The sequence below is a fragment of the Zea mays genome, chromosome 8, assembly GCF_902167145.1.
Source record: "Zea mays cultivar B73 chromosome 8, Zm-B73-REFERENCE-NAM-5.0, whole genome shotgun sequence".
Taxonomy (NCBI): domain Eukaryota; kingdom Viridiplantae; phylum Streptophyta; class Magnoliopsida; order Poales; family Poaceae; genus Zea; species Zea mays.
In genome coordinates, this window is record NC_050103.1 from 97,964,348 (window position 1) to 98,034,925 (window position 70,578).

Consider the following 70,578-nt stretch of genomic DNA (forward strand, 5'->3'; position numbering starts at 1 on the left):
TGAGCGGTACGGGTGCTGAGTCCCAACGGGAGCGGGGGAACCACCGTCCAGAAAACGACGTTCCGCGCGCTCAGCCCGCAGCAGGGCGATCTCAGCACGAGCCCTACTCAGCTCGTCTAGTGCATGGTCCAGCTCCGTGTTTAGCACGGCGGCTAGGTTGACTGTGCTGCTCAACCTAGGATTGCCCTCACCGACGGGTGAGACAATCACGCCTCCTGTGCTGCCAGATGAACGGCGGGGGTAATACTTCAGGTCGAGACCGTCAGCTGCCCCACCGAAAACCGAGCAGTAGTGCGAAAGCGCACGCCGTGCAGCATCTTGCATGGCTGCCTCAGCTGAGTCCCGCTCAGAGATAGAATAGTGCTCTGAACAGGCCTCTGCACCCTGGAGACTGTCCTCCGGGCAGCGCACCAAGCAAGTTGCCTCCCAGCGGTCCGGGTAGACCCCGCGACTATGCTGGTAGACCACACAGCGATACTCGACGGACCAAGTATGCCGGTCAAATGCCCGACGTAGCAGGGTGTCGAGCGCATCATGGAAGTGACACCCGCGAGCAGCGTCGCGAGTGATGGGTCGAGCAACCCATCCTTCCGGCTCAGGGTTAGCAGAGAAGTCGGTGTCGTGGCTCGAGCTGTCGTCGCCTCCTCCGTCGTCTGGGTCTCCTCCAGCAGCTACTCCAGAAGCTGGGGCGCCCAGTGGTGGTGCAGGGGGCGGCTCCAGAGGAAGCACAGGGGAGCAGCTCCTCACAGACTCTATCTCCTGGTGGAGCGAGAAGGAAGAGCTCTGCTGCTCCTGTCGTCGACGCTCCTGCTCCTCACGCAGGCGGTGGTGCAGTCTCTCCAAGTGGCTGGACTGTCCGGCCACGGGACGGCGAAGCGGACGCTCAGCAAGGCGGGAAGGTAAGAAGGGGATGACTGACTTTCGTGCAGTGTGTCTAAGTCGAGCCATCTACAAAAGACATCGCAAGCAAAAGGGTGAGAACAGAATTAATATGACCAGCAAGTAATGAATCATTAGTAAATGAAGGATTAGAATAAAACATGATTTTCAGCAAGGTATAATATATAGTAGAACATAGGTTTGGTCAGTAGGACCAACTTTTGAAGGGATATCAAAGTCAAGGCAGAGACAGAGGTCTATAATCCTTAGAACGGCCATTCTACTCTAGGTTAGCGGTCCTACAGTCAGCACGGCTTTGATACCACTTATGTCACACCCGGTTTTTAGAAGGCAAACCGAATGCGAACCATGTACGTGCCAGGATCAGTTATTCACGTACACAGCAGTTACATAATATGGACATCATCACACAGTGCTCAAAATAGTATTAATAAGGGAAATAGTCGATTACATCATACGTCTGAGACGTCCATATAGTTCTTACAATAAATCAAAGTGCGGAAAAGAAACGTAGATAACACGGCCTTCACAGGCAGCCGACTGGGGGTTGCCGCTAACCCACACCTAGAACTCGTCGTAATCTTGGAACTCCTGGAAGTCTCCTTCCACAGCTTCATCTTCGCCTGAGCAGTGGTTGCAATGCTGACAACCTGGGGGGGGGTTTGGTGTGTAGAGCAAGGGTGAGTACACATCAACATACTCAGCAAGTATCCTGTTTGGCTGTAGTGGACTAGCTTTATGTGGGGATAAGTCAAGCAGTTGCTTTTAGTTGGTCAGGTTATTACTTACTAGTAGAAAGCCAAGTTTTAGCATTAACCCAAGTTATTAACCCGATGTACCCTTTCCAAACGGAAAGAATACCACTTACCAGCACCATAATCATAACCAGAACCATCAATCTCATAACCACCTGTACCACAATGTCTCTGATCAAGTATCACTAATCTCTGGAGCTCCCTTGGCCGCTCATAACCGCGAGCACGGCTGATATATCAGTTTCATAACACTCTGCAGAGGTTGTGCACTTTACCCACAAGCCGTGATTCCCTCTCTGGCCCGGGCTTGCAAGACCCTTATTCACTCCCGAGGTGAATGGCCAGGGATTCACTACGAAGCCTTTACAAAGATTCCCCGGGGCTGTAGCCACCCGTTAGGTTTCCTAAATGCACCGCACTCCTCCCCAAGGGGCGAACCCAAACTTGGCAGAGCGAGCCGCATACACCGAGCCCCATTGACGGCACGACGGCTAAGTGAACTACACCCCGGATCCTCTAATTATTCAGCTAAGGGCACCCCATTCCACCCTCATGGTTGCACTGTTTTCCCGGGCGGTCATCCATAGAACAGGTCCTTACGGAGAGGCACTCGAGAAACCGCTCGAGTCCCCTTGAAAACCACAAGTATAATCATAAAGAAGAACGGGAAAACAGCGTATCATAAATAATCACATCATGTTCATTGATTAGAGTTGAGCAATAGCATCAGACTAAGTAGTAATAATCCGACCCAAATAGGTAAACAAGGACATGGATAACAAAAGCTAGTCAATCCTTAGGTATAAATGTGTAATGCGGGAGGTGAATTAAAGAATGAATAGGACATAGATAGGTCAAAGGACACTTGCCTCCACCAAACGACTGCTGCTCAGGGGCTTCTCCTGCGAATTCCTCGGGCTCTTCGACCGGATCGTTCTCTATGCGAGCGCAAACATACATACATACATCCACATATTTAATACAAAAGAACAGTACACCATACAAGATAACAAATAAAGCGAATATGCATCAAGTATGACATTCGATAACGCATTTGTTGTGGATAGAAAGAAACGGGAAAGGTCTCGCAGGGGGTTAAATCTTATGCACTAATGACACAATTGGTTTTTAACAAAATAATTCTGTTATACATATTTATATATACTGATGGAAACCTAATCACTTTTAGTTGATCAACATTGCACAGAGTAAACAATTAACTACGTGAATCAATAGCATAACGGAATTTTAAATTAAACTTCCTATTTCCCATAGCATAAACAGTGATTAGACTACTTAAAATACAGTAATTATGATCACAGAAAGTAAATAAAATAAAATAAAAAAAATAAAAAAAACAGAAGGGGGGGGGGGCGGTTGAACCGGCCCTAGGGCGGTTGAACCGGCCCTAGGCGGGGCGCGCAGGGGCGGCCGAGCTGGCGAGGGCGGGGCGGCCGAACTGGCGGGGCAGGGGGCGGCCGAACCGGCGGGGCAGGGGGCGGCGCAGGGGGCGGCCGAGCCGGCCATGGGGCGGCCGAACCGGCGGGGCAGGGGGCGGCGCGGGGGGCGGCCGAGCCGGCCGTGGGGAAAGGGGAGAGGGGATGGGGGAGGGAGGAGAGGGGGAGGGGGGAGCTCACCGGGGAGGGGCGCGACGGCGAGGGGCGGCCGGCGGCAGGGGCGGCCGAGGGCGGCGGTTGGGCAGGGGGCGGCGGCGGCTTAGGGCAGGGGTAGGGGCGGCGGCTTAGGGAGAGGGAGAGAAAATGAGAGAGAGGGAGAGGGATTGGGGGGTTTTGGGGAAAATAAAGGGAGGGGGGGGGCGGCATGGGCTTTTTGGGCCCAAAGGGGGCGCCAGGGGCGGCTGGGCCGGCCGGGGTCGGCCCACGGCGCGGGAGAGAGAGAAAAAGAAAGGAGAGAAAAAGAGAGGGAGAAAAAAGAAAGAAAAGATCTTCTCCACATTTTCGAAATCCGATCTTTCTACATGAATGCAATTGCGCTTTCAAAGCAATCAAAAGAAGTGCAAGGGCGGCATGGTGCATCAAACAACATAAAGTATTTAGGGTTTTTATACGTACGGGAATTCCAAACCGAATCCCGCTAGAACTTTGGAAAAGGTCAAGGTTTAGCGAGGGGAAAAAGAAAAGGAAAAGGTAACGCCCGAATTTTGGCGAGTAAAGAAAAGAAAAAATTCAACTGCAAAATTCGGGGCGTTACACCGAGGTTGAGTCTGCCTTCTGTTGCCGTGGCCGAGCCCGAGCCAAGGGGTCGGGCGAGGCGGAAGTCGTTCGGCCGAGGCCAGGGCGGAGTCCGAGCCCTGGGGTCGGGCGAGGCGGAGTTTCGTCGTCTTCCGGGTCTTAGCCCGAGTCCGAGCCCTGGGGTCGGGCGGAGCGGAGTTCGCCGTCTTCCGGGTCTTAGCCCGAGTTCGAGCCCTGGGGTCGGGCGGAGCGGAGTTCGCCGTCTTCCGGGTCTTAGCCCGAGTCCGAGCCCTGGGGTCGGGCGGAGCGGAGTTCGCCGTCTTCCGGGTCTTAGCCCGAGTCCGAGCCCTGGGGTCGGGCGGAGCGGAGTTCGCCGTCTTCCGGGTCTTAGCCCGAGTCCGAGCCCTGGGGTCGGGCGGAGCGGAGTTCGCCGTGGCGCCTTTGGCAAGGCCTGATTGCCTGTCAGACTCACTCTGTCGAGTGGCACTGCAGTCGGAGTGGCGCAGGCGGCGCTGTCCTTCTGTCAGACTGGCCAGTGGAGCGGTGGAGTGACGGCGGTCACCTCGGCTCTGCCGGGGGCGCGTGTCAGGATAGAGGTGTCAGGCCACCTTTGCGTTAAATGCCCCTGCAATTTGGTCAGTTGGTGTGGTGATTTAGTCAAGGTTGCTTCTGAGCGAAGCCAAGGCCTTGGGCGAGCCGGTGATGTGTCCGCCATAAAAAGGGGGCCTCGGGCGAGACGGAAGTCTCTCGAGGTCGGCTGCCTTTGGCCGAGGCTAGGCTCGGGTGAAGCGTGATCGAGTCACTCGTGTGGACTGATCCCTGACTTAATCGTGCCCATCAGGCCTTTGCAGCTTTATGCTGATGGGGGTTACCAGCTGAGAATTAGGCGCCTTGAGGGTACCCCTAATTATGGTCCCCGACAAGACTGTTTCTAGTAGAGTGTGAAAAAAAGGGAGACATAAAACTGTAGATAATATTATTTACATAGAAGTTTAAAATAGTAGATGAGATAACACATGAAATAAGAGATCTGCTGCCTTATCAGTACGGACCGTAGAAAGCGCTGGCGGTTGGTGTTGAGGATTGGCCGCCGTTGGCATTTAGGCCACTAGCCTCATACTCCTATACAGTAGCGGAGATAGGATGATGTACTACAATGCTGCTGCCCGCCTGTCCCTGCCCTAACTGCGATCGACGAGGTTGATTAGCACGGAATGACCATCGTGCCCCTAGCATAGCACGATGCAGCAGCAAGCAAGTAGCCGGCCGCCATTTGCGCGGGAAAGCTCCCGCCTCTGCCTCTCCTGGAATGGCGGCATGGCGCGAAAGCGAGGCGCCAAGCTGGGTTTGACCACGGGCAGCTGGCCCGAGACCGGCAGCCGCGCGCGGGCTGGGTTCACCGTCGCAGGGACCGAGCCGAGACGAACGCCAGCCGGTTACTCGCCTGCCTGGCTCATTCAGTTTTTCTTTTTCTGCCAGCTCATTCGGTGTTCCAACCAGCACTAGAGTTTCCGCTACTTTACTAAAATAATAAAAATGAAGATCCAAACTCAAAAGTCATCTCAGTAGTCACAGCTGCCGAGGAGAAATTTAAAGGTTATTCAATTTCGTTACTGTTATCTCAGTAGTGTGAAAGAGTCCATCTGGTGCTGATGTACCCTCCATCTTTCAAAAAAAATATAATTTCAGATTTAAAACAAGACAAACATTTTAAGATTTTGGTTTATATAAAAGAATGTAACATTTATGTCACGATATGCTTATTATGAAAATATATTTAATTTTAAACCATCTATACTTTTTTATGTATTTTTCACATATTGACAAGCACATCGGATGTCGTAGGATATCAATTTGTTGGAAGCATTTTCTCTGTGGACATTGATGTGCGGGGCTACGTCTAAGCCAGCCCCGCGCGTCAGTGGCTCATCGTTGCAGTTATGTGCGAGGACGTATCTGCAAAGGATCTTCCTGCTGAAGATAAACCTTACAGTTGTGCCAAACACCTCGGGGAAAAAAAAGCCAGGATAGAAGAAGCATTTTTACTTCCAACTTTAGAATTTGTTTTCCCTCTATGAGTCTATGACTGTACTGTTCCTTTTGAGACGGCAAAAAAGAATAGAACAGTCTTAAAGGAAAAACAAAATTTAATGTGTGAGAGTTGCCGTGAGAAAAAAAAAGTATACATTTGATGACGTGCGCATGCTGCATGCACGGTGTAAAACGGCAGCGAGGGTCACGGGGCTATAGATGTCCATCCGGGCTGCTCGGCACGGACCCGGCCCGAGCCCGGTTAGGCACGGCACGAACAGGGTCGTGCCTGGCCCGGCACGCTGTTGACTCGGGCCGTACCGGTTCGGGTCACGTGCCAGGACATGTGTCCAAGCACGGCCCAGAGATGCCCAAAACGTGCCGGGCTGGCCCGAAAGCCTCTGGGCCATTCCGGGCCGTGCCCTCCACTGGCCCGAAAAATCACAGAAATACAAAAAATCTAAAATACTAAAATTCTAAACTCTGGAAACACAAGCACAGCTATAATGGAAACATATTATCTGGAAACACAAGCACTAAAATTCTAAAATTCTAAATACTAAAACACAAGCACACATATAATATGGAAACAGATAATTATGGAGCTGTGTGCAATGGCTGCCTCATTAAAAACCTTCTTAGGCAAAAACTCACACCTCGTGAGAAAAAAGCCTAAGAAGGAAAAAAGAGTACAGCCACAGCTCCTAAGCCCTAAGGCATAAGTTCATACAGATACAGTACAGTCCATGAGTTCATTACAAGAATAAGCCATCAGGCATCAGGCAAACAACTAAGCTAGCCAACCACCACTCCACCAGTCCACCACCAACTACTGGTTGTGTTCTTCTGGATCATCAAGGTACAAGTTCTCATGTTCAGCTTCAAGTTCCCTTGTCTCTTCCTCCACAGTATGCTGCAGGTGAGCATCAGCAAGCTCCCAGTCTTTTATGCAAGACAAAACCTCGACCATATCTGGAGCCAGGCGACGTCGACGCTCTTCAATCACCCTGCCAGCAAGACTAAAGGTAGACTCTGAAGATATAGTAGAAGCTGGGACTGTCAATACATCTTTAGCAAGTAGAGCAAGAATAGGATAAGTGAGCTTATGCTGATGCCACCAAGATAGGACATTGAAGTCCTCATCAAACTCAGTAATAGTATCACTATCTAAGTAAGATGCCAGCTCAGAAGTGGATGCAACAGTAGAGATAGAACTAGAACCTGGTCTCCTTCCCACAGAAAACTCACCATCATAGTCATCATCACCATAGATGTCATCCCATGCCATTTTTTTCTTACCAGAACCAAGAGATGTTGGGTGTTGATTAGCACGCAGGCGTGTGTCACCAAATTTAGCTTCATACAACTGAAATATCTTGGATAGTTTAGATCTAACTTCAATTGGAACATTAGAGTAATTTGTACCAGTTAAGCTAGCTAACCTGACAAGGAGTTTGTTAAAACCCCTCATCTTAGCCCTTGGGTCTAAAATAAATGCAACATCATATAGAATAGGAATATCCCTCCAATATTTCAAAAATTTATCTTTCATAGGAACAACAGCAGCCCTAAGAAGTCTATCATTTTCAAATGAATTTAGATGTCTGGCTATCCTTAGAATATGGTGTAGCATCAAAGTAGCAGTAGGGTAGTACACACCAGACAATGCAACTTTGGATCTCTTCCTTGAGCCGCCACCAGCAGAGGCAGTGGTAGATGCTGGTGGGCTCGTGGAGTCCGTAGCAGTGCCAGTGTCTGTTCTAGAGGCGACGAAATCCTCGAGGTCGACCGGATCTAAATGAGTGACACCAACACCCAATAAGGCTTGTCTAGCATCCATCGCCTCATTGTGGTCCTCAAGTTGTCGCTCCGCCTCCTCATCCTCTGCAGTCGGGTCAAGATCCATAGTATTGAGACCTTGACCTCGACAACGAGGACGAGGAACACACCGGTCTCCGACTCTCGGCTCTCGGCTCTTGGCACCCGTCTCCGACTCCTCAACGACTGCACGACACCCGATTTAACCGATACCTACGTTGAGGAATACACCGGAAGAATTAGGGTTAGGACTTAGGAGAAGGGCATTAGGGTTAGGGAAAGGAGTAGGGCCCGAGGGACTCACCTTGTGCAGTCGGAGCACCGGAGACGACGGACGATGGCCGAGATCCGTGGAGCGAGGAACACCGGAGGGGATTAGGGTTAGGGAGAGGACCGGGAGAGGAAGGTAAGGACAGAGAGGAAGTATAGATGTCCAAGCACGGCGCGGGCGACCGACGTGCAACTGATTCCAAGCACAGGAGACACCGGCGGACGGCGGCGAACCGCAGATCAGAGAGGGGAGAGGAGATTAGGGTTCGGGCGGAGCCGCAGAGTCGTAGAGAGCAAGAGAGCGAGGCGAGGGCGAGAGCGTAAATGCGACTGGCGAGGCGAGGGCGACACTGGGGCTGTGTCCGTAAATGCGGCGGCGGGGGGCTGTGGCTACTGGGCTGGGCCACTGGGGCGCGTCGCGCGCGGCCGGTTAACCTAACCGGGCCGCCGCGTGCCTCCCCCTCAGGCGGGCCGGGTCGGGCTATACCCGACGGGCCGATTACTGTGGCCCAGCCCGACACGGCGAACGGGCCGGGCTAGCCCAGGCACGATTGAAGCCGGGCCGTGCCGGTGCTGGGCCGGGCCACTTTCGTGCCGTGTCGTGGGCCGCCCGGTGGGCCCGGCCCAGATGGACATCTATACACGGGGCAGCAGTGCCAGTGCGTCGCGGTAATGCGGTATGGCTGGGAGACTGCGTGCGAATGCGAGTCCCCGCTGCGGCGGCCAGCGACGACGGGTAAACAAAAGCCTGGCGGGCTGGCGCCCTGGCCTGGCCGGGCCGGGTCGAGACCCCGAAAAGAGCAAGCCGCCGCGCCGTGCCGTGCCGCGGGCAGCGGCAGCGTGCAGGCCGGCCTGGAGACAAACACCCGCCCCAAATCCTCGTGCTGTTTTCAAACTTTCGGGGGTCATTGTTTGCGCATTGTGTTGTGCCTCTTTCTTTAGGACAGGACACTACACTGGGTGGACGATGGGCATGGAGTGCCGTATCTTTCTCGGACCGTGGTGGACTGCGGTCGCTCAAACCGCTCGACATGTCCCTGTCCTTGCCACTCGAAACCACCACATTCCTGACTTTTTTTCAAAAAGAAAGATTGGGCTCTAGACTCTAGTCCAGGCTTGAGGCTGTGAGGCATGATCCGCGGGTATCCAATGCGTTGGGAATTCTGGAGATTGAAATCGCGGCGCTCGCTGGTACTCCTACCGCACGAAAACCTGATAAGCACGACAGCAAAGCAAACGTCGTCGCTCCTCTCCTGGCCTAAAAAAAGACAACCGGCGCGTCGCTCCGCCGCGGCACGCCATTTGTGTTACGAGACGAGAGCCGGCCACCGATGACCATACGCGTGCATAACTGGACTTCCGAATTTGCGCTCCTTCTCATCACTCTCTCGCTATTATCTCCCGTCCGTGATCCGTCGACGTCGACGACCAATAAAAAAAATCGCTCCAAGGCACCTGAGGTTGGGTAGGGTAGTAGCAGTAGCATGGGCTCAACTCCCACGCGATAATGACCTATACTATCTAGGACACACCTGAGACGATTCATCCATCGTCGCGGGAAAATCCCTAGTCGACCGTCCGGACACCGGACAAATATGTGCTGCTTAGTAGGCGGTGTTTGGTTGCTCCTGCTAAAGTTTAAACCGGGTCACATCAAGCGTTTGACTTTTAAATAGGAGTATGAAATATAGACCCAACCAACTGGATTAGATTCGTCTCGTCTTTTAATCTTCGGCTAACAAATTAGTTTTATAATCTGACTACATTTAATACCCGAAACGGAGGTTAAACATTCGATGGGAGTATGGGACAGGGGCTAAATTTTAGCGGGGTGTAACAAACACCCCGTAGTAAATCGATTGAACACGGTAGAAATCCGATCCTGTCGTTGACCACGAAGAAAGCGGCGAACGGCGGCTTGGACTAGCCGTAAGAAACGAGGCCAGATGACTCGGCCGACCGCCGCCGTGGTGTCCAATGACGTCAGGGTATAGCTGGGCCCCGCGGCGATCGGTGACGGCGGCTGCCTGCCCCTGCGCGAACGGTGCCCGACTGCCCCCACCATAAGACAAGGCCGCCGGCCGCCGGCGGGCCGCTATAGTGGACCGGAGCGAGGGAGTGGGGTCCCCGCGTGGCAGCGACGCGGGCGGGTGCGCGGTCGTCGCGGGAATCTCCGGCGTCGTGCCGTTCCCTGCCCCCTGCGTCAGACGAGCGCGCGAAGATTCACAGGATTCCCTTCCTTCCCCGGGTTGTTTGCAATTGCAATGCCCCGAGGGAATGGCAGGTGGGCCAACGCCTGAGGGCGACAGCCGACAGATGGGCCTAGCAGGTGGAGCCCACGCCCGCTCTTTTGTTATCCAATGGAAGATGCAGAACTCAGATGGGCCTAGCATAGCAGGTAGGACCCGAGAATTTTTAAACCCCGCCCCGCCCCGCCCCTTACAGTACTTACTTGTGCGCCGGCACGCCACTCCTCCTCGGGCCGCTTCAGCGACAGCGCTTCGTCGGCGTAGCAGTCGAGCTCACCAGCCAGCCACAGCCAGGCTGTCGCCACCTCACCAGCTCACCCGGTGGGCTCCGTCCGCACGCCTCACCCGCCCCGCCTCCGCTAGCTGTAGCTGTAGCTGTACGAGTGTAGAGTATCCTGGCTGCAGTCGAAACGGGCTAGCGGGCAGTGGGGTTTCTGCGTGAGCTGTACCGTCCGTGCCCGGTAGCAGCTCTGTCACCACCTCGCCGTCACACGCGCCGTTTCCCGCTCCGTACCCGTGTCTTTAAAGCGCTCACGCCTGTGCAAAATTAAACGCCACCCAGACCCAGGCCGCGGAAAAAACTCGCATACGGACGCGATCGGACGGACGCATGCCCTCTCGTGACCGTGGGACACCCAGCATTTAGCTCTCGACGCACACAGCCACACGACACTCGCTGCTTCTCTCTCTCTGGAGCACCAATTGACGTCTTATTTTATTGACTAGGTAGGTGCTCGTCCGTTGCGACGACACATAAATTGTTGAGGGAAATCTACGGCTACTCGTCTAGGTCGATGACAGACTATCATTGTTGTTAGGCACCATCATCCGGATAAGGATAGAAGTATCCAGGATATGAATGAGCGTGAAGTACTACACAAAACCGAACAGGTGCTTGGTGGCTCTCGTCTTGCGAAACACAATGGAGATCCTCTTGCATGGATGACAAAGATAACATTAAAAAAACTACAAGATTGATTAAGCTAAAGTAAATGCTTAACATCCAAAAACAGGTATTGTAGCGTGGTGCACTTTAACACGCAAACGCTCCCACTGCTCACCTCCGCCTGCAGTTCATAACACCGCATGCAAATTCATCCCCTATCAAAGAACATGCTGAAGTAAAAAAGTCTCGTATGATTCATCATCATTGACTGATCAGTTTCATAACTACAGTGAAATTGTAGGCTCACGCCACACCATCTGCGATAGCATTATCGCTTGTGATAGCATCATCGCTTGGTCATTCACATAAGTGGAAATTGGAATTGTGAGAGCAATAAAAAAATAGAAGTGAGCAGCCAACCATTTCATTGAAGGCTTCATTTTACCAACAAAATAGTGGTATGAACAGCTCGAAAACTAATTCAGAAACCTAAAATCTTGAACCACATAGTATTTCATACTTATCTTCTACAAGATTGTAATACCATGAACACCACAGGAGCGGGCAGATACTTCGGCTGGATTCCGGCAACCGCTTCAATACCTATCGACGTAATTCGATCGTACGTCCCGGTGCAGACGTACCAGTAACCTTGGCAAGGTCCACCATGTGATGCTTAGCCAGCTTCTTAACGTGCGGGTTGTTAATTCCCTTCCTCCTAGATGTACCTGCTCTTCGATTAAACCATTAGCGACATGCGTTACTGATTTTTTCAGAAGAATTGCCTATACGCAAAAGGGAACAAAAACTCAAATCATTAAATATCTGAACAAATAAATTTGCACAGGTCGAAAAAACAATTGAGTTTTGACAGACGACTTACCGTGGGTATGGGTTGTGAACGAAAAAACGAAGAAGAAAGACATGACTCCTCAGGAGGCCATATATAAGTTAGTTGACGACGTTGCACTTCTTCCTGACCTCGCCCTGGCCGCCGGTGAGCACGCCGACGGCGCCCATCTTGACCATGGACGCGGCGAAGTCGGCGAAGAACTCGTCCCTGTGGGCACCCGTGGCGTGGCGGAGCACGTAGGCGCGGGTGGAAGGGTCGGCGAGCAGCTGGGCGTCGGAGTGGAAGACGCCCCTGCGCTTGGCCACGTTGGCGTAGTAGCCCAGGTCGAAGGTCCGGAAGCTGCCGGGGTCCATCTCCACCAGCGTGGTGTTGTCGTCCAGGCTGGCGCACTTGGCGCGGAGGCGCGCCATGTACGCCCGGTCCAGCTCCGGGTCGGTGTCGCGGGCGTCGTCCAGGCCCGTGAAGTTGTAGAGGCGGTCCGAGAAGGAGAAGCAATGCGACGACGTGCCGATGGTGTGGCCGGCCGACAGCACCGCCAGGTCCCTGGTGTCCAGGCCCTTGGCGCCGAAAAGCTGGGCCAGCTCCGTGAAGTTGCCCGTGGGCGGCGGCAGCTGGTCGGTCTCGTTGGAGATGGACACCCTGCCGTCCCGCCGCCCCAGCGGGACCGCCCAGAACGGGCCCTTGCTCTGAGCGAGTGAGAACAAACAGCTAGCCAGTAAGAAGAGATTCTCATAATAACGTACGTACGTGTACGTATATGCATGCTTTGGTGCGTGTGTACGTAGTACGTACGTACCGGCCACACTGCGTCCCTGGCCATGAGAGCCAGCACGTCGGCGCAGGAGACGGTGTCAGAGCACGCCTTCTCCACCGCGGTCTTGACCCTCTCGATGAAGCCGAAGCCGCGCAGCGTCAGGTTCGGCTTCGCGTCCTTCTCCGCGGTGTTGTTCGCCGTGGAGTCGAGGAGCACCGAGCCGTCGCACCCCTGCACACGTACGGACACGGATCGGCGAGCAACGCAGGAAACGTACGGCGGGCCGGGTTAGCTAGCTAGCAATGCAAGCCTACAAGAAAGTGCATCGAAGCCGCTACAGTACAAACGCAACCCGTACCCTGACGAAGCAGTCGTGGAAGTGCATCCTGAGGAGCGGCCCGGCGAGGCTGGGCGCGACGGAGAGCGCGCGCACCATCTCCTTCCGCACGACGTCCTCCACGCTGGGGCCCACGCACCTTCGGCCTTCAAGGCCCCGCCCACTTGGTGCGCACTTGGTTGAATACAATGGTACAAAGCTAGGTGCCTTCCACTGTTCCGAGTTGTCTGACCCAGAATCGTTTGGAAATATCAGCCAATCAATTCAGTACTCACAGCTGACAGCTGCATCAGGCCTCGTTTTGTTCCCGTCGGAACGAGTACCAGAAATGGCCCTTTTAGGTCTAACTGTCTAGCCAGGCTAACCAAAATGGATCTAATTCCTAAACAATATGTCAATATACATTCACATCCAAGTAGCCTAGCAGACGAGTTGCACTGTAAACATCAGGCTCCAGTGTTCTAGAACTTAAATGCGGTAGCGTTTGGATGTCCATGTATCTTTAAATCCATGTGTCATGAAATAGTTTAGCCTATATCTAACACCAAACTATTTCAACACATCTGGAGTGAGAGGAATATATGACCATAGCCATCTGAAAGGGAATTAGGCTTACACCTAGTTCCTAAATAATTTTGGTGGTTGAATTGCCCAACACAAATATTGGACTGACTAGTTTGCTCTAGTGTATAAGTTATACAGGTGCAAAAGGTTCACATCTAGCCAATAAAAAGACCAAGTGTTGGATTCAACAAAGGAGCAATAAGGCAACCGAGGGCACCTCTGGCTGGAGGCACCGGACTGTCCGGTGTGCACCGGACAGTGTCCGGTGCGCCCGTAGACTTCGTTTTCTACCCTTCGCCAGAGGACTTCGGCTTCAACCCTTCGCCCTCGGGAATTCGCGGAGGCCGGCGCGCTATAATTCACCGGACTGTCCGGTGTGCACCGGACATGTCCGGTGCGCCAACGAACCGCGGCCTCCGGAACTCGTCATCCTCGGGTTTTCACGACAGCCGCTCCGCTATAATTCACCGGACTGTCCGGTGTGCACCGGACTGTCCGGTGTGACAGCGGAGCAACGGCTCTCTGCGGCGCCAACGGCTCTCTGCGCAGCATTAAATGCGCGCGCAGCGCGCGCAGACGTCAGGGCTGCCCATACCGGTGCACCGGACATCAAACAGTGCATGTCCGGTGTGCACCGGACACCTCGGCAGGCCCACAAGTCAGAAGCTTCAACGGTCAGAATCCAACGGCAATGGTGACGTGGCAGAGGCACCGGACTGTCCGGTGTGCACCGGACTGTCCGGTGCGCCATCGAACAGAGGCTGCCAGCAACGGTCACTTTTGGTGGTTGGGGCTATAAATACCCCAACCACCCCACCATTCATTGCATCCAAGTTTTCCACTTCTCAACTACTACAAGAGCTCTAGGCATTCAATTCTAGACACATTCAAAGAGATCAAATCCTCTCCAATTCCACACAAAACCCTAGTGACTAGAGAGAGTGATTTGCCGTGTTCATTTGAGCTCTTGCGCTTGGATTGCTTCTTTTCTTTCTCACTTGTTCTTGAGATCACAACTCCATTGTAATCAAGGCAAGAGGCACCAATTGTGTGGTGGCCCTTGCGGGGAAGTTTTGTTCCCGGCTTTGATTAGAGAAGAGAAGCTCACTCGGTCCGTGGGACCGTTTGAGAGAGGGAAGGGTTGAAAGAGACCCGGCCTTTGTGGCCTCCTCAACGGGGAGTAGGTTTGCAAGAACCGAACCTCGGTAAAACAAATCTCCGTGTCTCACTTGCTTATTCGCTTGGGATTTGTTTTGCGCCCTCTCTCGCGGACTCGTTTATATTTCTAACGCTAACCCGGCTTGTAGTTGTGTTTATATTTATAAATTTCAGTTTCACCCTATTCACCCCCCCTCTAGGCGACTATCAATTGGTATCAGAGCCCGGTGCTTCATTAGAGCCTAACCGCTCGAAGTGATGTCGGGAGATCACGCCAAGAAGGAGATGGAGACCGGCGAAAAGCCCACTACAAGCTACGGGAGCACTTCATCGGAAGAGTCCCGCACCAAAAGGAGGGAGAAGAAGAAGAGCTCCTCCAACAAAGGGAAGGAGAAGAAATCTTCTTCTCACCACAAAGAGAAGAAGGAAAAATCTTCTTCCCACAAGCCGCATCGGAAAGGCGACAAGCACAAGAGGATGAGGAAGGTGGTCTACTACGAGACCGACACTTCATCAACATCGACCTCCGACTCCGATGCGCCCTCCGTCACTTCTAAGCGCCAAGAGCGCAAGAAGTATAGCAAGATCCCTCTACGCTACCCTCGCATTTCCAAACATACACCTTTACTTTCCGTCCCACTAGGCAAACCACCAACTTTTGATGGTGAAGATTACGCTAGGTGGAGCGATTTAATGCGATTTCATCTAATCTCGCTCCACAAAAGCATATGGGATGTTGTTGAGTTTGGTGCGCAGGTACCATCCGTAGGGGATGAAAACTATGATGAGGATGAGGCAGCCCAAATCGAGCACTTCAACTCTCAAGCCACAACCATACTCCTTGCCTCTCTAAGCAAGGAAGAATACAACAAAGTACAAGGGTTAAAGAGCGCCAAGGAGATTTGGGATGTACTCAAAACCGCGCACGAGGGAGACGAGCTCACCAAGATCACCAAGCGGGAAACGATCGAGGGGGAGCTCGGTCGGTTCCGGCTTCACAAAGGAGAGGAGCCACAACACATGTACAACCGGCTCAAGACTTTGGTGAACCAAGTGCGCAACCTCGGGAGCAAGAAGTGGGACGATCACGAAGTGGTAAATGTTATTTTAAGATCTCTCATTTTTCTTAATCCCACTCAAGTTCAATTGATTCGTGGTAATCCTAGATATACTAAAATGACCCCCGAGGAAGTTATCGGGCATTTTGTAAGTTTTGAGTGCATGATAGAAGGCTCGAGGAAAATCAACGAGCTTGGCGACTCATCCGAAGCCCAACCCGTTGCATTCAAGGCAACGGAGGAGAAGAAGGAGGAGGCTACACCAAGTCGACAACCAATCGACGCCTCCAAGCTCGACAATGAGGAAATGGCGCTCGTCATCAAGAGCTTCCGCCAAATCCTCAAACAAAGGAGGGGGAAAGACTACAAGTCCCGCTCCAAGAAGGTTTGCTACAAGTGTGGTAAGCCCGGTCATTTTATTGCTAAATGTCCTATATCTAGTGACAGTGACCGAGGTGACAAGAAGGGGAGACGAAAGGAGAAGAAGAGGTATTACAAGAAGAAGGGCGGCGATGCCCATGTTTGTCGCGAGTGGGACTCCGACGAGAGCTCAAGCGACTCCTCCGACGACGAGGACGCCGCCAACATCGCCGTCACCAAGGGACTCCTCTTCCCCAACGTCGGCCACAAGTGCCTCATGGCAAAGGACGGCAAAAAGAAGGTTAAATCTAAATCCTCCACTAAATATGAATCCTCTAGTGATGACAATGCTAGTGATGAGGAAGATAATTTGCGTTCCCTTTTTGCCAACCTTAACATAGCTCAAAAAGAAAAATTGAATGAATTGGTTAGTGCTATTCATGAAAAGGACGACCTTTTGGATTCCCAAGAGGATTGTCTAATTAAAGAAAACAAAAAACATGTTAAGGTTAAAAAGGCTTATGCTCTAGAAGTAGAAAAATGTGAAAAATTATCTAGTGAGCTAAGCACTTGCCGTGAAATAATTGACAACCTTAGGAATGAAAATGCTATTTTAAATGCTAAGGTTGATTCTCATGTTTGTGATGTTTCATTTTCCACTCCTAGAGATAATAATGATGATTTGCTTGCTAGGATTGAAGAATTGAACATTTCTCTTGTTAGCCTTAGAGTAGAAAATGAAAAATTGATTACTAAGGCTAAAGAACTAGATGTTTGCAATGTTACAATTTCTGACCTTAGAACTAAAAATGATATGCTGCATGCTAAGGTTGTAGAATTAAAATCTTGCAAACCCTCTACATCTATTGTTGAGCATGTATCTATTTGTACTAGATGTAGAAATGTTGATATTGATGCTATTCATGATCACATGATTTTAATTAAGCAACAAAATGATCATATAGCTAAACTAGATGCTAAAATTGCCGAGCACAACTTAGAAAATGAGAAATTTAAATTTGCTCGTAGCATGCTTTATAATGGGAGACGCCCTGGCATCAAGCATGGCATTGGCTTCCAAAGGGGAGACAATGTCAAACTTAATGCCCCTCCTAAGAACTTGTCTAACTTTGTTAAGGGCAAAGCTCCCATGCCTCAGGATAACGAGGGTTACATTTTATACCCTGCCGGCTATCCTGAGAGCAAAATTAGGAAGATTCATTCTAGGAAGTCTCACTCTGGCCCTAATCATGCTTTTATGTATAAGGGTGAGACATCTAGTTCTAGGCAACCAACCCATGCCAAGTTGCCTAAGAAGAAAATTCCTAATGCATCAAATGAACATAGCATTTCATTTAAGACTTTTGATGCATCATATGTTTTGACTAACAAATCCGGCAAGGTCGTTGCCAAGTTTGTTGGGGGCAAACACAAGGGCTCCAAGGCTTGTGTTTGGGTACCCAAAGTTCTTGTTTCTAATGCCAAAGGACCCAAAACCGTTTGGGTACCTAAAGTCAAGAACTAAAATTGTTTTGTAGGTTTATGCATCCGGGGGCTCAAGTTGGATACTCGATAGCGGGTGCACAAACCACATGACAGGGGAGAAAAGGATGTTCTCCTCATATGTGAAAAACCAAGATCCCCAACGAGCTATCACATTCGGGGATGGAAATCAAGGTTTGGTCAAAGGTCTTGGTAAAATTGCTATATCTCCTGACCATTCCATTTCCAATGTTTTTCTTGTTGATTCATTAGATTACAACTTGCTTTCTGTTTCCCAATTATGTCAAATGGGCTACAACTGTCTTTTTACTGATATAGGTGTCACTGTCTTTAGAAGAAGTGATGATTCAATAGCATTTAAGGGTGTGTTAGAGGGTCAGCTATACTTAGTGGATTTTAATAGAGCTGAACTCGACACTTGCTTAATTGCTAAGACTAACATGGGTTGGCTCTGGCATCGTCGACTAGCCCATGTTGGGATGAAGAATCTTCATAAGCTTCTAAAGGGAGAGCACATTTTAGGATTAACAAATGTTCATTTTGAGAAAGACAGGATTTGTAGCGCATGTCAGGCAGGGAAGCAAGTTGGAGTCCATCACCCACACAAGAACATCATGACGACCGACAGGCCGCTTGAGCTACTCCACATGGATCTATTCGGCCCGATTGCTTACATAAGCATCGGCGGGAGTAAGTATTGTCTTGTTATTGTGGATGATTATTCTCGCTTCACTTGGGTATTCTTTTTACAGGAAAAATCTCAAACCCAAGAGACCTTAAAGGGATTCTTGAGACGAGCTCAAAATGAGTTCGGCTTAAGGATCAAGAAAATAAGAAGCGACAACGGGACGGAGTTCAAGAACTCTCAAATTGAAGGCTTCCTTGAGGAGGAGGGCATCAAGCATGAGTTCTCCTCTCCCTACACGCCACAACAAAATGGTGTAGTGGAGAGGAAGAATCGAACTCTATTGGACATGGCAAGAACCATGCTTGATGAGTACAAGACACCGGACCGGTTTTGGGCCGAAGCGGTCAACACCGCCTGCTACGCCATCAACCGGTTATATCTTCACCGAATCCTCAAGAAGACATCATATGAACTCCTAACCGGTAAAAAGCCCAACATTTCATATTTTAGAGTTTTTGGTAGCAAATGCTTCATTCTTATTAAAAGAGGTAGAAAATCTAAATTTGCTCCTAAAACTGTAGAAGGCTTTTTACTTGGTTATGACTCAAACACAAGGGCATATAGGGTCTTTAACAAGTCCACTGGACTAGTTGAAGTCTCTTGTGACGTTGTGTTTGATGAAACTAACGGCTCTCAAGTAGAACAAGTTGATCTTGATGAGATAGGTGAAGAACAGGCTCCATGCATCGCGCTAAGGAACATGTCCATCGGGGATGTGTGTCCTAAGGAATCCGAAGAGCCTCCAAGTACACAAGATCAACCATCCTCCTCCATGCAAGCATCTCCACCAACTCAAAATGAGGATGAGGCTCAAAATGATGAAGAGCAAAATCAAGAAGACGAGCCACCTCAAGATGATAGCAATGATCAAGGGGGAGATACAAATGATCAAGAAAAGGAGGATGAGGAAGAACCAAGACCGCCACACCCAAGAGTCCACCAAGCAATCCAACGAGATCACCCCGTCGACACCATCCTCGGCGACATTCATAAGGGGGTAACTACTCGATCTCGGGTTGCTCATTTTTGTGAACATTACTCTTTTGTTTCCTCTATTGAGCCACACAGGGTAGAGGAAGCTCTCCAAGATTCGGATTGGGTGGTGGCGATGCAAGAGGAGCTCAACAATTTCACGAGGAATGAGGTCTGGCATTTAGTTCCACGTCCTAACCAAAATGTTGTAGGAACCAAATGGGTCTTCCGCAACAAGCAAGATGAGCATGGTGTGGTGACAAGGAACAAAGCTCGACTCGTAGCCAAAGGGTATTCACAAGTCGAAGGTTTGGATTTCGGCGAAACCTATGCACCCGTAGCTAGGCTTGAGTCAATTCGCATATTATTGGCCTATGCTACTTACCATGGCTTTAAGCTCTATCAAATGGACGTGAAAAGTGCCTTCCTCAATGGACCGATCAAGGAAGAGGTCTATGTTGAGCAACCTCCCGGCTTTGAAGACAGTGAGTATCCAAATCATGTCTATAGGCTCTCTAAGGCGCTTTATGGGCTCAAGCAAGCCCCAAGAGCATGGTATGAATGCCTTAGAGATTTCCTTATTGCTAATGGCTTCAAAGTCGGCAAGGCCGATCCTACACTCTTTACTAAAACTCTTGAAAATGACTTGTTTGTATGCCAAATTTATGTTGATGATATTATATTTGGGTCTACTGACGAGTCTACATGTGAAGAGTTTAGTAGGATCATGACACAGAAATTCGAGATGTCGATGATGGGGGAGTTGAAGTATTTTCTAGGATTCCAAGTCAAGCAACTCCAAGAGGGCACCTTCATTAGCCAAACGAAGTACACTCAAGACATTCTTGCTAAGTTTGGGATGAAGGATGCCAAACCCATCAAGACACCCATGGGAACTAATGGGCATCTCGATCTCGACACGGGAGGTAAGTCCGTGGATCAAAAGGTATACCGGTCGATGATTGGTTCATTGCTTTATTTATGTGCATCTCGACCGGACATTATGCTTTCCGTTTGCATGTGTGCAAGATTCCAATCCGACCCTAAGGAATCCCACCTTACGGCCGTAAAACGAATCTTGAGATATTTGGCTTATACCCCTAAGTTTGGGCTTTGGTACCCTCGGGGATCCACATTTGATTTACTTGGTTATTCGGATGCCGATTGGGCGGGGTGCAAAATAAATAGGAAGAGCACATCGGGGACTTGCCAGTTCTTGGGAAGATCCTTGGTGTCTTGGGCTTCAAAGAAGCAAAATTCGGTCGCTCTTTCCACCGCCGAAGCCGAGTACATTGCCGCAGGACATTGTTGCGCGCAATTGCTTTGGATGAGGCAAACCCTGCGGGACTACGGTTACAAATTAACCAAAGTCCCTTTGCTATGTGATAATGAGAGTGCAATTAAAATGGCCGACAATCCCGTCGAGCATAGCCGCACTAAGCACATAGCCATTCGGTATCATTTTCTTAGGGATCACCAACAAAAGGGGGATATCGAGATTTCTTACATTAATACTAAAGATCAATTAGCCGATATCTTTACCAAGCCACTTGATGAACAATCTTTTACCAGACTTAGGCATGAGCTCAATATTCTTGATTCTAGAAATTTCTTTTGCTAGCTTGCACACATAGCTCATTTAAATACCTTTGATCATATCTCTTTTATATGCCATGACTAATGTGTTTTCAAGTCTATTTCAAACCAAGTCATAGGTATATTGAAAGGGAATTGGAGTCTTCGGCGAAGACAAAGGCTTCCACTCCGTAACTCATGCTTCGCCATCACTCCGAGCAACTCTCTATTCCTTGGGGATAAATGAGCATCAAAGAAAAGGACTTCATCCTTGGGGGAGAGAGTAAAAGCTCAAAAGCAAAAGGACCGGACTTCATCTTTGGTATAATCTTAACTCGTTACTTATGACCAAAGGGGAAGAAATTACTTCGAGGGCTCTAATGATTCCGTTTTTGGCGATTCATGCCAAAAAGGGGGAGAAATGAGCCCAAAGCAAAAGGACCGCACCACCACCACCAAATTCAAAAACTTAGTGCTTTCCAAAAGTCTTTATCATTTGGTATCCTATTGTGTTCAAAAGGGGGAGAAAGTAGTATTTCAAAAATGGTATATCAAAACCCTCTTGAACACTAAGAGGTGGATCTCTTTTAGGGGGAGTTTTGTTTAGTCAAAGGAAAAGCATTTAAAATAGGGGGAGACAATTTCAAATCTTGAAAATGCTTTGCAAACTCTTATTCATTTACCTTTGACTATTTGCAAAAGATCTTTGAAATGGATTTACAAAAAGAATTTGCAAAAACAAAACATGTGGTGCAAACGTGGTCCAAAATGTTATATAAGAAAGAAACATTCCTTGCATATCTTGTAAGTAGTTATATTGGCTCAATTCCAAGTAACCTTTGCACTTACATTATGTAAACTAGTTCAATTATGCACTTCTATATTTGCTTTGGTTTGTGTTGGCATCAATCACCAAAAAGGGGGAGATTGAAAGGGAATTAGGCTTACACCTAGTTCCTAAATAATTTTGGTGGTTGAATTGCCCAACACAAATATTGGACTGACTAGTTTGCTCTAGTGTATAAGTTATACAGGTGCAAAAGGTTCACATCTAGCCAATAAAAAGACCAAGTGTTGGATTCAACAAAGGAGCAATAAGGCAACCGAGGGCACCTCTGGCTGGAGGCACCGGACTGTCCGGTGTGCACCGGACAGTGTCCGGTGCGCCCGTAGACTTCGTTTTCTACCCTTCGCCAGAGGACTTCGGCTTCAACCCTTCGCCCTCGGGAATTCGCGGAGGCCGGCGCGCTATAATTCACCGGACTGTCCGGTGTGCACCGGACATGTCCGGTGCGCCAACGAACCGCGGCCTCCGGAACTCGTCATCCTCGGGTTTTCACGACAGCCGCTCCGCTATAATTCACCGGACTGTCCGGTGTGCACCGGACTGTCCGGTGTGACAGCGGAGCAACGGCTCTCTGCGGCGCCAACGGCTCTCTGCGCAGCATTAAATGCGCGCGCAGCGCGCGCAGACGTCAGGGCTGCCCATACCGGTGCACCGGACATCAAACAGTGCATGTCCGGTGTGCACCGGACACCTCGGCAGGCCCACAAGTCAGAAGCTTCAACGGTCAGAATCCAACGGCAATGGTGACGTGGCAGAGGCACCGGACTGTCCGGTGTGCACCGGACTGTCCGGTGCGCCATCGAACAGAGGCTGCCAGCAACGGTCACTTTTGGTGGTTGGGGCTATAAATACCCCAACCACCCCACCATTCATTGCATCCAAGTTTTCCACTTCTCAACTACTACAAGAGCTCTAGGCATTCAATTCTAGACACATTCAAAGAGATCAAATCCTCTCCAATTCCACACAAAACCCTAGTGACTAGAGAGAGTGATTTGCCGTGTTCATTTGAGCTCTTGCGCTTGGATTGCTTCTTTTCTTTCTCACTTGTTCTTGAGATCACAACTCCATTGTAATCAAGGCAAGAGGCACCAATTGTGTGGTGGCCCTTGCGGGGAAGTTTTGTTCCCGGCTTTGATTAGAGAAGAGAAGCTCACTCGGTCCGTGGGACCGTTTGAGAGAGGGAAGGGTTGAAAGAGACCCGGCCTTTGTGGCCTCCTCAACGGGGAGTAGGTTTGCAAGAACCGAACCTCGGTAAAACAAATCTCCGTGTCTCACTTGCTTATTCGCTTGGGATTTGTTTTGCGCCCTCTCTCGCGGACTCGTTTATATTTCTAACGCTAACCCGGCTTGTAGTTGTGTTTATATTTATAAATTTCAGTTTCGCCCTATTCACCCCCCCTCTAGGCGACTATCACCATCCAAACAAGCCACGCATGTGTGCATCTTCATAGCAGGAACAAAGGGGAAAGGAATGCTTCGGAAATCTCCTAACAACAGTAATGAGTCAGAAGCACGCAGAACGGTAGAAACAGTTTCTGCCTCTAGCGATGATGCCAATCACCTGACAACAGTAATGAGTGTAACTGCTAGCCTCTTCAGGAATGAGAATAAAGAAATTCCTTGTATATGGCAGATGGTGGTTCGTGTGCCTACTCCGTGGCAATCAGAAACGGAAGTCCCCTGAAAGGAGTAAAGACACTTCGATCAATTTCAAGCACCGGAGGTCGTCAACCAGTAAAACAAAATCCACTTAAGTCCTGACAAGTCAATTTTGGAACAAAGGACAATTGCTTACCAGCCACCTCTTCTAGAGAAGTAATCACTGTCCAAGGAAATGGCGAGAGCAAGATCCACTGCCCTTTCAGGCAAAGTCAGCTGGCGAACAACATGCAATTCTTTGGTCTGGAGCTTTTGTGAGACATTAACTAACTGGGAAAAGTGGGCACCCACATACCCAGATATAATAAACGGTAAGTGAGCAAACTTGTCGCTTTGTACATCATCACCAAACCGGATAGCATACTGGCCAGCATCTGTGAAGAGCTACAGTAATTGTAAGAACAATATGGTGTACAGTTGATGGAAAAAAGAAGAAAAATCCAACAAGACGCAGGTTGTAACACAATTAAATCAGATGCACCAGACTGCAACATGGATCTGTTGTGACTTGTGAGATAGAACCATCATAGCTGTGTCATCAGGCAATGGCAAAGCCCAGTACTGTATAAAAGGCTACACAGAAAAAAAATCTAAAGAAAGCAAAACCATCACAACAATTTAGATAGACAGTTCTTAATGATCTAAGTGTAAATCATTAATTTGTATGTCAACGGAAACATTGTTTGCTGTCAAACATGCAATTAGTTCACAAGGTCATGGATGGACATGGATGTCCATCGGGTATAACAAAAGGGTATGCTTTGATCATTATATGATGAAAAGGATATTACCTCAAAGCCGGTGCCCCTCCAATTACGATCAATCTGAGCCAACAATTTGTCATCTTCATCCACCAGGCTAAAGGTCCAGTTCCAGAATCCTGGATTCTCAACAACTGCAAATTGCCTATTCCTGAAATATTATGAGATTATTTCAAGCAGTATAGTAAGACAGGAACTACTCAGCGAACTGGGAGAATTGAACTTAATCAACAAGATAAGGGAAATATATCAGAATACCATATATTACCCTAAGTACAGGTCATAGATTCTCCGCCAAAGGTGCCAACGCATGTGGGCTATGCCTATCTCCTGATGAAACCCAAACAACAAAGCTTTATCAGCACTTACCCATAAGAGTCATATGCAGATGATAGTCCTACCTTAGTTAGAGCAATCTAATGAAGAATATCTACATACCTTACCATCCACTTCTGCATAAATTGAGCTGTTGATCCACCAAAATGGCAGCTACGCGTAGAATTACTACATGTGCTTCACGCGCAAGTTCCGAGATTGTAAAGGTTAGAGATGCAACCTTGACACCCTTATAGATGAGGTCCTTCTCCTAGAGCTTTGCAAACACCCACCAAACACTCTCCATGAAGTTGAGGTGACCTCGAACTCGCCGCGCCTGAGCTTCGCTCCAAGCTCGTACCGCTCCGTGATGTCCCGCCCCGTGGGCTCCCGCAGCACCACCAGCCTCGGTGCGCTCGCCGGCGCCGAGTCGTTGTACTCGAGCGAGAAGGGGTTCTTGCCCTTCTTCTGCTTCAGCTCCTTGGGCTTCTTGCCGCCACCGGCATCGGTGGCTCCGTTCGTTTAATACGCAGCAGTTGTCCATCCCCAGCCGCCGTGGAGATCCGGCAGCCCCGGAGAAGGCGAATCGATGAACCTCACGTACCGCGGAGATCTGTGGGGGGGGAGAAGGACGTGGCTAGGGGGAGGCGGGGCTGCCGCTTACCTGAAATTCGTGACGCACACGGATCGAATGCCAGCATCTGCAGCTGCCCTACACGCGACGGGTACAACATCTGAAACCTGCCAGCGTTAGCTCAAATGGGTTCAGTTAAGCTCTACTTGGTGTGCAGAGATGTTCAGACAGAAGAGTGACAACAGGAACTGGTAACGATCAGTGATCATAGTATTGGTACCACAAGGTCGGCCTTGATGGAGTTGAGCCACTCTGCCTCGGTCTTGAGGATGGACTCCCCGGGCACCACGGTCGTCTGGTGGTACTGCACTCCGCGCACCAGTATTAAGAACTCAGAGAAACGAAGGGGGGCGATCGAGTTGTGTGTGCAAACTACAGAGCAGAGCCCAAAAGAACAAACCTTCTCGAGCGAGGCGGTCCACGGTGAGGGCGTCGGCCTGGACGGCGCCGCAGTCGAGCAGGACCTTGCGGATGTGGAGGCTAGGGGAGGCGATCTCGGTGGTGAAGACGAACTCGGGCGCGGCGGTGACCACGTGCACGTCGTGCCCCGCGGCGACCAGGTGCCTCACCACCTGGAGACGATGGGGTCAGAAAACGGTACGCGCCGGCACCAGGCAGGCAAGCCGCAAGCGGGCGGAGGGAGCGGCGGCGGACCTCGATGGCGCGGGTGGCGTGCCCGAAGCCATGGCCGGTGATGTAGTAGGCGAACACCAGGTGCTGCGGCGGCGCGGTCACCTCGCCGCCGCCGTCTACGTCCCCGTCCTGAACCCTAATCCCCAGGTCGCGGCATGTGCGGGTTTAGGTAGGTCTTGCTCGGGGCCACGACGGACGAATTGCGGCCGAGGAGTAGAAAATCAAAGGCTTGCTCGGGATTGCTTGGGGACGCGGCGGGGTTTGCTCGGGGGTGGCTGCGGGGTTCCACGGCTGGGCGTGCGGCATGCAGCGGGCGGTTCGCGGCTGTTGCGACGTTTGCGGCGAGATTCGCGGAGGGATTTGCGGGCTTGAGGATCGCGGCGGTCGGTGGTTTGCGGACGGGCGGGCATCACAGCGAGGCGGACGAGCGGTTTGCGGCTGGGTTTTCGGCGGACATGGCTCTCGCGGTGGTTTGCGGAGGCGAGGTTTCCGGAGGTTGGGCGGGGGCGGTCTACATTAAGGACTTAATAGTTAGTAGAGATTATTTAACCATCCGTAACTCCCTCCCCCCTCCTCCTGGAAAAAATTGTCGAGGAAAATACAGCCCAGAAGCGAGTTCTAAAAATTAGTTCAACCACCATTTGACGTCGCTGACAAAAACAACGGGGACACTGACATGACGGAGTGGGTAGAGTGGCACTGACATGACGCACGGTGTATAGATAAAAAAAAGATCCAAAACACACGGGGACGTTAGTCGTACGTATACACATACCCATCCCACAAAGCCACAATAATAACTGCTCCAACTTCTGTACTACAATAGTGTACGTACTCTTCCACCAGCCGTCCGGCCATCCCATCCCGTTGCCGGAAGAAATACGCGCAATAAAACAACGGGGCGAGAGGCATTTGGCGGGCGACGCGGGAGCTTGCTCGCTTGCTTGCTACGGCGTGTCTCAGACTGGACTGTGAGCCCCACGCCGACGAATTGCACCGGCGAAAAACGGCTGGAAAAGAAAAAATGATTCCCGGGCCGAACTATTCAATTCTTCTCCTCCTTTTTTTTTTTATATAAGAGCAGAGCCCAAAGCGTCGGCCTCGGCCTCGGCCGTATTTAACACAGCCCCTCGCCGTCCATCGACATTCTCCCTCCGGCCTCACACTCTCTTTCTCGCCCGTCCCACCTCTTTTCGCTGATAAGCACGCCGCCTTCTCCAGCCCGTCCACCCCCGCCGCTGCAGGTCCCGGGCGCTGCTCCCCACCACCGGCGGAAAAATGTCGACGGAGTGTTCGGACCTCGGGGACGAGTTCTGGCTGCCGGAGGAGTTCCTGGACGACGACTTCTTCTCCGAGGAGGAGAAGGCGGCCGTGGCGGCCAGGAGCGAGAGCGACGAGGAGGACAGCCTGGCGGGGCTCTCGCGCAGGCTCGCGGGCCTCCTCGGCGACGACGGGGAGCGGAAGCCGCCTACCGCCAAGGTTGCTTCTCTTCTCTCTGCATGCACCGGGTCGCTCTGCTCTGCTGCGCTGCGCTGCGCTGCGCTGCGTCTGCGTGTCGCGTCGCGTGGCGGAATTTCTGACCCTGCCTTCTTGTTGTGCGGCAGCAGGCGGAGGTGGCGGTGATTGGGTCGCCGCAGTCGACGCTGTGCGGGCTGCCCAAGTCGGGCCAGGAGAGCCCCAACGGCGGGGCGTCCAAGGGGACGTCGCCGCCGTCGTCGCCGCCTCTGGAGCAGAAGCCGGCCGACCCGTGGGACGTCCTGTACGAGGCGGCGGGGCAGGTCGCGCGCATCCGCGCCGCCAGCAGCGTGCCGGTGCAGGTGCCGGCCAACGCATACGCCTTCAGCAAGCCATCCCCGCCGCCGCCGCCGCCGCCGCAGATCGCTCCGCCCTCCGCCAAGGTCCCTGCCGGCGCCGGCGGTCACTACCACCCGCTCGCGCACTTGGTTTCGCAGCGGCAGATGCAGGCTGCTCAGGTGCGTGTTTTGTCCTCTCGCCCAAGATTCTTAAGTTACACCGTCCACCGCTTTGTTCTGTTGCCCTGACGCTCCCCACCCCACCGCGTCGGTTTGCAGTTCCATCTCCTGAAGCAGCATCAGCTGCTGAAGCTGCAGAGGCAGCGCCATCTCGCCGCGTGGAGCGCGCGCCAGAGCGCCTGTGCCAAGCCCGTCGGCTGCGGCGGAGGCGACGCGCCGCTTGGCCTGAACCCGGCGGCGTGGCCTCCGCTCCAGAAGCCACCGCCACCGCCGCCGCCGCAGCAGCACCAGGCGCCGGCGCATCCTGCCTCCGGCATGCGCGCCGTGTTCCTGACCCCGCCTGGCGCCAAGCGCGAGCGTAACGGCACCGGGGTGTTCCTCCCGAGGCCGGCCGGCGCGCCCGCGGCGGAGCCCAAGAGGAAGACGGCGGGGGCGTGCTCGACGGTCCTTGTCCCCGCTCGCGTCGTCCAGGCCCTCAACCTCAGGCTCGAAGACCTCGGCGCCCAGCCTCGCTACTACCCTGGCGGCTTCGTTCTCGATCACGGTTAGCCAAAAACCCGTCTCGTCGTCGCTATAGATAGATTCCATCGAGTGTCCAAAACGGCGCGTGTTTTTGCTGACGCCGGGCTCTTCGTTCCGTTGCATGCAGACGCCTTGATTAGCCGGAGCAACGCCATGCTCGCGAGCCAGAAGCGCCGCGCGGCTGCCGCTGCGGCAGTGTGCCACAGAAGTACCTGAGTCGTCCAGTCGCCGGCTGGACTTGGAGGGGGGACGCGGACGGGAATGGAGCCGCCAAGATTCCGTCGACAACACCCCCGCCCCCCTTTCGTTTGGAGGCCGGCAGTCCTGTTGATCCTAATAATCGAAGAAACTAGCTTGGGTACCTTTTGTTAGGTAGTGTGTTAGCAGGCAGAGTTAGGAAGGCAGTAGCAGCGTTAGCATCATTGTTAGGTCTGTTCGTTTCGGATCTGGTGATACATTCGTTTTATTTTTGGTGTGGACGGAAAGCTGGGGGAGGTTGACGAGCAGTGAAGAAAACCCATAATGTCGTCCGGTGGTTTGGGGGAAGTGTAACAAATAATAAGTGGTTAGAGAGAGAGAGGTCTTAGCTGATGCAAGAAGAGCCTGCATAGCAAGTGTTGGATGATTTTCTTTCTGAGATGAAAAGCAAATAAGAGGTCATTTCCCTCCCATGCGCCCAATCAGTGGCTGGCTTTGCTTGCTTTGGGCGCTACCAGCACGGACCCCTCTCTCCTGTTTTGCAACTTTTCTTTTTTACTTGGAAAAGAAGCTTGCCGTGGGCTCCATGAATAAGGGCGTTTGCTTTTAGCCTAGAGTGTATTATGAAAGCATTTATTGGTTTGTATTGTGCTGTGCCTGTACCAGTGGTAGCTAGTAGTAGCAGTAAAAAGTGTCCCTTGACTTTGGTTACAAGTGATGAAGTGGTGGTTTACTAGTAGTTGCTTATTATCAGCCGCCGCTGGTTGCAGGCTTGCAGTGCCAACAGCCGCAAAGTTGGGCTGATTATTAATCATCATGTGTACTACTTGCCCCGAGGCATGGTGGTACATTAATATTTGGAATTTCCGGTGCTTAATAGTAAGGTGCATCCATGTCTTAATCAAGTCAGTCTCTAGCCTTCCACCCTTTGGTTGGTTGGTGATTACGCATGCGAGTGAGGTTGAGCAGCGGTCGCCTGTCCGGTCCGGTGCCTAACCGCCGAAGAATCTGGCCCGGGGGTGTGGGCCCCCATGGCATCTGCATCTCCTGCTACCATCACATCTCTGATCTCCGTCTCTGCTTGGATGGATCCCCCGAGAAGGACGGACGCTTCTTGTTGGTTTTCGGGCTTGCGCCCGCCCAAACCTGGCTGGCGGGAGCGGGAGGGCTTATCCGCGGAGAGAGAGAGAGAACAGGTGGCTCTGGCCTTTCGCCCCCAGACTGGTTTGATTTTTGAAGCCCGCTCGCACGCATTCCGGGTGTCTGGCTGCTGCCGACTGCCCGACTCGGTGCCTTCTCCATGCACTTCGCACCGAACAGATGGAGCTCCTCAAAGTGGCCTTCTATCTCTCCCTTGCCTCGGCGGGCTACGACGATCCTTTTCCCGCTAGGGTAAACCGCACGGTACCCTCCACCCGCAATTTTTAAACTCACTCCTCACGCAGGCAGGAGTAGTATCTTCTTTCGCCACTTTCGGGAGGGCTGCTTTGCTTCATGACGGTGGCGTGCAGCTAGTGGTGCTGCTGCCGCTAACTCAACTGTGGGCAGGTACTGTTGCTCCCGCCGCTGGTTTGAGATCGCTGGCTGGAAAGGCGGGTTGGCCGTCCGAGCTGGTTGGGTTGGGCCGGCGGGCAACCTGCGTCGCGTCGCCCACGTGGCCCCTCACGTGGGGTCGGTGGTGGTGTGTTGGGTGAGCTGAGACGGAGGGCCACCACCGCGGCTCGCTCAGCTGTCGTGCCCGGTGCGTGGCGACCAGCAGCGCGTCGGGGTGGGCTGGGGGTGAGTGAGGGAGGCTGAACGGCTAGCGTACCAGCCAGCCAGAATGGACACATGTAGCATCCCATCCTGCTGCTGTTAGACTGTACTCCTAGGCTCGTATCGTACGCTCGTTGCTCGGTGTAGTTTACCTATCGTGGCGACCAAGTGCCACGTCACTGTCCGGCACTTATCTGACAGTTTGGCTGGTGCACCAGCTAGCTACCGAGGCCCTGAGCTGAGCTGAGCCAGAGCGCCGTTAAACTAGCGTGTACTAGCAAGGCGCACGTGAAGCGAGCTAGCTAGTACGTAGAAGATAAGACATTGTGAAGGCAGCAGTCGCTCGCCCCCACCACGCCGACAAATTGAAGGAGAAAGAAAGGTGGTTCGTTCCTAGGTATGCATATGCATATGCATGCCCTGGATCTCCGATCTAAGGACCAGCGTCACAGTTCGTCGTCCGCCAGCGGTTTGCCGGGCTGTTGCTAGCTGTTGGACCAGCCAGCCACGGGCCCACACCGGCATATATATATATATATATATATATATATATATATATATATATATATATATATATATATATATATATATATATATATATATATATATATATATATATATATATATATATATATTTTGGGTCCCCTGCACCTGCATCCCAATTCCACCCACCGGCCACGACCAATCGTCCGTTTCGCATCTAGCCTCGCCGACGCCGACGCAGACGCCAAGAAAAGCTCGAGGTAGCAAGAAAAGCAGTTAGGCCCCGTTCGTTTGCACATGAATACACCAGAAATTATTCTAGATAATCAAAACTTATATAAATTAGAGAAACAATTCGGATAGGAATTATTCTCGGGCTCCATTCCGCGGTAAAAGAACGGCCCCTTAATTAACTCTGGACTGGACAAGGAAAAAAAATATTACATGAATGGCTTACGGCTAGTCTGAAAACCCTATTTTTCAAAGTGATTTTTATTTTTCTTAAAAAGTTAATTTATTCTTCCATAAAATAATAGAAATCCCTTTTGTAAATAGAGTTCTCAAACTACTCTTTAGATTTTCTTTTTTATATCTCCACTTGATATTTTCATTGGACACCGGTCAGTGCAGGCATGTCCCTGAGAGAGGAGAGGACAGCTAATTGTACTGACGATCGCCTTTTGCATTGGTCCACTGCTGCTACTGCTCTAGGATTCTGAGTAGTGTAAAGAAAATTAAAAAACAAAAACAGTAATAAGTGCGGCCTCGCTATACGGAACAGCACGATCATTTTTCTTAAGAAATCAAGCGACTTTATCCTTGGGATTTTGGATTAGTTTTGCACTTAGCACTAAATATCTGTTTCGTATCTTCTTTGCTAGTTACAAAAGGCAAATTTCAGGAATAGAAAATAACCACTACTAATTAGTGGCTGCAACTGGATCACCAGAAATCCCAAGCAAACCCAACAATCTGTGTATCCATCCTTTAGAAGAACTGATGTAGGTGGCGGAAGGAGTACAAAACTGAAAGCTCTGCGATGAAAAGGCAACACACTTGTTCTCTTTTGTTTAGCTCAGATCAAATAATCAAAACTGTAATCGGAACAATTATCGTGAATTGTTCAGAACCATGACGCTGTATTAAAATGACACTGCAGAATCATGACTTAAATATTCAGAATCAAGCCACCGCAGAAACGTCGGATTTTGACTCTTGCCTTGCATCCATCGAACCAAGAACAGGAACGTTGGCAAATAGGTGGTGAATGGTGGTGGTGTGGACGACATCGGTCCCACAGGCGCGGAGCTTCATGCCTGGCATTCGGCACTCTTGCATGCCCCTCGGTCGTCGACAATCCTACAGAGAGCTGAGGCGATGGCGCAACAACAGCGTGAAGGTTTGAGGGGCGGCGGCCAATGGCCGGTGTGGGGAGGCGGAGGAGGGCAGGGTGTGTTCTCTGGCGATGATGCGTGACTTGGCGGCGGAGTAAGGAAGGGCATGGAGGAGAGAGGGGCCGATCGGGGTGGCTCGGAGGAGTGCAGCGTGAATGTTCAGGTTCGTTACGATTGAGATGAGGCAGCCTAAAAAGGTGTAATATATTTGTGGCACTTTAACAAGTGCCTTATATTTTTTGTAATATTTTTTTTACAATAGAAAAGTGTTGGAGTATATTTTTAGATTAAGCCCTATATTTAAATTGAAGGCATCTATTTGGGACACTTTTAGAGATGCTCTGAGAGACTTATCTTAGATCAGTCCAAACTCTCCACGTCATCTAATTTCTATAGCATTAATTTAGTTGTCACATAAGTAATTTAGTAACATAAAAAGAAAATTAATGAGAAAGAGGGCGGAATGGTTTCCTCCTTCAGAAATCAAGTCTACACGCGCAATGAAGACACAAGAAACCACTGTGGTGAGCATCAAGTTTTGATCTGTGGAGCTCACATGTAGCTCACTAGCCGCATTCGTCATATCCACAATTATTATGACACCACAACAAAAAAAATTAAGCGTTAGAACTTATAGTCTGTATAAGTAATTTTTTTAGTAAGGTGACGACTATGAAAATTACTTAGTAGTTTTTGGACTGTGATTGCTCTTAGCTCCTCGCGCTCTACCAAAAGCCACCTGCCATCAACGTCTCCCGAAATCGCCATTAGGAGGCTACACTATACTACACTACACTACACTACAGGAACAAGTACGCTTACGGCCTCATGTACGCCGTCAACCCTACTGTATCACTTGTTCAGCAACATGTTTGTCAGGCCATGGCTTCCGCCTCGATCTCCAAGCTGGCTGTTAGCTCAGATCTTTGCAACCGCTTGAATGTCCACATCAGCATGGAGGGTGAGGGATGGATGGGCTGCTCATGCGGGCTGTAGGGATGCTATGCTATGCTATAGTATCGGGTATCGCGCAGCCTGGCGTGCCGATGGAGCCCAAGCCTGCTCGATTTAGGCAGGCAACTGGAGACTGGAGTGCAAGCCACCGGCGTCCGTATGATATGGCGCCGGCCGGTTTTTCGCGTCGACGGCGTGCCAGTCCGGCATCAAGAAACCGCGGGCGGGACGCATCGCATGTTTTGCTTCGGCCTGCGGATTGTGATTGGCAACGGCCAGTGGGCAAATAGAGGCATGCCATGAGCTTAAGCAAGCTTGATGCTGACTCTGTCGAGGACTCGGTGCGTGGCAACTGGGACCTACCGCAGATTTTTTTTAAGCTCAAACTGGGACCGCAGATGGCAGAGGCAGATATTAAGAGAGTTGTTCCTTCGAAATCTGGATGGCTTCAGCAAATGGACTTTATTAGTTTGGGTCCGTTTTGGGCTATAGCGATCTTTTGGGCCTTTTACGAATTTGGGAGTACATGTGCGTGATTTGTTGACAACTTGGAGCCGGGCTCCAAGAGAAAGACATGGCCTATCTTCATTAGGGCCGCATTCTTGCTGTTACCTTTTTTTTTTTAAAAAAAAATCGTTCTTGCTGACCTCTTCTATATGGCTGAAGCTTGGAATAGCTCAGCTTGTTTCGAAGCGGCTCACGAGAATCGAGTCGAGTCAAATCGATCCTATTTTTGGCTCGTCGGTGTAACGAACCGAGCCAATATGACTCGTTCTAGTTCACGAGCTATATCAATTATACTAAATTAACTGGTCTGTATAATAATAATAGAGAAAGAAAATATAGATGATGAAATCATTTAGAGGAATGGGCGAGGGCACGAGGAGCGACGTAGACGTTCAGTTCAAATGGGTAGAAACAGTGTGTAACACACCTTTCTGTTTCTGAGGAAGAAACAGTTTAACCACTACCGGAAAACAACTTTTTTGTCGAGTGTCTGAAGCACTCGACAAAGCCTAGAAAAGATTCGGCGACTCTGCAAAGAAAGCTCGACGAACTGTACATCGGCAACGGCTTCTTTGCCGAGTACTTTTATCGGGCACTCGACAAAGACTTTATCGAGTGTCACCTGATACTCGGCAAAGGCAAGTCACCGCCACGACTACTAGTAACGGCGACAAAGCCTGTGCCGAGTGCCCTCCGAGTAACACTCGGCAAAGAGTTAGCCTTTGCCGAGTGTCCACTGTACTAACACTCGACAAATATGCTCCACGTGGACCCCTTTGCTTGTTCCTTTGCCGAGCGTATTAGGTGGCACTCGGCAAAGGCTTCCTCTTTGCCTAGTGCCCGCTGGACTAGCACTCGACAAAGAGATCACCAGCGGGGCCCTTTTGTCAGTTCTTTGCCAAGTGTCGTATGGGTCTTCTTTGCCGAGTGTCAACATTTGGCGCTCGGTAAAGATAACGACCGTCAGCTATAGACGACTGCTGACGGTCATTTGCTGAGCGTCGTCTTTCGCTGAGTGTCTGGCTATTGAAAGGGAAATAGTCTCAACATTTCCTCTAATCGATTTTAGTGTTTGACAACCATCACAAACCTTGTGGACTAATCGGTTTGCCTAGTTGATCATCTCACAGGTGCATAAGTTCATTTACAACGATTCTAACGTCGACTGTCCGGAATACCGTAGATTATTCCGGACAGGAGAAGTTTTTTTTTGAAAAACACCTATGCGCGGGCCGTCCGGGCCCTTACGGCGGACCGTCCGCGGTACTTGGGTGAGCCTCGGACAGAACCACTGCAAAAACACAAGTCTACACTACGGACCCTCCGATGGAGAAGCAAGCACCATCCGAGACCAAGCGCGGACCGTTCGACCTTAGGCGTAGACCGTCCGGTCGATGAAGAACCAGAAAAACCCGAAGGAGACGGGTTCGGTAAAATGAATTATAGCGTCCTCGCAGACCGTATAGAGTGCACGACCGGACCGTCCGTGACTGCGGTACCTGACATCTGACGACACATTTAATGCATAGTAGCCGTTGATAAATCGCTACTGCTGACCGTTGCGATTTCAGCCGTTGATGTGCAGGGGCGGACCGTCCGGACCAGGGGCGCAGACCGTCCGCGGTTGGCAGAAATGGAGCAACGACTAGGAAGTGGTTGGGGCTATAAATACAACCCCAACCACCTCCATCCACTACAACCAAGCATTCCAATCCTCTACATTCAATACAAGAGCTAGCAATCCATTCAAAGACACAATCAAAGCTTCCAATCTCCAAATTCCACAATTAAGACAAGTGATCATTAGTGATTAGTGACTTGAGAGAGAGAGAGAGTGATCTGTGTGTTATTTGTCGCTCTTGTTGCTTGGCTTTTTGCAATCGTGCTTTCTTCTTCCTCATTCTTGTTCTCAAGCAACTTGTATTCAAAGCAAGAGACACCAAGTGTGTGGTGGTCCTTGTGGGGTCTAAGTGACCCATTCGATCAAGGAGAAAGCTCACTCGGTCTAAGTGACCGTTTGAGAGAGGGAAAGGGTTGAAAGAGACCCGGTCTTTGTGACCACCTGAACGGGGACTAGGTAAAACAAATCACCGTGTTCATCTGCTTTATTTCTTGATTGATTTGTTTTCCCCCTCTCTCCCGGACTTGAATTTAGTTCTACGCTAACCCCGACTTGTAGTGTGTGCTTAAGTTTATAATTTTTAGATTCCGCCTATTCACCCCCTCTAGGCGACTTTCAATTGGTATCAAAGCCTGGTACTTCATTAGAGTCTAACCACTCGAAGTGATGTCGGGAGATCACGCCAAGAGGGAGATTGTGACCAGCGACAAGTCCACAAGCCACGGGAAGGCTCCATCAAGGGAGTCTGGCGCCAAAGGCAAGGAGGAATCCCCTCCCCGCGTCAAGTCGCATCGGAGTGGTGACAAGAAGAAAAAGATGAAGAAAGTGGTCTACTACAAGACCGATTCTTCATCGCCCTCCACCTCTGGCTCCAACACGGCGTCCGTCACTTCTAAGCGCCATGAGTGCAAGAAGTATAGTAAGATGCCACTTCGTTATCCTCGTATTTCTAAGCACACTCCTTTACTTTCTATTCCATTAGGCAAACCACCAGTCTTTGATGGTGTGGATTATTGCATGTGGAGTGACAAAATGAGGCATCACCTAACCTCACTCCACGCAAGCATATGGGACATTGTTGAGTTTGGAGCGTATGTACCTATGTTGGGGGACGAGGGCTATGACTCGGACGAGGTTGCCCAAATCCGGTACTTTAACTCCCAAGCTACTACTATACTCCTCGCCTCTCTATGTCGAGAGGAGTATAATAAAGTGCAAGGGTTAAAGAGCGCCAAGGAGATTTGGGACGTGCTTAAGACCGCGCATGAAGGGGATGAGGTGACTAAGATCACCAAATGGGAGACGATCAAGGGGGAGCTCGGTCGATTCGTCCTTAACCAAGGAGAGGAGCCATAAGCGATGTACAAGTGGCTCAAGACCTTGGTGAACCAAGTGCGCAACCTCGGGAGCATAAAATGGGATGACCATGAAATGGTCAAGGTTATTCTTAGATTCCTCGTATTTCGTAATCCCACTCAAGTTCAATTAATACGTGGTGATCCTAGATACAAGCTAATGTCTCCCGAGGAAGTGATAGGAAAGTTTTGAGCTTTGAATTGATGATCAAAGGCTCCAAACAAATCATCAACTTGGAGTAAGGCGGCACCTCCACACCCAAGGTGCAACCCGTCGCATTTAAAGCGACGGAGGAGAAGAAAGAAGAGTCTACACCAAGTAGGCTCCCTATCGACGTCTCCAAGCTTGACAACGTGGAAATGACGCTCATCATCAAGAGCTTTCGCCAAATCCTCAAGCAAAGGAAGGGGAAAGATTACAAGCCCCATTCCAAAAGGGTGTGCTACAAATGTGGTAAGCCCGGTCATTTTATCGCTAAATGTCCTCGGTCATTTTATCGCTAAATGTCCTATGTCTAGTGATAGTGACAGGGGCGACAACAAGAAAGGAAAGAGGAAGGAGAAGAAGAAGTACTACAAGAAGAAGGGCGGCGATGCCCACGTGTGTTGGGAATGGGACTCTGACGAGAGCTCCACCGACTCCTCCGACGAGGATGCCGCCAACATCGTCGTCAACAAGGGCCTTGTAACACCCTAAATTTGGGGGTATAAAATTTCTTTCTTATGATCACCCAAATTCAGGTGTTACTCTTCTCTATCTCACTCTAGTTTCTCTCTCTCTCTCTAGTTCTCTCTCTCTCTCTCTTTTAATTAGAGTTAGTTGTATTAGTGAAGGATTATTTAATTTATTTTGCCCAAAACATGTGAGTCACGGAATGTTGCATCATATTGAGCCTAAATATTCTTTGGATTGTTGCATATATTTGAATTTGGTTTGAATTTGAAACTTGATTTGAATTTGAATTGAAAACCCTAGAGAAAATAAATAGAAAAGCAATTAGAAATTCCCTGGAAATAGAAAAGGCCATTTCAGCCCAAGTCGACCCATTTAGCCCAGCCCCCGCGCGCGCGCCCGCGCGGCCCTTGTGTCTGACAGGCGGGTCCCGCCCAACGGTGCCAACCAACGCGCTCACTCCTCTCCCTCTCTCTCTCTCGCTGCTCTGTGGGCCGAGCTGTCGGCGCCGTTCTTTTCCCCTGTGCATGCTCTCTCTCTCTGTCCCGCCGTTCCCACCTGTCAGCCGTCTCTAACCTCTCGCCCACGATCTCTCCACCATGGACGCGCCCACGACCGCGCGTTCTCCAGCCACGTCCGTGCCCCCATGCCCCTTTTGAGCCCCGCGCCCTGCTCGCCCACCTCCCATCTCTCATTTGCGCCCTCTGCCCGGCTCTCTCACCCTCTCTTTCGCTCTGCCCACGCGAACAGGGAGCTCCGCCACCGCCCGTCGACGCCCACCGCCTGTTCCGTGGCTGCCGTTGTGCCCGTGCCCCGTCTATTGCCACGGTGAGCTTCGCCTTACAGCCAGCCGCTTGGGACACCCTTCGGTGTGCCCTTTCCCTCCCTACTACGTCCGGTCCGCGCTCATCAGAATGTTTTCTTACGCAGTCGGAGTCCAACACCATTGCCCCATCGAACCCCTGCGCCTCCGCCATTGCTTCGCGACGCTAGCGCTTCTGCTCGAGGTGAGCAACCTGCTCGTGTCCCTAATTTGGTCATCCTTGCTCTATAGCTCACGCGATTGCTCGCCAGAGCAATCTAGCGCCGCCGTTAGCCCACCCCGCCGTGGTCTGCGCTCGCTGGTGCCCCCGCGGCGGTGTGAAGGCCATGGCTGAGTTCGCCAGACCACCCTGATTGCGCCCAGACTAGTCCCCGAGCCTCTAGTGCCCCGCCGTGGCCAGCCTACTTGTCTCCGGCGAACTCTCGCCGCGGGAACGAGCGGCACCACCGCGCCTAAGCCAGCCCCGGCCGTTAGATCTCGGCTGTCCGTCCGAGATCAGATGGTTTAGACTTGACTTGAGTAGATCTAACCCTAGTCCTCCGATCTAGATATGACCGCCCCTCTCTCTTCCCCCTCACCCGCGTCTCTACCTCTAGGGCCGGCCGGTCTGCCCGCCCTGGCTCGCTGGCGCCCTGGCCCCACTTGTCAGCCGCGCCCGTGTGATCTAATCTGGGTCGTTGGTCTCTGATCCGATGGCTGAGGTTACCCCGTACCCCTCAGGGCCGGCGCTGACTACAGGGCTGGCAGGGCGGCTGCCCTGGGCCCCAGATCCTAGGGGCCCCACCCCCATGTATGCATATGCAGTAGTCTTCGATCAGTTGAAGGCTTAAAGCGATGGGCCCTGCATGCAATCAGGCCTGCAAGCAATCGTCCGCACAGGCCTGACCTGCTTGCTACCTGCCTCCCTACGCCTAATTAGATTAATTAGATTAGATCGTCCGGCCATCCGTCCCAGCTATACCACACGAACGTTTCTAATCTCTGAGTTGAGAGTTTTGAAGTTGAGCCTTCCAGAAGCACCTATGTTTTCCATGGAGATTTTTGAGTATGTAAAAAGGATGGATTCATATCCTAATGTTTCTATAGCTTATCGGATCTTATTCACTATACCTGTTACGGTGGCATCAGCTGAAAGGAGCTTCTCGAAATTGAAATTATTGAAGAATTACTTGAGGTCTACAATGTCACAAGAACGACTGAATGGCTTGGCCACTTTATGTATTGAGAAGAAACTTTTAGATGAGATCGATGTCAACAAGATCATTGATGAATTTGCTTCAAGAAATGTTAAAGAAAATTTTAAGGTATTGTAAATTTTATTTAGTATATTTTTTAGATATTATATTACTTGTTATAAATAAAAAATATATGTATTATAGAAGAATATATATTTATATAATATAAGGGGGCCTCATTTCTGTGTTCGTCCCGGGCCACCAAAATCTCAGCTCCGGCCCTGGTACCCCTTCGTGTGGTTGTTTTGCTTAAGAACCCCCTAGTTTTAGGAAATCAACCCGCCGTCGTCTGTTTTAGCGCATAGGTCCCTGGTTTCTTTTGAATAGCCCCCTGGACTTTTATTTAATCATAGATTTAGCCCTAATTTCATATTTCAAATTTCAAAACTTGTTTATTTCATATCTTTTCATACGAACTCCAAATTTAGTGGTTCAAATTGCAAAATGTTCACAAAATTATTCTCTGTTCAAATAAAATATGACCAATTGTATTCTGTATACTTTAATGTTTACACTTAGAATATAGAATTAAAGTATATGTTGATTGATTTATTTAATGAAATAAATAAAAGGAGAATCCTAGGAGTAAAGTATATTTAATCTTGTGAGATTAGTGTTATGCATCACATGGATTCATTTTTGGTTTAACCTTTAGGCCTTAATGACATAAATAGAATTAAGTATGCAATTATGGATAACACTTAAAGGATAATCAAATTCCTAAATAAGAGTAGTTCATCTTTTAATTTAATCTCTACTTGTTTAATTACCTCTTAACCTTTTTGAGCTTTGTTCCAAACACTTAGAGAGTAATTAATCCCCAATTAGGATTAGTCCATCTTATAACTTGATCTTATTCTCCTTTATTTAGTACTACCTCTTTTGAGTTGTGTGCCAATGCTTGTACATGTGTGATGTGATGTTCATCTTTACCTTTCAAATGTATTGAATGTACGCTATCTTTACTTAGACAACGAGGAGCTCGTGGTTCCTGAGTGTGTTGCTGAAGACCCCTCTGAGCAACAACCTGGTGAAGGCAAGTGTCCTTAGACCTATCATGTCCTATTTTACTTTATAATTCACTGTCCCGCATTACCTTATTGAAACTTAAGGATTGACTAGGTTGTATTTACCTTACCCTTGTTTACCTTTTTGGGTTAACCATGGTTAGCTTATGTTATTGCTTTAACTTAATCAAAGAACATGATGTGATCTTTTATGATACGATGATGTTATCCCAATGAGGTTCTTGTGATTACTTTAGGGGGCTCAGGTTATTTCCTGAGTGCCTCTCCGTAAGGACCTGTTTGGGGAGTGACAACCCAGGATAACAGTGCAACCATGAGGGTGGAATGGGACGCCCTTAGCTGATTAATTAGAGGAACCAGATGAGTAGTTGGCTTCGTCATAGGGTCGTCAATGGGGTCCAAGCACTGTACTTGCTCTACTGAGGCTGGTTGCAGAGGTTCTTTGATTTGGTTTTGTTAGTCACCCTTCGTTTGGGGAGATGTACTATGTTTATCAAACTGGAGAAACCTAATGGGTGGCTATGACCTCTGGGAAATCTTTGTAAAGGCTATGTAGTGAGACCCTGCTAGGTCACCTTGGTAGTGATCAATGGGGAGGCTAGAACCCCAGGCGGAAAGGGAATTATGACTTGTGGGTTGCAACCTCTGCAGAGTGTTAGAAACTGGTATATCAGCCATGCTCACGGTTATGAGCAGCCTTGGGATCCTCTTCGATTAGAAGAACTTTGATTACTTTTATGATGATTAACAATGATGATTATATTTCTGATCTATGGTATTTCCTCTTGGAGGGAGTACTTCTGGGTAATAACTAGGTTTATTACTAAAATTTGGCTCTACTTATATTAATAAAACTTGACCAACCAAAAGCAACTGCTAAACCTTAACTCCACATACAGCTAGTCCACTTTAGCCAAACGGGACATTTGCTGAGTACGTTGATGTGTACTCACCCTTGCTTTACAAACCACCCCACCCCAGGTTGTCCCCACTGTTCTCAGTGCTCAGGAGGTGAAGCTGGTAACATGGAGGACTTCAAGGAGTTCTAGGAATATGACGAGTTTTAGTTTACTTTAGTGGCAAACCCTGAGTCAGCTGCCTATGTAGGCTTATCTTCAACGTTTCGTTTCTCCGCACTTTGATTTAATGTTGAACACTATGGATATGTATTAGACTCTATGGATGTCTCAGACATCTTGATGTAACTAAGTACCTTTCTGCTATTTAATTCAAGCACTGTGTGATGATGTCCAATTATGTAATCGCTGTGTACGTGAGTTCTGATCCTGGCACGTACATAGTTCGCATTCGGTTTAACTTCCAAAACTGGGTGTGACATAAGTGGTATCAAAGCCTTGCTGACTGTAGGACCGCTAACCTAGACTAGAATGGTCTCTCTAAGGGCTATAGACCCCTACTCTTACCTTGACCTTAGTGTCTTTTCAAAAGTTGGTTATCTTGACCAACTCTATGTTATTTACTTATCTCAAAAAGTTTCATCTCACTTTTCTTCCTGTTTACTTTCTAGTCTCATAGTTCTACTCTTACTCTTATGCTTATGATGTCTTTTGTAGATGGCTCGTATCAGGTGCACTGCACGTAAGTCTATGATCCCCTTTTTGCCTTCTCGACTGGTGGAGCGTCCCCTGCGTCGCACGATGTCAGGTCAGTCTAGTCACCTGGAGAGACTGCATCGTCACCTGCACGAGGAGCAGGAGCACCAACGCCAGGAGCAGGAGCAGGAGTAGCAGGACTCTTCCCCATCGCCTCAGCGGGAGGTGGAGTCTGAGAGGCCGACTTCCCCTGCACCTCAGCCAGAGATGCCCCCTACACCATCTCAGGGCACCCCGACTGCTGGAGGAGACCCTGATGGAGATGGAGACGACGACGACGCTGGTGGCAGTTCAAGCCACGACACGGAGCGCTCGGAGGAGCCAGAGCCAGAGGGATGGATCGCTAGACCCATCACTCGTGACGCTGCTCGTGGGTGTCACTTCCACGATGCTCTTGATACCCTGTTGCATTGGGCCTTCGACCGACACACTTGGTCTATCGAGTACCGTTGTGTAGTCTACCAGCATCATCGTGGGCTATACCCAGACCAGTGGGAGGCTACTTGCTTGGTGCGCCGTCTGGACGATGATCTCCGGGGTGCAGAGGCCTTCTCAGAGCACCATTCTATCACTGAGAGGGAGACTGTCGAGGCAGTCATGCAAGATGTAGCACAACGGGCACTTTCTCAGTATTGCTCGTTGTTCAGCGGGGTAGCTAATGGCCTTGACCTGAAGTACTATCCTTGTCGTTCGATCGGTAGAGCTAGAGGTGTGATTGTCTCGCCAGTTGGTGAGGGCAATCCCAGGCTGAGCAGCATGGTCAACCTGGCCGCCGTGCTCAACACAGAGTTGGACCATGCCCTTGACAAGTTGGGCAAGGTTTGGGCGGAGGTTGCAGAATTGCGTGCTGAATGCGCGGCACGCCACTATCTAAATGGTGGTTCTCCCACCCCTGTAGGGATTCAACACCCTTACCGTTCACCGCCCCGTGGTCGCTTCGACTATGGTACCCCAGACTGCAGGACCCGCATAGATTTAGATCCATAGATCGATGGAGTCGGAGTCTGTAATAATGCTTAATTCAGTGTCTTAGTCTAGCTAGGCTTAGTTAGAGTTAGTTTGCTTATCGTATGCTGGATGTTTGTCATGATGAATATGTAATGAAGTTGGATCTTTGTAATGATTGTCACCAAGGTGTGGGCATCCCCTGCAACTTGGTGTAGTTATTAATAAAGTCAGTTATTTAGTCTGGTAATCCATTTATTTCCTCTTTATCTGAGAAGTTGTTAGTAAGGATGATCAATTGTTCAATGCTGTGAAGATTTCTGTATATCTTTTCTTATGCTGAAAGAATGCAGAGTCAGATCTGATATGTGTGTGGTTTCTACAGATGTCTGAGAACAGGCGCAGAGGTGCGAGGCGTGCTCAGCCAGAACAGTAGGCACCCCAGGAAGAGGTAGCTCCGTAGCAGCATTTGCCACCGCCACCCCCGATGACCATTGAGTAGATGTTCTTGATGCAGACCCAAGCAGTTCAGGTGTTGGTCAGACTTTAGCAGTGATGTAGCAAGTGCAGCAGCAGCCACCACCACCTCAGCCCACAGTGCAAGTCTAGATGCCACAAGTGCCTAGAGACAAGCGGGCAAAGTTCATGAGGGGCCATCCCTGTGTTTTTGCCCACTCTGCTGATCCCATGGACACGGAAGATTGGCTGCGTACCGTGGAGCATGAGTTGCACACTGCCCAGTGCAACGACCGCGAAAAGATGTTGTATGGTCCCTGACAGCTGAGGGGAGCAGCCCAGTCTTGGTGGGAGTCTTACCTCGCCACCCATGCAAACCCTAAAGCCATTACTTGGGAGGAGTTCAGGGACAACTTCCGTCGCTACCATGTGCCTGAGGGACTGATGATAGTGAGGAAGGAGGAGTTTCTCGCCCTGAAGCAAGGTCCCCTGTCCATCAGTGAGTACAGGGATAAGTTTCTACAGTTGTCCCGTTATGCCCTAGAAGATGTCGACACGGATGCCAAGAGGCAGTACCGCTTTCAGAAAGGATTGGTTGATCCCCTCCATTACCTGCTGATGAATCACACTTTCCCCACCTTCCAGCATTTGATTGACAGAGCCATCATGACAGAAAGGAAGCGTCGGGAGATGGAGGATAGGAAGCGCAAGATTGGTGGACCTCAGGCCGGGAGTAGCAGTTGTCCCCGCTACTCAGGCAACTCATCATAGCAACTCAAGCAAGGTCACCAGCACCAGCACCAGCGTCAGCATCAGCACCAGTACCAGAGGCAGTTTCCTCAGCAACAACAGCAGTACCGTCAGAACACTTAGCCGGGAGGAAATTAGTTCCAGCATTAGAACAACCAGGCAGCTCGTTTACCTACCCCAACAACCAACCAGAATGGCCAAGCAGCCCTAGCACAAGTAGGAGGTCGTGCATGCTTCTACTGTGGAGAACAAAATCACTGGGTGAAGAACTGTCCAAAGAAAGCAGCTCAATAGCCACCAGCAGTCAATGCCCCAGCTAGACAAGGAGTGCCACAGCAAGCACCGGGAGTCCGTGGTCAGGCCTACAACCATCGAAAGGTGAATCACCTGGAGGCTGAAGCAATCTAGGATGCTCAGGACGTGGTAGTAGGTATGTTTCCAGTCGAATCCTACCCAGCAAAAGTACTATTTGATACTGGTGCCACACATTCTTTTGTTTCTACATCTTGGGTAGAATCACATAACATCCCCATAGAACTAATGATCCCACCTTTGAGAGTTAATTCAGTTGGGGGAAAAGTTCAGTCTGATAGGATTTGTCTGAATCTAAGGATTGAAATAAGGGGGATAGATTTCTTCGCTAGTCTAGTAGTAATGGGAACTCAAGGGTTAGATGTCATCCTAGGGATGAATTGGCTACATATAAATCAAGCCACTGTCAGTTGTGACAAGAGAACAGTTAAGTTGGTGTCCCCATCCAGAAAGGAAGTAGTAACCAAGCTGTACTTACCTGAACTAGAAGAAGGAGCCTGTCACCATTTATCAGTAGATGACAAGGAATCCAATCCAATTGAGGCAATTAGGATTGTGTCTGAATTTCCCGATGTATTCCATGAGGAGTTACCAGGCATGCCACCTAAAAGGAAAGTTGAATTTGCCATAGAGCTTATCCCAGACACCGCCCCTATTTCCAAGAGAGCTTACTGAGTGTCCGGACTAGAGTTGGTGGAACTCAAGAAGCAAATTGATGAGTTGTTAGAGAAAGGTTATATCAGGCCAAGTACCACACCTTGGGCAGCCCCAGTATTATTTGTGGAGAAGAAGGATGGCACGAAGAGGATGTGCAACGATTACAGAGCTTTGAATGAAGTCACTGTCAAGAACAAGTACCCCCTGCCTCAAATTGAAGACTTATTTGATCAGTTGAGAGGAGCCAGTGTATTCTCAAAGATAGATCTGAGGTCAGGTTACCATCAACTCAGAATCCGACCCTTAGATATACCGAAGACAACATTCATCACCAAGTATGGACTATATGAGTTCATGGTTATGTCATTCGGATTGACGAACGCGCTAGCTTACTTCATGTATCTGATGAACATTGTGTTCATGGACTACCTCGACAAGTTCGTAGTGGTGTTCATGGATGATATTCTTATATACTCCCAGAATGAGCAAGAGCATGAAGAACATTTGAGGAAAGTACTTCAGAGGCTACGAGATTGCCAGTTATATGCCAAGCTTAGCAAGTGCGAGTTCTAGATAAGTGAGGTTCTATTCTTGGGTCATATTATAAACCGAGATGGACTAGCTGTAGATCCAAAGAAGGTAGCAGCGATTCTGGACTGGAGAGCACCAAAAGATATCCGAGGAATCAAGGGTTTCATTAGAATGGCCGATTATTATCGGCGTTTCATTGAGGGTTTCTCCAAGATTGCCAGACTAATGACAGCCTTGCTAGCAAAGAAGGTTGAGTTCAAGTGGACCCCAGCATGTCAAGAATCATTTGAGATGTTGAAGCAGAAGTTGACAACAGCGCCGATGTTGGTTCTGCCAGATGTTCACAAGCCATTCTTAGTATATTGTGATGCTTCGTACAACAGACTAGGATGTGTGTTGATGGAGGAAGGGAAAGTAGTGGCATACTCGTCCTGACAATTGAAAGTTCATGAGAAGAATTACCACACCCATGATTTGGAGTTAGCAGCAGTGGTTCATGCACTGAATACCTGGAGACATTATCTGTATGGGCAGAAGTGTGATATCTACACGGACCACAAGAGCCTCAAGTACATATTCACTCAGTCAGAGTTAAACATGAGGCAACGAAGATGGCTAGAATTGATCAAAGACTATGAGCTAGAGATTCATTATCACCGAGGCAAAGCAAATGTGGTTGCAGATGCTCTTAGCAGGAAGATTCAAGTTAATATGTTGGCCGCTCACCCCATGCCGTTTGAGCTAGCGAAGGAATTCAACAGACTAAGTCTCGGATTTCTGAACAACACTCAAGGAGTGACAATTGAGCTAGAGCCCACTCTAGAGCAAGACATCAGAAAAGGTTAGAAGGATGATGAGAAGATGAACAAGACCTAACAGTTAATCATAGATGGGAAAGGTCCAGATTTCTGTGAAGATGCAGAAGGAGTGGTATGGTTCAAGGATAGGTTGTGTGTTCCCGACATCACCTCGATCCGGGAACTGATTCTCAAGGAGGCTCATGAGACAGCGTATTTGTTGGGGGTCTGCTTCGTCGCCGAAGGTCCTGTGAGAAGAAGCACCTTCGGAAGACCGGAACTGTAACGGTGCCGAAGCTACCAGTCAGGGAGCTTCGTAGTATATTTCAAAATGCACCGACTTAAAGATGACATGACCAATCAGCCCATGATAGGCTGTGTAATGATTGTAATCATTTGTAGAGGACATAAATGTAAATTTACACAGGCTGTGCCCTGTGCCTATAAATAGGTGAACAGTACCCCCGTACTGTTCATGCTTTTTCATGACATTCGTATCTTCGCATTTCTCTCAAGCTCAAGGTACAGATGTAATTCAGTTTAATTTTTATATTTATGATTATTTATCGATACATGTTCACATTTTGGTATTATATAATTATCTATGTTATTGTCTTATGTTTAATAACCTTCGTCCCCTGATTTTACATATCATATCTATGAAGGTATGTCTTTCATAACCTTCATCCGAAGATCATTATGCCCTTAGGGATGTAATGCTTCGAAGGACGAAGGGCATTAACATTTAACACTTTCTATGTTGCCTTGTTCTTAATTCATAGCATTTGAGAACAAGTCCCCAACATTAGCGCCCACCTCCGGTGAACTCACTTCCACTGTTGAGCTGATGGCTTCGTTCAACAACCAAGCTGGAGCACCTTCGGCTACGAAGCTTGTGCTCCCGATAATAGGCGGTTCAAGTTCAGAGCCGGCTAACAAGAAGCAGAAGAAGGAAGCACAAAGAAGGGTGCAGCATGTTGGGGTGCAGGGACCCTTCATCAAGTCAAAATGGTCTCACATCCCAATCACCTTCTCCCAGGAGGACCTTAAACTCAAGGACTATCCTCACAATGATGCTATGGTCATATCTTATGTCATCAAGGGTTTTCTCGTTCACAATGTTCTGGTTGACACAGGCAGTGCTGTGGATATCATATTTGCTAAAGCCTTCAGACAAATGCAAGAGCCAGAAGATAAGATTCACGATGCTACACATCCCCTATGTGGCTTCGGAGGAAGGCAGATCGTAGCACTTAGCAAAATCACAATGCCAGTTACCTTCGGCTTTGTTCACAATACCAGGACTGAACAAGTTGTTTTTGACATTGTTGACATGGAATACCCCTACAATGCAATCATTGGTTAAGGGACACTTAATGCTTTCAAAGCAATACTTCACCCAGCATATCTATGCATGAAGATACCTTCGGAACAAGGGCCCATTGCTATTCATGGAAGTCAAGAGGCTGCTAGAAAGGCCAAAGGAAATTGGGCAGACTCAAAAGCAATGCACAATATAGATGGAGTCGAAACTTATGAACAGTATAAGTACAGAAGAGAGAAGGCTGCTTCGGCTGATCAGCCAAAACCCATGCTTCTATGTGAAGATATAGCAGAGCAGAAGGCACTGCTGGGGTCTCAACTATCTGAAGAGCAGGAGAAAACTTTGATAAGGTTTTTATTCAACAGCAAAGATGTCTTTGCTTGGTCAGCCAATGACCTTTGCGGTGTCAACAGAGACGTCATTGAACATTCACTCAATGTCGACCCATCCTTCAGGCCAAGAAAGCAAAGGCTTTGGAAAATGTCTGATGATAAAGTCGAAGGTGCTCGAAATGAAGTAAAAAGGCTTCTCAGTGCTGGTGTTATCAGAGAGGTAAAATATCTAGAGTGGCTTGCCAATACTGTTATGGTGAAGAAGGCCAATGGCAAATTGAGAATGTGTATTGACTTCTCAGATCTTAACATGGCCTGTCCAAAGGACGAATTTCCATTACCAAGAATAGAATCTCTTGTAGATGCAGCAACTTCTTCAGAGCTTATGAGTCTGCTGGATTGCTATTCAGGGTATCATCAAATATGGATGAAGGAGGATGAGCCAAAGACTAGCTTCATAACTCCTAGTGGCACCTATTGCTATCTTTGGATGCCTGAGCGGCTCAAGAATGCTGGAGGAAGCTTCAGCAGAATGACAGCCAAGGTCCTTCATTCTCAGATAGGCAGAAATGTGCTAACATACATTGATGACATCATAGTAAAGAGCACAAAGCAAGAAAATCACATTACTGATCTGCAAGAAACATTTGCTAATTTCAGGCAGGCTGGCCTAAAATTAAATCCAAAAAAATGTGTCTTTGGAGTGAAGAAGGGTGTTGGGGCGAAGGCGTAGACGCTACGCTCCGCTCGATGCCTTCGTCAGTCTCGCTGCACCAACGGAGACGACGACTGACGGACTGCACCCTTCGTCCGACGCGACTGAAGGACGAAGACCCATGGTGAGGCCGCTCCGTCCCGCGGGGTCGCCCAACGTGAGAGCCCACGTATAATCCGACCCGTCATAACGGGCCCCGCGCTATTGTTGCGCATTACGGGCCTAAATTGTAAAGGTTTTTCCATTATTACAGTCTATAACCCTGCTTTAGTTGGAATATTCCGGGGAGAACCTAGGCTCTTGAGGGCACATGCGTCCTTAATCCTTGACGCTGGGCACTCAGGCACCTATAAATACCCCCGCACAGTGCCCTTGAGGGGCTAGATTAACAGAGCTATTGCCATCTCAAGTTGTAGCCCCGTTTACACCGCTTTCACTCCCCCGTTGGATCAGCTTGCACAGGAGAGCAAGTTCCAACAAAGGGTAAGTTCCTTGGCTGTCTAGTTTCAATGAAGGAGACTGAAGCTAACCCAAGGAAGATTGAAGCTATCCTTCGGATGGAATCACCAAGCACAAAGAAGGGGGCCCAACGGCTGACAGGGAGAATGGCAACATTGAATAGATTTATATCTAGATCAGCAGAAAGAAATTTGCCATTCTTCGAAATACTAAAGTCAGCCGAAGTTTTTCATTGGGGCCTAGCTCAGCAGAAGGCCTTCGAAGAGTTGAAGCAGTACTTGATTGATCTAACAACATTAACTCCACCTGCGTCAGGGGCTCCATTACTATTGTATGTGGCAGCTTCGCACTCTGCAGTGAGTGCGGCGCTTGTACAGGAGAAGCTTGAAGACCAAATTAAGAAGCAAGCTCCAGTATATTTTGTCTCTGAAGTCCTAAGTTTATCAAAGAAAAACTATACAGAGTTGGAGAAGGTGTTGTATGCTGTGCTAATGGCTTCCAGGAAGCTCCGGCATTATTTTCAAGCATATCACATAATTGTTCCTTCATCACAGCCTTTGAAGGATATTATGAGAAATAGAGAAGCTACTGAAAGGATTGGAAAGTGGGCCGCTGAGCTTAATGAATTCAGTATTGACTATGTGCAAAGGTCCTCAATTCAGTCCCAGGCATTAGCAGACTTCATTGCTGATTGGATGCCAGGGGCTCAAGAAGAAGAAGAAGCAAATAAAGATGCCGAAGCCTGGACAGTGTTCTGCGACGGCTCCTGGGGAACCTTCGGTGCAGGTGCAGCTGCTATCTTAGTTGCACCTTCCAAAGTAAAAACATGTTATGCAACAATGCTTGATTTCAGTTGTACAAATAATATTGCTGAATACGAAGCATTACTTTTGGGACTTCGAAAGTTAAAGGCAACGGGAATAAGAAGGGCAGTCCTCAAAACTGACTCTCAAGTTATTTCTGGATATGTTGACAAGAGTTGCAAGGCAAGAGATCCGAAGCTTGAGAGATACTTGGACACAGTACGAAGGCTTGAAGTCTCTTTCGAAGGATTTTCTGTTAAGAATATTCCAAGAGGGGAAAATGAGCATGCTGATCTGCTTGCCAAGTCAGCAGCACAAGGGCTCTCTCTACCTTCGGAAGTGTTTTTCGAGACAATAAGAGCACCTTCGGTGGAACTTCTTGAAAGAGCAGTGCTCACGATATCTCCTGTCCATAGTGAAGACTGGAGGACTGAGATTATATCTTTCTTCCAAGGTAATTATCTCTCGGATGATGAGGTTTATAACAAAAGAATGGATGCAAGAACAAGACCATATGTCATAATAGAAGGGGAATTATATAAACATGGAGTTTGTTCCCCATTTCTCAAGTGCTTATCCAGAACTGAAGGTATAGAACTGATGAAGGAGATACATGCAGGATTGTGTGGATCTCATATTGGGTCCAGACCTCTTCTGGGAAAGGTTTTTCGACAAGGATTCTATTGGCTGAAGGCAGCTTCGGACGCAGCAGATTTGGTTCAAAAGTGTGAAAATTGCCAAAAATGTGCAAGAAATCGGAAACAACCTTCGTCTTTGACTCAGCTAATACAACCAACCTGGCCGTTGCAAAGATGGGGCCTAGATCTGCTAGGTCCACTTCCACCAGCACAGGGCAACTTGAGATATGTTGTGGTGGCGGTAGAATTTTTTTCTAAATGGATCGAAGCAAAGCCTTTGACTACAATAACTTTGGCTACAATTCAAAAATTCTTCTGGCAGAATATAGTTTGCCGCTTTGGTGTGCCTAAGGATATAATTGTGGACAATGGAACACAGTTTGATAGTGAAACTTTCCAAGATTTTTGTGATCAGATCAGCACAAAAATTCATTTTGCATCAGTCAGGCATCCGGAATCAAATGGATTAGTCGAAAGGGCAAATGGTATTATAATGACAGGAATAATGAAGTTAATCTTTAATCATCCTAGAGGAAAATGGCCAGATGAATTGATTAAAGTGGTGTGGAGCCACAATACGACTGTATCAAGATCAACAGGTTTCACACCATTTACATTATTGTTCGGTGACGAAGCCATAACCCCCGAAGAGGCTAAAATGGGGTCAATAAGAACAGTAGCTCCGGCTGAAGACGAAGCTAATTATTTTGTGACTAAAGACACCATAGAAGAGACCAGACTTCAGGCTGTGGAAAATATCAACAAATATCAAGCTGAAATAATAAAATGGAGTGATAGAAAAGTCCGATTGAAAGACATTAAGCCAGGACACTTGGTGCTTCGGAGAGTAGCCAACCCTGACACAGTAGACAAGCTTCAGCTGAAGTGGGAAGGACCCTTTTTGGTAGTATCTTTGTCAAGACCCGGTTCTTACAGGCTAAAGGACATGAAAGGCAACGACATTCCTAGATCCTGGAATGCGGATGAGCTTCGGCGATATTATGTATAAATCGATGTATTTGTTTTCATTTTTTCTATGGTACCCTTTTCCTTTTCGAAGGGGGAGAAAGGTTTTTAATGGGGCCATAGTCTGTAATTTTTCCTTTTTAATTCAGCCCTACGAGGGCAAAGTTCCCCAAGATATGTAAATGTAAAATCTAAGCATGCACCATCGAGTGCAGAGAGAAAAAACAGGAAACAAGAAGAAGCTCGAAAAGTCGTCCCTAAGGGGATGCGGAGCATGACGAAGCTACAAAAGTCGTTCCTAAGGGAGCGCAGCGTAAGTTTTATGCTCAAAAGTCGTTCTTAAGGGAATGCAGAGCCGAATACCGCCGAAATAGAAGGCGAAGCACGAAAAGTCAACGTGAATACCACCGAAATAGAAGGCGAAGAAGTTCAAAAGTCGTTCCTAAGGGAATGCAGAACTTACACCGAAAAATAAGCGGTGCAGCCGAAAAATAAATGGCAAAGAGATTTTAGTCATTCCTAAGGGAATGAAGGTCATGGATGAAGCTTCGTATGTGTGTGACTGGGCATTCATTTGCACGATACATTACATCATACATTGCATTCATAAACATTCATTTAGGCATACATAGGATCATCATCATCATGTCATAAAGATAGACAATTGCTTCGTCTCCAAGAATACGGCTTCGGAAGCAGATCAATGCTTTGTAGCAAACGAAAAGAAGGGAAGGTGTTTTTCGCCTTCGGCTCAAAAAAATACAAGTTTTGTCCACATCAAAGCAGTTCACACATTGGCGGAAAGGAAAAAATATATTACAAGGTATGGACAAATTTACAGAGTAGAGTCTGATTCTCAATTACAATATTCTTTACAAAGGATGATACAAGAGTTTTTCTAGAATTTTTTCACAGCTAGGTGTTCAACTTCATCATCATCTGCTAAGCTTCGGATCATCTGCTAGGCTTCGGCTCAATGCTCCTCAGCTTCATCATCCTATATGTTGGGGACTTGTTCTCAAATGCTTCGGATTAAGAACAAGGCAACATAAAAAGTGTTAAAGGATAAAGTCCTTCGTCCCTTGAAACATTATTTCCCTTAGGGATATAATGCGTTCCGGACGAAGGTCACAAATAACATATCTTCATAAGCACAATAAATTATGACGAAGAGCTTACAATCATAAAAAACAATATAAACATTTTAATATTATCACAACATCTTTTCTATTTTATTATCATATCAAAATAGAAATGATTTTAGTTTACAAGTGTACCTTCGGATTGCAGGAAGGCAAAAGTACAATGATGACGGAAAGCAAATGTCCAGTCCGCGTGAACAGTACAGGAGTACTGTTCATCTATTTATAGGCGTGGGACGCAGCCCATGTAAAATTACATTCATGCCCATTATATTTGCTAATGACTTATGGGAGTCTATCAAGGCCTAAGTAGTCTTTTCATCTTTAGATCGGTTCCCCGTTTTGCTATCGCGACGAAGCTTTCCTGCGCATAGCTTCGGCTGCGCACCATCCTTCGTACAGCATGGTAATCAGCCCATCCTTCATCCCAATCCCCCTTCGTCTGGCTTAGTGAGAGCACCTAGAGGGGGGGGGGGTGAATAGGTGATCCTGTGAAACTTTAAAACTTAAGCCACAAAAACTTGTTAAGTGTTAGTACAATAATCACCAAGTGGCTAGAGAGGAGTCTCAACAAAACACAATACCACAAGAGATCAAACACAGAGATGACACAGTGGTTTATCCCGTGGTTCGGCCAAGACCAACGCTTGCCTACTCCACGTTGTGGCGTCCCAACGGACGAGGGTTGCAATCAACCCCTCTCAAGCGGTCCAAAGACCAACTTGAATACCACGGTGTTTTGCTTTGCCTTTCAATATCCCGTTTGCGAGGAATCTCCACAACTTGGAGCCTCTCGCCCTTACACTTGAGATTTACAAGAAATACGGAGTAAGGGATGAAAGCAGCACACACAAATCCACAGCAAAATGCGCACACACACGGCCAAGAATCGAGCTCAAAAGACTATCTCAAAGTTCTCACTAGAACGGAGCTCGAATCACTGAGAATGACAAACGAATGCGCAAAGACTGAGTGTGGATGATCAAGAATGCTCTAAGGTTGCTTGGTGTTCTCCTTCATGCACCTAGGGGTCCCTTTTATAGCCCCAAGGCAGCTAGGAGCCGTTGAGAGCAAATCTGGAAGGCCAATCTTGCCTTCTGTCGTCGGGGGCACCGGACAGTCCGGTGCACACCGGACACTGTCCGGTGCCCGATTTCCTTCCTTAAATAGCGAAGCCGACCGTTGGCAGACTTGGAGCCGTTGGAGCACCGGACATGTCCGGTGCACACCGGACAGTCCGGTGCCGTCTTCTAGCCGTTGGCTCGGCCACGTGTCCCGCGCAGATTGCGCGGCCGACCGTTGGCTCACCGGACAGTCCAGTGAATTTTAGCCGTACGTCGCCGGTGAATTCCCGAGAGCGGCCACTTCGCTCGAGCCAGCCTGGCGCACCGGACACTGTCCGGTGCACCACCGGACAGTCCGGTGTGCCAGACCGAGCTGAGTCTTGGCTGTACACAGCCAAGTCTTTTGCACCTTTCTTCTTTTCTTCTTCTTTCTGTTTCTAACACTTAGACAAGTATATTAGTACACAAAACCAATGTACTAAGGCTTAGAAACATACCTTTACTTCATGATTTGCACTTTGTTCATCCATGGACATAAATTCACATTTAAGCACTTGTGTTGGCACTCAATCACCAAAATACTTAGAAATGGCCCAAGGGCACATTTCCCTTTCAATCTCCCCCTTTTTGGTAATTTATGCCAACACAACATAAAGCAACTAGAACAAGTGCAAACTCACTTCAAATAAAACTCAAATTTATTTTGATTCAATTTTGTCATATATGGATCATCCTTTGCCACCACTTGGTTTGTTTTTGCAAATCAAACTCAAATCTCTATCTCTAAGTCAAACACACATGTTGAAGTATAAAGAGAGTCATTCCAAAAGAGATTGATCAAAGATTTCAAAAACTCCCCCTTTTTCCCATAATTACTACTTCTCCCCACAAGAAGCCAACTTTTGACAAAAGAGATAATAAAAGGGTTTTGACAAACCAAACCAAAAGCTCTACTCTACTATTTTCAAATTCAGAGTTTTGACAAACCAAACCAAAAGCTCTACTCTACTATTTTCAAATTTCTCAAGTAACCAAAAGCTCTACTCTACTATTTTCAAATTTCTCAAGTGGTAGCTGATCCATTTATTGCTTTGGCCTTTATTTTCTCCCCCTTTGGCATCAAGCACCAAAACAGGATCAATCTTGACCCTTTAACCCCATTGCCTCACCAAAATCTTCAATTTAGAGCAAATGGCAATAAGAGTTCATGAGATGGACTTGGAATAAGTTACCCTCTCATCGGAGTGCAGTGGAAGTCTTGCATGGTCCAAGTCCACCTTTTCCCTTTCAATTCTCCTTCGAGACTAAATCAAGCAAACTCAAGCATATGGTTAGTCTCAAAGGGTCAAGTTGTAACACATCTCCCCCTAAACATGTGCATCACTTTGCAACGGACTTGTGAGGTCCAGGGAGTGTTTGTACAACTTGAGCACCATAATAAGCAACAAAATGCAGAATGGACATGATCAAAGGCATAAACACATGTATGCTACATTTCAATCCAAGTTCCGCGAATCTAAGATATTGAGCTCACTACGCAGCCTGCAAAAGGTCTTCTCATCTAGAGGCTTAGTAAAGATATCGGCTAGCTGGTTCTCGGTGCTAACATGAAACACTTCGATATCTCCCTTTTGCTGGTGGTCTCTCAAAAAGTGATGCCGGATGTCAATGTGCTTTGTGCGGCTGTGCTCAACAGGATTTTCCGCTATTCGGATAGCACTCTCATTATCAGATAGGGCAACGGATGTTTGTTTCTTAGAGTTCCATGACACCAGGGACCTTCCTAAGAATTGGCACGTCCCCGATGTACTCTTCCTATCGACCTTACATCCAGCATAGTCGGAATCTGAGTACCTAATCAAGTCAAAGTTAGACCCCTTTGGATACCAGATCCCGAAGCAAGGCGTAGCGACTAAATATCGAAGAATTCGCTTCACAGCCACTAAGTGACACTCCTTCGGATCAGATTGAAATCTAGCACACATGCATACGCTAAGCATAATATCCGGTCTACTAGCACATAAATAAAGCAAAGAACCTATCATGGACTGGTATGCTTTTTGATCAACGGACTTACCTCCTTTGTTGAGGTCGGTGTGTCCGTCGGTCCCCATCGGAGTCTTTGCGGGCTTGGCGTCCTTCATCCCAAACCGCTTCAGCAAGTCTTGTGTGTACTTTGTTTGGGAGATGAAGGTGCTGTCCTTGAGTTGCTTCACTTGGAACCCAAGGAAGTAGGTCAACTCGCCCATCATCGACATTTCGAATTTCTGTGTCATTACCCTGCTAAACTCTTCACAAGACTTTTGGTTAGTAGAACCAAATATTATGTCGTCGACATAAATTTGGCACACAAAAAGATCACCATCGCAAGTCTTAGTAAAAAGAGTTGGGTCGACTTTCCCAACCTTGAAAGCATTAGCAATTAAAAAGTCTCTAAGGCATTCATACCATGCTCTTGGGGCTTGCTTAAGTCCATAGAGCGCCTTAGAGAGCTTACACACATGGTCGGGGTACCGTTCATCCTCGAAGCCAGGGGGCTGCTCCACGTACACCTCCTCTTTGATCGGCCCGTTGAGGAAAGCGCTCTTCACATACATTTGGTACAACCTGAAAGAATGGTGAGCGGCATATGCTAGCAAGATACGAATTGATTCTAGCCTAGCCACAGGAGCAAAAGTCTCCTCAAAGTCCAAACCTGTGACTTGGGCATAACCTTTTGCCACAAGTCGGGCCTTGTTTCTCGTCACCACCCCGTGCTCGTCCTGTTTGTTGCGGAACACCCACTTGGTTCCCACAACATTTTGCTTGGGACGAGGCACCAGTGTCCAAACTTCATTGCGCTTGAAGTTGTTGAGTTCCTCCTGCATGGCCAATACCCAATCCGGATCTAGCAAGGCCTCCTCTACCCTGAAAGGCTCAATAGAAGAGACAAAGGAGTAATGCTCACAAAAATTAACTAATCGAGATCGAGTAGTTACTCCCTTGCTAATGTCACCCAAAATTTGGTCGACGGGATGATCCCTTTGAATCACCGCTCGAACTTGGGTTGGAGGTGCCGGTTGTGCTTCTTCCTCCATCACGTGATCATCTTGTGCTCCCCCTTGATCACACGCCTCCTTTTGATGAACCTGTTCATCGTCTTGAGTTGGGGGATGCACCGTTGTTGAGGAAGAAGGTTGATCTCGTTCATCTTGTTCCTGTGGCCGCACTTCTCTAATCGCCATGGTTCGTATAGCGGCCGTCGGAACATCTTCTTCATCTACATCATCACAATCAACAACTTGCTCTCTTGGAGAGCCATTAGTCTCATCAAATACAACGTCGCTAGAGACTTCAACCAAACCCGATGATTTGTTGAAGACCCTATACGCCTTTGTATTTGAATCATAACCTAATAAAAACCCTTCTACAGCTTTGGGAGCAAATTTAGAATTTCTACCCTTCTTTACTAGAATGTAGCATTTGCTCCCAAATACACGAAAGTACGATACATTGGGTTTGTTACCGGTTAGTAGCTCATACGAAGTCTTCTTGAGGAGGCGATGAAGGTAGACCCTGTTGATGGCATGGCAAGCCGTGTTCACAGCTTCCGACCAAAAGCACTCGGGGGTCTTGAACTCTCCAAGTATCGTCCTTGCCATATCGATCAGCGTCCTGTTCTTCCTCTCTACCACACCATTTTGCTGTGGTGTGTAGGGAGCGGAGAACTCGTGCTTGATCCCTTCCTCCTCAAGGAACTCCTCCACTTGAAGGTTCTTGAACTCGGACCCGTTGTCGCTCCTTATCTTCTTCACCTTGAGCTCAAACTCATTTTGAGCTCTCCTGAGGAAGCACTTGAGGGTCCCTTGGGTTTCAGACTTATCCTGCAAAAAGAACACCCAAGTGAAGCGGGAAAAGTCATCAACAATAACTAGACCATACTTACTTCCTCCTATGCTTAGATAGGCGACGGGTCCGAAGAGGTCCATATGCAACAGCTCCAGAGGTCTTGACGTGGTCATCACATTCTTGCTGTGATGTGCTCCTCCCACTTGTTTACCTGCTTGACAAGCTGCACAAGGTCTATCTTTTTCGAAATAAACATTGGTTAGACCTATCACGTGTTCTCCCTTTAGAAGCTTGTGGAGGTTCTTCATCCCCACATGTGCTAAGCGGCGATGCCACAGCCAGCCCATGCAAGTCTTAGCCATTAAGCATGCATCTAGACCGGCCTCTTCTTTTGCAAAATCAACTAAGTAAAGCTTGCCGTCTAGTACACCCTTAAAGGCTAGTGAACCATCACTTCTTCTAATGACAGACACATCTACATTTGTAAAAAGACAATTATATCCCATATTGCATAGTTGACTAACAGATAGCAAATTGTAACCAAGAGACTCAACTAAAAACACATTGGAAATTGAGTGCTCATTAGAAATTGCAATTTTACCTAACCCTTTTACCTTGCCTTGATTCCCATCACCGAATATAATTGAATCTTGGGAATCCTTATTTTTGACGTAGGAGGTGAACATCTTCTTCTCCCTCGTCATATGGTTTGTGCATCCGCTGTCGATAATCCAGCTTGAACCCCCGGATTCATAAACCTGCAAGGCAAATTTAGGCTTGGGTCTTAGGTACCCAACTCATGTTGGGTCCTATAAGGTTAGTGCAAATATCCTTAGGGACCCAAATGCAAGTTTTGTCTCCCTTGCATTTTGCCCCTAACTTCCTAGCAACTATTTTCCTATCCTTTCTACAAATAGCAAAGGAAGCATTTAAAGCACAATAAATTGTAGAAGGTTCATTCACTACTTTCCTAGGAGCATGAATAATATTCTTTCTAGGCACATGATGAATAGCATTTCTCCTAGACATATTTCTACCATGCATATAGGAAGAACTAGAAGCAAACATGGCATGAGAGTCAAAATCATTATAAGCATTATAACTCCTATAAGCATTTCTAGTTTGTCTCCTATCATGATACATAAAAGCATGGTTCTTTTTAGTATTACTAACCATAGGAGCCTTCCCTTTCTCCGTGGCGGAGATAGAAGCCTTATGGCTTGTCAAGTCCTTGGCTTCCCTCTTGTAGCCAAGTCCATCCTTAATTGAGGGGTGTCTACCAATCGTGTAGGCATCCCTTGCAAATTTCAGCTTATCAAATTCATTCTTGCTAGTCTTAAGTTGGGCACTAAGACTAGCCACTTCATCATTTAGTTTTGAAATTGAAACTAAGTGTTCACAACAAGCATTAATATCAACATCCTTACACTTAGTGCAAATTTCAACATGTTCAACACAAGAGTTAGATTTACTTGCTACTTCTAGCTTAGCATTTAAATCATTAATTTCACCTTTTAAAGAAGAAATGGTTTCGTTACAAGTAGAAAGTTCACAAGAAAGCATTCCATTTCTTTTAACTTCTAGAGCAAGTGAATTTTGTGCACTAACAAATTTATCATGCTCTTCATATAAAAGATCTTCTTGTTTCTCTAAGATTCTATCCTTTTCATTCAAGGCATCAATCAATTCATTAATCTTAGCTATCTTAGTTCTATCCAATCCCTTGAATAAACTGGAGTAATCTATTTCATCCTCACTAGACTCATCATCACTAGAAGAATCATAAGTATTAGCATTATGATTGATTACCTTCTTCTCCCTTGCCATGAGGCAAGTGTGATGCTCGTTTGGGAAGAGGGCCGATTTGTTGAAGGCAGTGGCGGCGAGTCCTTCGTCGTCGGAGTCGGACGAAGAGCAATCCGAATCCCACTCCTTTCCAAGGTGTGCTTCGCCTTTGGCCTTCTTGTAAACCTTCTTGTTCTCTCTCTTCCCATTTTTCCCTTGCTCCTGGTCACTATCATTTTCGGGACAGTTAGCAATAAAATGACCAACCTTACCACATTTGAAGCATGAGCGCTTCCCCTTTGTCTTGGTCTTCCTTGGTTGCCCCTTGCGACCATTTAGCGCCGTCTTGAATCTCTTGATGATGAGAGCCATCTCTTCATCATTGAGCCCGGCCGCCTCAACTTGCGCCACCTTGCTGAGTAGCGGCTCCTTGCTCCTTATTGCCTTGAGAGCGATGGGTTGAGGCTCATGGATTGGACCGTTCAACGCGTCGTCGACGTATCTCGCCTCCTTGATCATCATCCGCCCGCTTACGAATTTTCCGAGTACTTCCTCGAGCGTCATCATCGTGTACCTGGGATTCTCACGAATATTGTTCACGAGATGAGGATCAAGAACGGTAAAGGACCTTAGCATTAGGCGGACGACGTCGTGGTCCGTCCATCGCGTGCTTCCGTAGTTCCTTATTTTGTTGATGAGGGTCTTGAGCCGGTTGTAAGTTTGGGTTGGCTCCTCTCCCCTTATCATGGCGAATCGTCCAAGCTCGCCCTCCACCAACTCCATTTTGGTGAGCATGGTGATGTCATTCCCCTCGTGAGAGATCTTGAGGGTGTCCCATATTTGCTTGGCATTGTCCAAGCCGCTCACCTTGTTGTACTCTTCCCTGCACAAGGATGCTAAGAGAACAGTAGTAGCTTGTGCATTTCTATGGATTTGTTCATTTATGAGCATAGAGTTATCCGAGCTATCAAACTTCATTCCATTCTCTACAATCTCCCAAATGCTTGGATGGAGAGAGAATAAGTGACTACGCATTTTGTGACTCCAAAATCCGTAGTCCTCCCCATCGAAGTGTGGAGGTTTGCCAAGAGGAATGGAAAGCAAATGCAAATTCGAACTATGTTGAATACGAGAATAATCAAATGAAAAGTTCGAATTGACCGTCTTTTTGTAGTCGTTGTCGTCGTCCTTTTGGGAAGAGGAAGATTCGTCGCTGTCGTAGTAGATGATCTCCTTGATGCGTCTTGTCTTCTTCTTCTTCCCTTCTTTGCGTCTGTGCCCCGAGCCCGAGTCGGTAGTCTTGTCGTCCTTTGGCTCGTTGACGAAGGACTCCTTCTCCTTGTCGTTGATCACGATTCCCTTCCCCTTAGGATCCATCTCTTCGGGCGGTTAGTCCCTTTCTTGAAGAGAACGGCTCCGATACCAATTGAGAGCACCTAGAGGGGGGGGGGGTGAATAGGTGATCCTGTGAAACTTTAAAACTTAAGCCACAAAAACTTGTTAAGTGTTAGTACAATAATCACCAAGTGGCTAGAGAGGAGTCTCAACAAAACACAATACCACAAGAGATCAAACACAGAGATGACACAGTGGTTTATCCCGTGGTTCGGCCAAGACCAACGCTTGCCTACTCCACGTTGTGGCGTCCCAACGGACGAGGGTTGCAATCAACCCCTCTCAAGCGGTCCAAAGACCAACTTGAATACCACGGTGTTTTGCTTTGCCTTTCAATATCCCGTTTGCGAGGAATCTCCACAACTTGGAGCCTCTCGCCCTTACACTTGAGATTTACAAGAAATATGGAGTAAGGGATGAAAGCAACACACACAAATCCACAGCAAAATGCGCACACACACGGCCAAGAATCGAGCTCAAAAGACTATCTCAAAGTTCTCACTAGAACGGAGCTCGAATCACTGAGAATGACAAACGAATGCGCAAAGACTGAGTGTGGATGATCAAGAATGCTCTAAGGTTGCTTGGTGTTCTCCTTCATGCACCTAGGGGTCCCTTTTATAGCCCCAAGGCAGCTAGGAGCCGTTGAGAGCAAATCTGGAAGGCCAATCTTGCCTTCTGTCGTCGGGGGCACCGGACAGTCCGGTGCACACCGGACACTGTCCGGTGCCCGATTTCCTTCCTTAAATAGCGAAGCCGACCGTTGGCAGACTTGGAGCCGTTGGAGCACCGGACATGTCCGGTGCACACCGGACAGTCCGGTGCCATCTTCTAGCCGTTGGCTCGGCCACGTGTCCCGCGCAGATTGCGCGGCCGACCGTTGGCCCGGCCGACCGTTGGCTCACCGGACAGTCTGGTGCACACCGGACAGTCCGGTGAATTTTAGCCTTTACGTCGCCGGTGAATTCCCGAGAGCGGCCACTTCGCTCGAGCCAGCCTGGCGCACCGGACACTGTCCGGTGCACCACCGGACAGTCCGGTGTGCCAGACCGAGCTGAGTCTTGGCTGTACACAGCCAAGTCTTTTGCACCTTTCTTCTTTTCTTCTTCTTTCTGTTTCTAACACTTAGACAAGTATATTAGTACACAAAACCAATGTACTAAGGCTTAGAAACATACCTTTACTTCATGATTTGCACTTTGTTCATCCATGGACATAAATTCACATTTAAGCACTTGTGTTGGCACTCAATCACCAAAATACTTAGAAATGGCCCAAGGGCACATTTCCCTTTCACTTAGGCTTCGTCCTGACCGTACTCCATGTTCATAATCTGAGTCCGAAAATACCTGTTCATATAATTCACTTGGAAAACATTGTCAAATCTTGTTTTTGAGGACCTTCGGAGGACGAAGGCCCCCAACAGTAGCCCCTCGCAATATTAATTTGTTAGTGATAAATTCAGATTGCGATATGGACGAAGGCCTTAAGCCGAAGGTCCGAAAAAACACCTTCCCTTTGCTAGAATAGCAACATTCACTGACAGGCGGGGTCTTTGAATTTTCAACGCACTGGGCGTATAAATAAGATCATACTGCAAACTCATTTGTTACGCTCTCTTGCCATCTGCTCCCGCTCACTAAATTTTTAGCTCTTGCGCACTAAGATTTGTTGATCTTTTGGTTTTTAAGCTTCGACTTTGAAAGCAGTTTTTTAGTGTTTCCGAAGATGTCTGAAGATAAGAAGGCCGCTGCTGAGATGAAGCTGAGTCTCGACGAAGAGAAGAACTTGGGGTTTCTTATAGCGATGGCGAAGACTAATACGGAAAAAATCACCAAGGAGATTCTGGAAGGTTTGTCTGAAGATACTGGTGACAGCGACAGTTATGATGTGGACAGTGGTGGTGAAGACTCCGAAGATCGCCCCTGGCGACCAAGCCATTCAGTTTTTGGCAAGTCAGGTATCAAAGAAAATCATCTTGTCAACATGAGGGGAAGATACTTCCGGGATTTATCCATTGTGAGGGTTGACGAAGGAGAGAAAACTTGCCCGACCCCTGAGGAAAATGAAGTTGTAGTGTTCCGAAGCTTTTTGAAAGCTGGACTACGATTTCCCCTGAGCAGCTTTGTCGTAGAAGTGCTGAAAGTGTTTGAAATCTATCTTCATCAACTTACCCCCGAAGCAATTATAAGGCTGAACATCTTCGTGTGGGCCGTGAGAAGCCAAGGTCTGGAACCTGATGCGAAAAGTTTCTGCAATATACACGAGTTATCATACGAGACAAAACCCTGGGGTAAGGAACAGTATCACAATAATTTTGGCTGCTACAGTTTCGTTTCTCGGTCTGGGTCAAGCTGTCCCGTGCCAACATTTCGGAAGAGATGGCCCGGCGACTGGATGACAGAATGGTTCTATGTGAAAAATGACCTGAATGCACGGGAAGATATTAAAGTTATAATTATGCGCCCTATTTGGCAAAGTTTCGGCCTGCGAAAGCCGAAGGTTGAGATGAATGAAGCTGCCGAAGAATGCCAGAGAGCCTTCGGAGTTATTTGCTCTTTTATTGGAACGAGAGATTTGGTACAAGAACATATTGCCTTCAGAGTATGGCCACTCACGGAGAAATGGGAAATGCCACAAGAAACCATGAAGGAGGCCGACGAAGGTGGACTTATCAGATTGAAGTATACTTTCAAATTTGGAGATAAATTCGTTGAGCCAGATGATGACTGGCTGAAAAACATTGAAAATTTGAGTGATGAACTACTTGGGGCTTACTCGAAGGCCGAAGATACTGCACTGTCAGCAGCCTTCGGAGGCCGAAAAAAGAAGACTGAACCGAGTGTTTGACGCAATCGGGTTCGTCTACCCTGACTATCGTTATCCCGTTCGAGGGCAGAAAAGAAAAGGCGCGACCTCTGCGAAAGAAGAAGCTGCAGCTGCTCCTAGTGAGCCAGCACCGAAAAGAAAAAGGATAAAGGTCCTCACACATCGGCCACGCTATATTGAACCAGCCTCGGTGCCTGAATTCACCGGAGAGACTTCTTCGGCCACCGAGGCTGAACAGCCAACCTTGCTGCCAGTAATCGCAGAAATAGCCGAAGCGCCAACAAGAACAGAATTGGAAGAACCAAAGATTTTGTTATCAGAAACCAAAGAGATGGCCGAAGCGCCATCAACAGAAAAAATAGAAGAAACAAAAGGATCAGCTGAGGGATCAAAAATATTAGAAGTTTTAAGTCCTTCAGCAAATATTGACACAACAAAAATCCAAAAGGGGCCCGCAGTGACTCCGAAAAGAAAAAGAATGGTTAATGTGCTAGATGTTCTAGAAACAATTAAGTCCTCAAGCACAACTCCGAGGAAGACTGTTGAAACCTCCGAAGCGAAAACTGAGATTTTTGATACTAAAGCTCCAGAGCAAGAAACTGAAGCTGAAGCTGGTCCTTCGGAGCCCACGAAGGTAAAATCCCTGGAAACCGAGCAAGGAAAAGTGACAGAGCCAATTCTTGTTGAAGAAATCAATGCTGCTGCCCCCGAAGCATCTCCCAAAGTCCCTGATTATATTGTTCGACATGCTTCGGGGAAAAAGTTGTCTGAAAAAGAAAAGCAAGAGGCCCAGCTTTACGCCCAAAAACTGAAGTATCCAAAAGGGGCGTTAATATTCAATGGCAGTGGAGAAGAAGACTTTTTGTATTGTCTCCCTGACAGCAAGGAGATTTCTGTCTGTCGGGAGATGAGCAAAAGCTTCGGATTCCCAACACTAGAAGACGAGCTCTCGGTGCTGTCGAAGAACGATCTGGCCGACAGCCTGGCATATAATAGCTTAAAGGTGCAACAAATGGGATCTTTGTATTTTTTGTTGAGACCAAGATTTTTCGTTTGCTTAAATCTATTGACGCACACATATTTTTCTTTGCAGGGCCTGATACTTAGCAATGCCCTCAGGGCCCAGAAAGATGCTGAAGACGAAGGGTGTGCTATAGCCCTGAGCAACCTTCGTTCCGAAGTAATTGAACTGAGGAACGAAGGTCTCGAAAAAGATAAAATATTACATTCATTAATAAATAGAATAAAAGAAGACGAAGCTACTTTTAAAGGTCAAGTTGAAGCTCAGAAGCGCGAAATTGAAGATCTTCGAAAACAACTGGCCAGAGCCAAAGAGGAACGCATGCTTGAAGAAACGAAGCGAGAACTTAGCGACCAATGGGCAAATCATTTAGAAGGAACTGTTGAAGAGCTTCGTGCGTCCAAGAAGAGATGCTATAACAAATCTATAGAATGTGTTAAGAAAATGAAAACTAGCTTCGCCAGCGTTGGTGCATTTTCGAGTGAAGAAAACTTTACGAGAGGCAACCCCGAAGGCCCCATTGAATGGATTAGCCACGAAGCTGAGGCCTTCGAAGAAATTTTAAATAGCCGCGGAGATATATGTGCTTTCTCGGGTGCCAGAGGAATTGCCACCATTTTAGAGAAAAAAGGCTGTGAGCATGTAAAGATTTTAGCGCAATCCGAGGCTGCTTTGTCCTTCGAAGATGCCAGAGATCCTTCGGCCGGAGCTAGCATGGTTGGTGGAAAATTTTTTACCGACGTCTGGGATAATGGTGGCCGAGAAATGGCTCGAGAAATTATCCAGAAAAGCGAGAAGGGCATTCACGACGCTAGAGAAGTAGCTAAGGCCGCTGACAAAAGCTCAGAGCCCGAAGGGCAAATAGGTATTAGCTAATGGTTTTTATTGTGTTGTAATTTTTGGTTTTAAACTTTGTTCACAATTTGTAATAGCAATGTGGCCGTATCCTGTCCTCCTTTAGATCCTACTAAAGCGTCTCCGGGCCCTCACCCGAAAGGAGACGAGGAAATTAAAAAGATGGCTGAAGGTATCATGGATGAAGTTGTTAACCGACTCCTGAACGAAGCTGCAGAAGTTGTTTTGAGAGAAGATTAAGCACTATTGTAAAAACTTCTGAAATGAAATATGTGTAACATTTTGTAACCCTGTAATATATTTGCTTTTAATGATTCGATTCTTTACGATGCATGAAACTTTACATACGTACCGTTTTTGAGCCTTCAGCGAAAAAACACCTTCCCTTCTTTTCATGCTTCGTGAAGATAGAAAAACTTTTATGCATCACAACGTTCATAGCGCTCTGATGAAGAATATCCAAACTTCGTGAAAACATTCTCCGAAGCTATATTCCGAAGACCACTATTGTATCCCCTTGTGACTTAGCACGATTTTCACTTTCTGAAAGCATCCTTCCGAAGGTCGATACTGTGTTCCCTTCTTTTGCCATATGCAACATGATGTATGATGCTTATGCTATGCAAAATGATATGATGATGTTATGTTATGTAGATGGCATTTGTTCCGAAGATACACATATATCCCCGTAAAACACACAATATTTTTGTATCAGCGCTGACTTTTCGCTGTAAGCTCTGCATTCCCTTAGGAACGACTTTGGAGCTTCTTCGCCTTTTACTTAGGCGGTATCAGCGTTGACTTTTTGCTGTAAGCTCTGCATCCCCTTAGGAACGACTTTGGAGCTTCTTCGCCTTTTACTTAGGCGGTATCAGCGTTGACTTTTCGCTCTAAGCTCTGCATTCCCTTAGGAACGACTTTGGAGCAGAAAACTTACACTGCGTTCCCTTTGGAACGGCTTTTTGCGACTTCAGCAAACTTACTCTGCGCTCCTTAGAACGACTTTTTGTTGCTTCGAAGGATTTTTGATAATTCGAAAGGTCCTCCTTGTTGTCGCAAATCTTAAAGCTTCAGCAACTTAAGCCTGAGAAAACAAGTTTTCCTTGTTGCAAACAACGAAACTATTACATGAAAACTGAAAAATGTTCTTTATTACACAAAAAATAGAACTAAATGGAAAAGACTGCTATCAAGGTAGGATATTTGTCAATAGATGTGCTTCGAGTCTGGCACAGTGCTATTGACTGTGCGAGCTTCGGATTGTTCCCTGAGATCCCTTTGGTGTGGAGCATATTGGCTTCCTTCCGGCTGTTGGCCCTGTTGCAGCGGTGGTGGAGGCGGAGGCTGTTGCCAGGAAGCTTGAGGTTGACTCGCCGAAGCAACAGAAACTGCAGGGTGATTGCCTATGTATTCTGGGATGTAAGGCGGATGGTATGAAGCAGTATGCATGACCTGCTTCGGCTGAACTTGTTGTGCTGCAGCTTCGGCTATCTCCTTTTGCTTCTGGATGGTAACATGGCACATCCTGGTGGTATGGCCCTTGTTTTCACCACAGAACAAGCAAAACATTCTCCTTGGTTGATCTCCAAATCTTCCGCCGAAGCCCCTGGCGCCTCTGCCTCTTGGAGCTGGTGGCCGGAAGAAACTTTGCTATTGCCCCGAAGCCTGTGAGGAGCACTGCGGCCTGTGCTGCTGACTTCCCTTATCAACATTTTGAGTATTGTGGATGGACCTGACATGCCTCGGATAGAATCTTCCTCCGAAGCCCCTGGTCATTTCAGAAAACCTGAAAGCCTCCTCCCTTCTTTGGCGAAAATCATTGTCGGCACGAATATTCTCGTCCATCTTCTGGAGCAGCTTCTCCAAAGTTTGAGAAGGCTTCCTAGCAAAGTACTGAGCTGAAGGTCCAGGCCGAAGTCCCTTGATCATGGCCTCAATGACAATTTCGTTGGGCACCGTTGGTGCCTGCGCCTTCAAACGCAAGAACCTTCTGACATACGCCTGAAGGTATTCTTCGTGATCCTGAGTGCACTGAAACAGGGCCTGAGCAGTGACCGGCTTCGTCTGAAACCCTTGAAAGCTGGTTAACAACATATCCTTCAGTTTTTGCCATGAAGTGATCGTTCCTGGTCGAAGGGAGGAATACCAGGTTTGAGCAACACTCCTGACAGCCATAACAAAAGATTTTGCCATGACTACAGCATTGCCACCATACGAAGATACTGTTGCTTCGTAGCTCATCAAAAACTGCTTCGGGTCTGAATGGCCATCGAATATGGGAAGCTGGGGCGGCTTGTAGGACGGAGGCCAAGGTGTAGCCTGCAGCTCAGCGGACAGGGGAGAAGCATCATCGAAAACAAAATTTCCATGATGGAAATTGTCATACCAGTCATCTTCGTTGAAGAAACCCTCCTGATGAAGATCTTTTTGTTGAGGCCTTCGGTTCTGCTCATCGTGAGTAAGATGGCGAACTTCTTCAGAAGCTTCGTCTATCTGCCTTTGCAGTTCAGCTAGCCTGGCCATCTTTTCCTTCTTCCTCTGCACCTGTTGATGAAGCATCTCCATATCTCTGATCTCTTGATCTAGCTCATCCTCTTGAGGCGCTGGGCTGACAGCCTTCCTCTTCTGGTTTCGGGCCTCCCGAAGAGAGAGAGTCTCCTGATTGGGGTCCAGCGGTTGCAGGGCTGCAGCCCCAGTCGCTGAAGCTTTCTTCGGCGCCATAGCGAAGGTTTATGGCTTCCGAAGGTGTTCAAAAACTCAAAGTGGAAGTGAGTTCACCGGAGGTGGGCGCCAATGTTGGGGACTTGTTCTCAAATGCTTCGGATTAAGAACAAGGCAACATAAAAAGTGTTAAAGGATAAAGTCCTTCGTCCCTTGAAACATTATTTCCCTTAGGGATATAATGCGTTCCGGACGAAGGTCACAAATAACATATCTTCATAAGCACAATAAATTATGACGAAGAGCTTACAATCATAAAAAACAATATAAACATTTGAATATTATCACAACATCTTTTCTATTTTATTATCATATCAAAATAGAAATGATTTTAGTTTACAAGTGTACCTTCGGATTGCAGGAAGGCAAAAGTACAATGATGACGGAAAGCAAATGTCCAGTCCGCGTGAACAGTACGTGAGTACTGTTCATCTATTTATAGGCGTGGGACGCAGCCCATGTAAAATTACATTCATGCCCATTACATTTGCTAATGACTTATGGGAGTCTATCAAGGCCTAAGTAGTCTTTTCATCTTTAGATCGGTTCCCCGTTCTGCTATCGCGACGAAGCTTTCCTGCGCATAGCTTCGGCTGCGCACCATCCTTCGTACAGCATGGTAATCAGCCCATCCTTCATCCCAATCCCCCTTCGTCTGGCTTAGGCTTCGTCCTGACCGTACTCCATGTTCATAATCTGAGTCCGAAAATACCTATTCATATAATTCACTTGGAAAACATTGTCAAATCTTGTTTTTGAGGACCTTCGGAGGACGAAGGCCCCCAACACTATACATATCAAAGTATTATAAGGTAAATTCAAGTTTCAAGGAAAAAGTTAAGCACAAGGTATGAGTTTATTACCGGTTTAAGGTGACTTCGAGCTTCGTCGCTAGCCATGTCTCGCCCGCCCTTTGCCCAGATTTGAGTAACGAATCTGTTTCCAATGCTTCGGGCCCGGCCAGGGATGTCGTTCAAGTCTGTCGGTGACAGGCTGAAGTTTGGTCTATTCACAATATTTCCATGTGTACAACCAGCCTTCATGAAAGCGACAGCTGTGCCTCGAGAAGCTAGCTAGGCACAAAAGTCACCATGTCCAGCTATAATGTCGTCTAGAGCATCAACTTCACCTTCAATATGATCAAGTGTCCCCTGCAGGTCTTCAACCGAAGGTTTAAACTTTTTGGAGCTGGCCCCAACTGAGTTAAAGACCTGTTTCAGCCGTCGAATGCACCAGATGCCGAAGCCTAAGCATTTTTCCTGAAGATCTTTAAGTGATTTATGAAGATTTGAACTTTTTTCAGCAGCGGCTTTGAGTTTTGTTTTGAAATTTATCTTCTCTTTCTCAAAGTTTTTTGACTACAGGGCAAGTTCACCGTTTAATCTAGTGATCTCAGCTTGAGCTTCTGCCAATGAGCCTTCCATCGTTTGAAGCACGAAGTCTTTCTTTTCTAGGGCAGCTTCATGATCTTTGATCTTCTTCTCTAAACTCTCGATTATAATTTCATTTTTCTTGTCCTTAAGGTCTTGTTGCATCCTCAAGGCTTTGCTTAGCAGTAGGCTCTGGCAAAATAATCTTCATCAAAAAAACATCTTCATATCAAAACAATAAAAAGTAAAGGGAAAAATTTTACATTAAAGTTAGAATAAAACAGGCTACCGGCGATATGCTGTCGCCGGTATCTGCTGAGGTCAGCTTCGAGCTTCGGGAAGCCAACACTTTTCGATAAAGTGCTGACAACCTTCGCTCCAATTCGATCCCGAAGGCATCCTAAACTCTCTTCGCCAACACCACCGAAGAGCAGTGCCCCTGGCTGATACCCGCACGATATTGCATAGTCCTTCAGTTCTTCTCTTTCAGCCTTTGACAATTCTTGCCCAATTATGTTTTGAAAGTTAAAATTTTCCTCTTCCAAAGTATCCTCGGCAGGTTCCTTCTCTTTTTCAGGCATTTTCCCCTTTTTCAGGCACTACAACCGGGGTTTCCTCAGCAGCTGCAGCAGTTTCTTCCTTAGCCATTTTCAAAATCATTTCATCTATGTCATCAAGTGTGGTTTCCAAATTTGTGGCTTCAGCTGTTGCAGCTTCGGAAGTAGCAGCTTCAGGAGGGGCAGCTTCGGCCGCTGCTGATTTCGGCGCTGAGGTCGGTGGCGGTGTTTCCTCAATGGCCTCAATGACAGTAATAATTCTTCGTTTTTTTGGTTCAGTAGGCTTCTCGGTAGCTGAAGGCTTCTTCTTCTTCTGTAAAAGCTTCATCAGTTCCGGTCCCAATGGACTTAGCTTATTAGGTAGAGATTCAGTCATTACCTTTAAAATTTCTTCTGCATCAGTGGCAGAAGGCATTG

The 70,578-nt window shown here is 48.1% G+C and overlaps 3 protein-coding genes across 4 annotated transcripts; 1 reads left to right on the plus strand and 2 right to left on the minus strand.

Annotated features, from left to right (window-relative positions):
- Positions 1-11,997: 11,997 nt before the first annotated feature.
- On the minus strand, positions 11,998-13,172 carry LOC103637120 (peroxidase 1). Its single transcript, XM_020542661.2, has 3 exons — positions 13,067-13,172; positions 12,751-12,939; positions 11,998-12,640 (listed from the first exon to the last, which is right to left on the minus strand). The coding sequence occupies exons 1-3, from the start codon at positions 13,142-13,144 to the stop codon at positions 12,053-12,055; spliced, it is 855 nt and encodes a 284-aa protein (XP_020398250.1). The 5' UTR covers positions 13,145-13,172; the 3' UTR covers positions 11,998-12,052.
- A 10,087-nt stretch (positions 13,173-23,259) lies between these two features.
- Positions 23,260-24,540, minus strand: LOC103637121 (altered inheritance rate of mitochondria protein 25). Its single transcript, XM_020542775.1, has 4 exons — positions 24,462-24,540; positions 24,224-24,344; positions 23,569-23,816; positions 23,260-23,453 (listed from the first exon to the last, which is right to left on the minus strand). Exons 1-4 carry the CDS (start codon positions 24,503-24,505, stop codon positions 23,423-23,425), a joined length of 444 nt encoding a protein of 147 aa, XP_020398364.1. The 5' UTR covers positions 24,506-24,540; the 3' UTR covers positions 23,260-23,422.
- A 2,396-nt stretch (positions 24,541-26,936) lies between these two features.
- Positions 26,937-29,178, plus strand: LOC100273970 (uncharacterized). Of its 2 annotated transcripts, none has more exons than NM_001148357.2 (4): positions 26,937-27,254; positions 27,383-27,748; positions 27,848-28,292; positions 28,398-29,178. In NM_001148357.2, the coding sequence occupies exons 1-4, from the start codon at positions 27,054-27,056 to the stop codon at positions 28,484-28,486; spliced, it is 1,101 nt and encodes a 366-aa protein (NP_001141829.2). In that variant the 5' UTR covers positions 26,937-27,053; the 3' UTR covers positions 28,487-29,178. The 2 variants fall into 2 exon arrangements, with proteins under 2 accessions (NP_001141829.2, NP_001352278.1); NM_001365349.1 differs by having other exon boundaries at positions 26,941-27,254; positions 27,380-27,748; positions 28,398-28,941.
- Positions 29,179-70,578: the final 41,400 nt, after the last annotated feature.

What these genes read in the sequence shown, in the direction of transcription:
- LOC103637120 (XM_020542661.2), bottom strand. Translation starts at nt 13,144, where the DNA reads ATGGTGCGCGCGCTCTCCGTCGCGCCCAGCCTCGCCGGGCCGCTCCTC. An exon ending in TCCACGACTGCTTCGTCAGG is followed by an intron (nt 12,940 to 13,066) that starts GTACGGGTTGCG and finishes GTACGTGTGCAG; the next exon opens with GGGTGCGACGGCTCGGTGCT. An exon ending in CCAGGGACGCAGTGTGGCCG is followed by an intron (nt 12,641 to 12,750) that starts GTACGTACGTAC and finishes TCACTCGCTCAG; the next exon opens with AGCAAGGGCCCGTTCTGGGC.
- LOC103637121 (XM_020542775.1), bottom strand. Translation starts at nt 24,505, where the DNA reads ATGCGTTGGCACCTTTGGCGGAGAATCTATGACCTGTACTTAGG. An exon ending in ATCTATGACCTGTACTTAGG is followed by an intron (nt 24,345 to 24,461) that starts GTAATATATGGT and finishes ATAATATTTCAG; the next exon opens with GAATAGGCAATTTGCAGTTG. An exon ending in GGAGGGGCACCGGCTTTGAG is followed by an intron (nt 23,817 to 24,223) that starts GTAATATCCTTT and finishes CAATTACTGTAG; the next exon opens with CTCTTCACAGATGCTGGCCA.
- LOC100273970 (NM_001365349.1), top strand. Translation starts at nt 27,054, where the DNA reads ATGTCGACGGAGTGTTCGGACCTCGGGGACGAGTTCTGGCTGCCGGAG. An exon ending in GGAAGCCGCCTACCGCCAAG is followed by an intron (nt 27,255 to 27,379) that starts GTTGCTTCTCTT and finishes GTTGTGCGGCAG; the next exon opens with CAGGCGGAGGTGGCGGTGAT. An exon ending in GGCAGATGCAGGCTGCTCAG is followed by an intron (nt 27,749 to 27,847) that starts GTGCGTGTTTTG and finishes GTCGGTTTGCAG; the next exon opens with TTCCATCTCCTGAAGCAGCA.